This window comes from Cannabis sativa, chromosome 4 (assembly GCF_029168945.1).
Source record: "Cannabis sativa cultivar Pink pepper isolate KNU-18-1 chromosome 4, ASM2916894v1, whole genome shotgun sequence".
Lineage (NCBI taxonomy): Eukaryota > Viridiplantae > Streptophyta > Magnoliopsida > Rosales > Cannabaceae > Cannabis > Cannabis sativa.
In genome coordinates, this window is record NC_083604.1 from 17,005,492 (window position 1) to 17,077,580 (window position 72,089).

Consider the following 72,089-nt stretch of genomic DNA (forward strand, 5'->3'; position numbering starts at 1 on the left):
AAGATTATATGGATGGGGGTTTGGTCTGTCATCAAGTCGAGGAAGTACAGCAGCAAAAGATTTTCTTGCTAGTCTTGTCATAAGAGGCCAAGCATTGCCCTTAAAAAAATCGGTTCGATACCGATCATACCCCGATGAAGGCAAAGGAGCACCCATCATTTCAGGCCCGTATTCCAGAGAGGGTTCCTGACCATTATAGAGTTGATCCAAGAATTTAGGACAATGTTCAAATGGATGCCCAATTATTCCACATTCAAAACAGAATTCGGGAAGACGTTCATATCTGAATTCAACCCAAAATTCATCCGAGAGTCCCTAATTCTTGCCATTTTGCCTCGTAAAAGCGGTTTAGAAATATCCAACAATGCTTAAAAACGAAGATATGGTCCCCAACCTTCATTAAGAGAGTCTTCATCAACATCCAAATAAGAGCCAACAATGTTCCCAGCCCACATAGCAATGGCTTTGGATTTACTTAAAAAAGGTAGTCTATGTAATTGAATCCAAAATGGGGACTGGTGCAGCGAGTCTTCAGTGACTTCTTGCAGAGCACAGGGTTCGCGAAGAACAATATGATGATTTTGAAAGTGCCATGGTTCCATAATAAGAGCCATTCTCTTATCTCCTTCACAACCAAAGAAAACCGAGAAGAGACCAGAGTGGTGATCAGTAATAATAGTAACGGGGTACCTTCCTTTCCAGTGGTTACTCATTTCCAGTGGTTACTCATTTTAACTTTGGTTAACCTATTATTCTCATAAAAAAATGTAAGAAAAAAAATTAAAAAACCAGTGGACTCTTCATTCGCACTCCGAATCCCAATCGAGCGATTGATAGGTGGATGCCCATGAAGCCTCTCAAAAAAACAATGGCCTCTTCCAATCGAGCGATACTCTCTTCTTTTAAAGGAATCAAAATCGGAGTGCAACAATAATGGCCTCTTCCAGAACGTCTCAAAATCCCAATCGATCCACTCTTCCAATCGAGCGATCCTCTCTTCTTTGGAAGAAATCACCCAATCAGCCAGAACACGATGTGGGAATCCATTAAAAATTTGTTAATATACATTTTCCTTTTCTCATAAAACATATATTGTGATTTTCAAATAATCACAAATCCTAAAAAACATGGATCTTCCCCTTCCCTTCTCTATTTTACTACCAAGCTCTAAGTGGTACTCTCTATCCATTCATCTAATTGAAGACGCGTTCCGTTGCTGGTTTTACTAAGTCGGTGTCGATCAATTGTTACTTAGTGCACGAAGGCTCTGACAAGTATGTGCAGGGATGCCGGGAAACAGAGGTGGTTAACCGGAAAGAGTGGCTTTAGAGGTGGACGACTTTTGTGAGGTCAATCTTGCCCGGTGGAAACTGGGGGAGGTTGGATGATGAAGATGTCAAAATTAGGATTTTGGCTGAGGCCAATGACTGCGACTCGAGCACTTATACGAATGTGAGAGCTGGTTTCTAAAGACCAGTGGGTTATATTAGCGGCTTTTTCTACCCTAATTGTGGCGGTGGTGAGTTTCAAGCACAGTTTTATTTTTGTGTATTTTTCTTCATTGCTTTCATTTTAATTTTTGTGTGTGAATATCTTTGGGTCAGCTTTCAGAGATTTCAATAACGCATTACTTGACGGCATCAATATTCACCAAACAGAGCAGCCAAATTCTGTGTTTGGTAGATTGTGATCCTTACAGTTTTGACATTCTGTGTACATATCAATTTTGCTCTATGGTTAGGCATCTTGACACTGAATTATCTCATATCATTCTCTACTTTAAATGCTTGTTTAATCTATAATCACTCTTCTTCTATTTAAGAAAATGGCGTACGATTCAAACAATTTAAGGGTCGGAGAGATAAAATGGATTGGAGTTTTTTCTTCAGATTCTAACAAGTACTGTATTCCAAACTATATTTTAATTTATGTTTAAATTTTGAACTATTTGTTGTTTTGATAATTATGGGGGTGAAGATGTGTCCACAAATAGGAGATGGTGCTACATCGTGTTGTGGGTGATTGGGGATTCAGAGACAAGATGGAGATTGTTGATTATATGTGGGAATCCATTAAGAATTTATAAATGTACATTTTTTTTCTCTAAGGAGTCAATTGAGGGTGTTGATTTTTTTATTATTATTATTGTCCTTATATCTCTTTTATTTGTCGTTTACGTTTAGAGTTTTCATTGATTGATACAAAGAGAAATTATTTACCTTTTTCATATACTTTTATTGTAGAGACTCCTAAATTCAGTTTCTCTTAGATTAATTGGATAATGTTTATTTTTATAGGATATTGATCAAATTAAGCCTTAAAAATGACCTTAACTATTAAGCAGCTTTCGTTCATATTGGCCTTTTTTGGTGTGTTGTCATTTTTGGGGTAACAATTTATGGTTCTTCTTTTACTTACCAAGTTCTTCCAATTAATATTTCTTTTTTAATTTAGAAACATCTTAAGCTCCAAAAGACTATTTGTATTAAGCAATGTAAAACAGAAAGTTTAATGGAATGTTAATTTATTGTCTTTCTTATAAAAATTTGTACCTTTATTCTCTTGACAGCTTGCAGGCACTCCAGTCCCATGGATAGGTGTTGTTATGCGTACATATCCCTATATCCAACAGTGGCTTTGGGGTATCTATCCCTTCTTGAATGGCGCAGTTGTGATGGATGTTAGTTGTGGATTTGGCATACTAAGGTGAGATGGTTGGCATGTCTCTGCCTTGGATTTTATCATTAGATGTGTTTGTGTGTATATATGGGTTCTACCTATAGGAAAATTTTCACCTTTCCTCCAGTGCTTTAGTGCTTATTTTATGCATAGTGCAATAGTTTGGTCTTTACTTTGGGCATGAGAACCCAATTTTTATTATGTCTTTCGATATTCTAGATGACTTAAGAGCCATAATGAGAGAGTAATTAAGGATGGAAGGTTCTTTATAAGGGGATTGTTTGTGTAATTTTTTTGGTATGTTGTTTGACGTATGTGTGTATCTTTCCTATTGCTCATTTTGTTTTCTGGTAACAACACAGATGCATACATATAACTATTAAACAATATATTACAAAACTACAAGATTCTAAGGTGGGGTCAAGAATATTTTAGACATGACCTTCTGTTTGAGTATGCCAATTAAAGATCTATGTGTTGTTTCAGTAGGTTTTTCATGGTGCTACAATTTACAACATATGAAGAACTATGGAAAATTATAATTCACTAGAAAGAGCGTAGAGAAGTCTGCAAGTTCTGATGCAGTTTTGGTAAGTTGCCACTTACTTAAAAAGTCTTGTATAATTGGTAGATATATTTGATTATTATAACAACATTTTTGCATGGTGGTGAGAAGCTTTTATACAGATTTTAATATGTATAATTTATCTTTGGGTTCTTTTTCTAGGTGCTTTATGATTTTGTTGTTTACAGTATATTGTATTCATGATGATTTTTATATCTAGCTATTTATGCAGTTGTACCAACTAAAAATGAGTATTTCTAGCCTTTAAGACAATAGTTTTTATTTATTTTTTTGACATAATATATAAAATAGTTTCTATTTCATGACATTTAAACTTTAAAATCTTTCAATTACATTAAGGTAGCATTTTATATTTATAGGACCCATTTATGTTTGTATGACTCTTGTTTGTAATTGATTATTGTTTTTTATGTCATTTTGATCTTTTTCTAGGTATGTGCTCTCAGTTACACGTATGTTGTTGAATTTTAAATTTTTTTTATTTCCTTGTAATGCGTTGATGTATTTGAAATGTGCTTAATGATTATTTATTGTATAACTAGGGAACTAAGCCGCGCTTCGCGCGGTGGTGTCCAACTTTTGTAAATTATATAAATATATATTATACTTATTGAGTGATATAATCTAAAATATAACATTTAGATGTGTGTATTATAAACAAAGTAATAATATTGAAATTAAAACATGACCATGAATAGCACTTTTATTATTTTATTTTATTTATATATATTTTTCATTTTATTTCTATATTAATTTTTTATCCGTATTTATATATATTGCATTAGATTGTGAGAGTCACTAATCCGCGCTTCGCGCGGTTTTTTCACAATAATTATAATCTTTGTACTGAATGAGCGATGTAATATAAAATATAGTATTGTATTGTAAGATTAATAAGAGATGAATTTTTTAAATAATGTATTGCAATAGCAAAGTTCAAATTTATTGAATAAGTGAACATATTATAGTATGAAACATATTTTACAATTATTGGAACATATCTATATTTTGACTCTTTTCTCCTTTTATTTTTAACACTTATTTATTTATAAAATTACAGAACAAATTAATAATTGGAAATTCAAATAAAATTTGATAAACACGTTCGAATTAATTATTTGCATCATTACCAACTTCATCATCAACAATTGGATTTTTTTTTCTCTTTGTACTTTGAACCGACACAATAGTGTTGTAGATAATCTTCCAAATCATGACAATCCTGTCATAAAATGATGTCTTTTAATTTTTTTTTTTAAAGAAAAAGAAAGAGAAAAAATTGAAAGATTATATGCACACTAATCCCCTTATTTTAATCATGTAATATTGATAGTAAAATAATAAAGTTACCCTATATTAAAAATGACTTTATTAGTTCCTTTCATTATTATTATATATTTTTTAAATACCTCTCGCTGTATTTTTCCTTAAAATATAGTTATTAATTAATTAATTAGCTTATTTACATTACATATAATATAAATTTATAGGCTTATTTTTATCAAAAATTAGACTTTGCATACATATATAAATTACCTTTCTCTTCGTCTATTCATGGAGTTGTTACAATCAAAGGCAAAAAAACTTACAAAATCAAGCTCATTATTTATAATATAAAATATTTATTGAATAATTTATATAATAATATACACATGTAATTTTATTGAGTGCTTCAACTGTTATATATAAATCCTACTTATATTCTTTTTGGACATATATAAATATTTTCTAATTATAATACAAAATTAATATCGCGTTTTGAGTAATTTTTAAATATCATTTTGTATTGCCTTTTCATATATTTTTTATATGTATATGAAAGTGATAATAAATTTTATATTTATTTATTCAATATTATCATTATTTATATTATATATTTTAAAAATAAACTATTACTCCATACATATATAATTACTAACTCTCTTTCTTAAAAAAAAAGTACAAAAAATTTAATTCTTTATTTTATTTAAAAACAAATAAAGCATATATATTTTCATGCACCTCGACTTATATGTAATACAAAAATATTGTGTCAAAATAACGTAAAATTTGATAAACACATTTGAATTAATTATTTGCATCATTACCAACTTCATCATCAACAATTGGATTTTTTTTTGGGAAAAAAACAAAAAAATACAAAAAAGGAAAAAAAATTACAAAAATACTTTGGGCCGGCCCATTAAACATTTATACAGTCCACATACAAATATTTACAAAAATACCACATGCACTAAGCCTTCAGCTGTACAGAGCGAACCATGAAGATGAAAATACGCGCTCGTTTCAAAACCGCAAAACAACCAAAATGAAACCAAAACGAGAAAAATACAACTATTAATTCTGGCAAAATCAATTAGAAAAGAATACCTGCAATGATCTAAACTGAAAATGACGAAAAAAAAATCAGAAAAACTGTGAAGAAACTGAAATTACACATTTGTTTTCTATTTTATTCGATCAAAATAACTCCCCTAATATCGAAATCTATATTCATGAAATGTAGATCTGTAACAAACAGATCTGGAGCTCCCACTAAATCCAAAACAATGTATGATGTGAAAAATTTTAAAAAAAAACCTCATGAATAATACATCTACGTTATATACAGTTGCATTTTGATTTATTTTTTGTTTTGGTTGCCTTATAGTTGCATTATCGTTTTATGATAGTTTATATATTATGCAAGAATTTAATTTGATGGGGACTAAGAAATAGTAGTTATACATAGTAAGTTTTGTGCAAATAGTTGCATATTAATTTTATAGTGAAATAACATATGCAAGTAGCAAAACTATAACAAAACTACAAAACAACTGTATGCAAGTGCAAATAGTTGTCTTATAGTTGCATTATCGTTTTATGATAGTTTATATATTATGCAAGAATTTAATTTGATGGGGACTAAGAAATAGTAGTTATACATAGTAAGTTTTGTGCAAATAGTTGCATATTAATTTTATAGTGAAATAACATATGCCAGTAACAAAACTATAAAAAAACTACAAAACAACTGTATGCAAGTGCAAATAGTTGCCTTATAGTTGCATTATCGTTTTATGATAGTTTATATATTATGCAAGAATTTAATTTGATGGGGACTAAAAAATAGTAGTTATACATAGTAAGTTTTGTGCAAATAGTTGCATATTAATTTTATAGTGAAATAACATATGCAAGTAGCAAAACTATAATATAACTACAAAACAACTGTATACAAACTAAAATACAGTAAAAACTCTTTGAACATCAACATCCATGATAAATCTCATTGTTACCCATTGATGATATAAAAATGGACAGGAAACAACTAGATAAAAAACATATTAAAAAAATACATATATAAGGTGTAAAATTTCAAATATGGGAGAAAACCAAAAAGAAACCGAAAACAAACCTCGGTTCGAACATCGAAACGGCTTAACATTAGCTTTTTTCCTTAAACGTTGACAATGAAATCTCTGCATTATTTGTTGAGTAAACATACATAAGAAGCACAATGATTTCTATACTCTTTCTGGCTTTATTCTCTACACAGTCGCTCCATATGTTATCAAGGTCCGTTTCTTCGTAAGAATATATAAGAAACTAGCTTTACAATTAAAAATTAAAAAAAAAAAAGAAAAGAAGAATTGTTATGTAAAAAAATTTAAAATTAAAAACTGAAATAAAATTAAAAATTAAAAATTAAAAACTGAAATAAAATTAAAAATAAAAAGAAAAGAAGAAAAAAAGAGAGTGAAATGATGGATTGATTGATAGAAGTCAATCCTAGACCTAAGCAACAATATATAAGAAACTAGCTTTACAATTAAAAATTAAAAATAAAAAAAAAAAAGAAGAATTGTTATAGAAAAAAAAATTAAAAATTAAAAACTGAAAATAAAATTAAAAATAAAAAACTAAAAACTGAAATAAAATTAAAAATAAAAAAGAAAAGAAAAAAAAAAAGAGTGAAATGATGGATTGATTGATAGAAAATGAAAAAAGAGATGGAAGAGAGTAGGATTTGATTGATGATGGATGTAATGATGACTAAGTGGTAAATGTGTAATAAAAATAAGTTTGTAAGTAGAAATGTAGTAATAGGCGTGTGATGGTAATTATGTAATAAAGTGTGTAAAAAGGATTTTTCATGTAAAAATTTCTTTTTTTTTCTCTTTGTACTTTGAACCGACACAATAGTGTTGTAACTAATCTTCCAAATCATGACAATCCTGTCATAAAATGATGTCTTTTAATTTTTTTTTTTTTAAAAAAAAAATAAAGAGAAAAAATTGAAAGATTATATGCACACTAATCCCCTTATTTTAATCATGTAATATTAATAGTAAAATAATAAAGTTACCCTATATTAAAAATGACTTTATTAATTCCTTTCATTATTATTATATATTTTTTAAATACCTCTCGCTGTATTTTTCCTTAAAATATAGTTATTAATTAATTAATTAGCTTATTTACATTACATATAATGTAAATTTATAGGCTTATTTTTATCAAAAATTAGACTTTGCATACATATATAAATTACCTTTCTCTTCGTCTATTCATGGAGTTGTTACAAGCAAAGGCAAAAAAACTTACAAAATCAAGCTCATTATTTATAATATAAAATATTTATTGAATAATTTATATAATAATATACACATGTAATTTTATTGAGTGCTTCAACTGTTATATATAAATCCTACTTATATTCTTTTTGGACATTTATAAATATTTTCTAATTATAATACAAAATTAATATCGCGTTTTGAGTAATTTTTAAATATCATTTTGTATTGCCTTTTCATATATTTTTTATATGTATATGAAAGTGATAATAAATTTTATATTTATTTATTCAATATTATCATTATTTATATTATATATTTTAAAAATAAACTATTACTCCATACAAATATAATTACTAACTCTCTTTCTTAAAAAAAAAGTACAAAAAAACTTAATTCTTTATTTTATTTAAAAACAAATAAAGCATATATATTTTCATGCACCTCGACTTATATGTAATACAAAAATATTGTGTCAAATTTATATAAAATATAAAAAGCTATATAAAGCTATAAAGTTTTATGACTGAATTTAACCTCACATTAAGTGAAAAAAAAATAAAAAAAAACTATTAAATTTACCAAGAAGGCTCACTTAAGAAGAGAATCATCATGTTACTAAAGTTCTTCCACTTTTTCAAATGGTTACACCAAAAAAATTAGAGAAAGAAAAAAATAAAAAAATAAAAAACTAAAATTATGAAAAAACAGTTTATATTTAACAAAACCATAAAAAAAAAAAAAAATTAAAAAAAGGGGGATATACCTTAGCTCTTGACTCTTAGGCTTTCAAATTGGAGGTGTAATTTGAATTATGGATTAAAGGTCCATGCATCTTCTTATATAAGCTAGGTTTTTGATCTTTGATATACATCTCATTAATATCCTCTTCCTCATCTCTTTTAAATTATTTTTCAGTTTTATGTCTCATTACATTAATTAGGGAGGTGGAAGGTTGTGAATAATAGTGTTTATAAATTACTCTTTAATAATAAAATAGATAATTGGCAAATTTGTATTGAAAGACAATAAAATTGAAACTAAAAAAATGAATGTAGACACATTATCACGTTTAGACTTTCTCTTTAGTTATATAATTAAATGTACATTAAACTTTTAGATTAAAACTGAAAATATTAATGTATGTACATATTATCAAATAGAAAAAGTAATTAAACAAATTAAATAAATAACAAAAATTAATAAAACAAAGAATAGCCAAGAAAATATATATAGACCGCCACCTCAATTGTTTGCTTTCCTTTATATATTGTTATGAGAATGAATTAGATATAAAAAATTTCTAAATTATAAATTAATAATAATAATAGAATAGGAGTTACGAGAATGAATATGCACATAATAATAATGGAATATGAGTTATAAGATTGAATAGACACTCATAAATAAAATTAGATAAATCTTAGAAAAACCATAAAATAGAAAAATGACAATACTAAAAATGATAGAATGCCATATCATTATCACATACTCCAACAATAAAATTATATAAAATATATATATAATATATGTAAATAGATTGAAGAGGTTTTGTTTATTTATTTTAAAGAACGAAAAAAATATAGATATACAATTTTATTGCTCTTAAGAGTAATTATAAATTTATAAAATTGCTATGAAATATTATTAATATTTTTTTGAGGATGCCACCTAAACTATATGGTGATTTCCTTTTTTTTTTTAAGGTATAATCACTATTTTGTTATGAATATATGATATTTTTTGTGTTTAATAAATAAAAATTAAATATATTTATTTTTTATAAGGAATGCCAATAGTTTTAAAATGTTATAAATTAATGTGCATATAAATAAATAATTTTTAACTATTACATATTTAATGCATTCATATGCTTTAATTTGATTTTTATTGAAAAAATGTGTTAAGCTCTTAAAAAATAGAGAAAATAGAATAAAAAATATAAAGGATGCCACCTAAACTATTTGGTGCTTTCCTTTATATATATATATATATATATATATATATATATATTTATTGATATTGATGATTTGAAGTCTTTTCTTCTTCTACTTCTATTGTAGCTAAGCCAGAATGGGATGGGATCATTTGGGATTTTGATAATTTGAACTTAATTGATATTCATATATCAGCCCTAATATATTCTGTATGAATTATTAGTGCAAGGACATATGTACAACTCGACGATGATACCGAGTTACAAGATGTTGTGATGTTCGAAGATGTGCAGAATATATATTGTCATGTATTGCAGTTTAATTAAAATCGTATTCGGATGAGATAAATTTAAACAGTTAAATATATATAATATATTTTTGCAAATAAAAGTGTAATGAATCTTGTCTTAATCATCATAAAAAATATATTAAAAATTATTCTTTCAAAAACATAAGTTGTTTGTTCAAAAACTTACAGAGAAATTATCGGCTAAAACATGGATAATCTAGCTGTACGTAGATTCAAAACGTTCAAAGTACAATCAATTCACCATTCAAACAGCTGAGCCGATAGAAGATTAGGATGAAGTTTCACTATGCTATGTTTAATTTTTCTAATCGTATTCTATATTCAGATTTTATTTAATAATTTTTTTCCTTTATTTTAAGATGTCACTTTTTCTTTAATTTTCGCTACATAATGTTTTTAGAAACAAATAATGAATGTTAAATGCATACATTGTTCCTTTTAATTTTTTAGAAACAAATAATAAATGTTAAAGTCATACATTGTTATGACTTATCATAAATTATTCCTTCACATTAAGGATAACTACATTATGATTATGTAAATATTACGATTAACATACTTTTATATTATTAATATCAATGTACATATCATAATTTTATATACATAACTATATTTTACTAACTAAATACAATGACACAAAAATTATTTTAATAAAATAAATCATTCATTAAATAAAATACTTTTAGTTACACAAAGATTACTAACCAAATATTTTTAGTTATTGAAATATAAAAAAAAAAAAAAAATCAAAAAATCCAATTTTACGTGGCTCGACACGTAACTTTCATCTAGTATATGTAATATATGGATAGGCAGGTTGTGAAAAGTAAAAAGTAAAAAAAATAAAAAAAATAAAAACAGTACACATATGTAGTATAGAAAAAAAAAACAGTAAAAATGTAATATTTCCCTTACAACAGTAAAATTGAAATAACATAAGAAAAAGAGGAAATTACACTTACTATGGAATTTTAAAAGTTCTTATGATAAATATGGCACATTTAAGTTTGACCAATTTATATGGTATTTTTTTGTTTTTAGGTCTTTTTATGGTATTTGATATGCCACATATATGTAATTAGGTTTTCAAATCCCATATTTAATGTTTTTATTTGTTTAGGAAGTTTTATTTGTTATTGATGCCGGAAAAGTTACTGGAGTTTGCTGCCGGTGCTGGAAAAGTCGACGGAAAAGTGGTCGGCGGCGGAAAGTCGCCGGAGTTGCTGCCCACGTCGAAAAATTCGTCGGAATTGGCATTGTCGCCGGAAAAGTCACCAAGAAATCGGTTTCTTCTTCAAGAAACCGGTTTCTTAGAAACCGGTTTCTTTGTGATTTTTCCGTTGACAATGCCAATTCTGATGACTTTTCTGACGCTAGCAGCTACTCTAGCGACTTTTTCGGCACCGACAGCAAACTTCGGAAAAGTCATCAGAATTGGCCTAGTCGCCGGAAAAATTACCAGGAAACTGGTTTCTGGTTTCTTGATGAAGAAACCAGTTTTTTGGTGATTTTTCTAGTGATTTCTCTGACGACAATGGAAATTTTGACGAGTTTTCTGGCGTTGGTAGCAACTCTGACGACTAATACACCGACAGCTACTCCGGTGACTTTTTCAGTACCGATAGTAAACTCTGGGAAATTCGTCAGAATTGGCATTGTCGCCGGAAAAATTACCGGAAAAATCACCAAGAAATTAGTTTTTTTCCTTCATCAAGAAACCAATTTCTTGATGAAGAAACTTGTTTCTTGGTAATTTTTTTGTATTTTTTTTCTCTATTTGGTTGATTGATGAAACTAGTTTCAATTATTTTCAGTGTATATCATTTTTATTTTGTTTTCATAATCTTTATTATTGTTGTGTAACAAAATTAGTTCCTTGATGAAGAAACTACTTTTTTGGTGAAGAAACCGGTTTCTTGATGAAAAAACCAATTTCTTGGTAATTTTTCTAGTGATTTTGCTGGCGACAATACCAATTCAGACGACTTTTTTGACGTTGGCAATAACTCCGGCGATTTTTCCGACACCGGCAACTACTTCGGCGATTTTTTCGTCACCGACATCAAACTCCAGAATAGTCGTCGGACTTGGCATTGTCACCAGTAAAATTACAGGAAAAATCACAAAGAAACTGGTTTCCAAGAAACCGGTTTCTTCATCAAGAAACCAGTTTCTTGGTGATTTTTCCAGGGACAATGCTAATTCTGACGACTTTTTCGGCGCCGGCAGAAACTCCGGCGACTTTTCCAGCACTGGTGGCTACTCCGACGACTTTTCTGATGCCGGCAGTAAACTCCGGTGACTTTTCCAACACGAGTGACAACTTCGGCGATCACTATAGTTTTATTTAAAAAAAATAAATATGAAGGTAATTTTAATATTTTTTTATGGTAATTTAATTGAGTTTTTATTTTTTATGAATTTTAAATTCAATTTTTTTTTTTAAAAAAAAAAAACCATATTTTTAGTTTGATTGGTTAGATAATGCCATATTTAGTGACATTTACTTTTTATGCCATATTTATCATAACCTTAAAAATTTTTCCCATATTTTTTAAAATAGCCCTAAGAAAAAACAGTATGTAGTGTAAATTTCCCGATAAACAACGCCGATTGTGAATGTCCATTTGCCTTATTTAAATAATTGTATTAGGCTAATTGTGCTAGTTTAATCTAATTAAAATTGAATTAGCAACATAATTAATTTTAAAATAAATGAAATTAATTTTTCATTAGATTATTTTGAAATTAATTTAGAAAAACACACTTAGTTCAAAAAAAAAAAAAAATTCTAGATAGTGATTTCTGGTAAGTAATTTATATTTTCTAATATTTCATTAAGTAAAAAAATAATATTTAAGTTGAAAATTAATTTGTTAATTAATTTTAGACTAATTTAAATTAGGATATTTTTCTTAGAACTTAAATTAGAATTAATAATTAAGTTAATTTTACTCAAGATACTTAATTATTTATTTCTACCAAGATATTTAATTAAATAGAAAATATATTTAAGTTGATTTTTTTTTATTTTAAACCAACTTAAAATATTTTCTTAGATATTAAATTAGAATTAATAATTAAGTTGATTTTGTTTAAAGTACTTAATTAATAATTAATTAAGTTGATATTAAAATATTTTCTTAGATATTAATTAATTGTTTGTTTCTATTTTAATAAATTTAATTAAATAGAAAATCATATTTAAGTCAGAAATTTGTTAATTTCAGACCAACTTAAATTAGAATAATTTTCAGAATATATTTTGTTTTACTTTTAATATTCTTATTAGTGTAATACAATATCGTGTCTTACTTATTTTTTTTTTAATAAACATTATAAAATCTCGCTAACTAATTATAAGATGATACTTTGTTATGGTACTAAGTACCGTGATATCCTCCTAGAAGTGCTCGTCATTTACTAGTTTTTAATTTTTTAAAGAGAAATGCTAAAGGGCACCAGTGGTGCTTAACACCCTTTTATGTGTCAATATTGATATTGATCCAATTAAGTATTGGGTCTCATATAATTTAATATAATAGTTTTTAGGAAGTATCGTTAGCTAATCGTAATGTGACATGTCGAGAAGATATTAGGTACTATTGGTGCCTAATAACAATGCTCTTTTTTAAAAGGACATTTATTAGCTATTTTAATATAGGTAAGATATGCATTAAGATATGCATTACCTTTCCTGTGTTGGAAGTTGTGGAACTTTAATTGGCCTCTTACACATATATTGATGAGTTAGTTGGTGAAACCTAATTATTATATAATAAAAAATAATAAAATATGGTTAATCAATAAAAAGACCTTTAATAATATTTTTGTTTTTTAATTTTTTAATTATAAATGAAAGTAAAATTTATATTTTTTAAAAATAAAAATATATCTTCTAATTATTTTTATTTGTTAATTTTAAAAATTAAAAATAAAAAATGTGCTTTATAATTTTTATTTGTATTTTTATTTTTTGATTTTATTTAAGTCTGATCTAGATCCGGGTATGAGGTAGGGACTGTGGTCCGGATCTGGGACCGGAGTTCATGTCTTAAAGTCCAGGTTAGAATTGGAATCTAAAATATTAATTAAACAAAAAAAACTGTAAACAATTTTGGAAAGTAATTTTTTTTTTTAATTTTTTAAAAGTTTAATTCTCAATTGAAAAATTAAAAAGTAGAAACAATTTTATATAATTTTTTTAAAAAAATATTTTTACTTTTAATAAAAACTAATTAAAAAAATATTACCAAGCGTACCTAAATAATAATAATATAAATAAGGTTATCCTAGATAATAATACATGATACCGGTATATAATTATAGAACTAATTTAATAGAAGTGTGAAAATAATATCGCACCTAAGTTTATATTTGAACGAATATAATATTTCAATGACAAACTCTCTCTCTGACCAAGGCCTTCGTCCTCTCCGTCTCTCAACAAGCATGCTGGCTGTCCAGATTTCGTCTTCTTCCTCCTCAAATTTTCAGAGTAGTGATGAATCTCAAAAATCTTTTTCCCACCCGTCTCCGTGTCGTGGTGGTTCAACATTAATGGCGATTGACAGCCATCCATCAGCCTTCTCTCAGCTGGGATCGGAATCGTCAACCATGCTGACGATTTGGGAGAAAGCGTGCCCAGCCATTAATGTATCCCTTACAGGTTTGATCCCCTCTCTGAACAAATCTCATTATGATCCCTATTTTCACTTAATTATAACTGCCTATTCCAGTTCTCTTAGGGGTTATAGTCTTAATTGCTCTTTCTACCAACCTGGTCAGTGGATGGATTTGGATAATCCTTTGATACGGTATTTAATAATTTGTCTCTTATTCTCCCTGTTTCACTCGAGTACATCTCTAGATTTAGGGGATCTATCTGGTAGATTCTTAATTGCTCTGTGTTTTGTTTCCTATTTAAGATCAGTTCTAGGTTTAAGGAAGCTAACCCCTTTTGTGCATTATCCTTCCCCGCTGTACTCGTTTGTCCCTTTATTTCTAAAAATGGAAGACTTAGCTAAATCTTTCTCTGCAGCCCTTCATCTCACTGATACTGAAAACACAATCCACTCTCTCGCCGAGCATGTCGACCCAAATGAGGGACTTCCACCAGCCCCACCCCAGTTTCATCTCATGGCCACCCTCTTCACCACAAAGAACTTTAACCACAATGCCCTCAAAAACTACCTGGAAAAACACTGGAAAGGACGTTTCCCAGTGAGTGTCAAAGAAAGGTCACCCAACTCAAACTTGTACCTTGCAGCGTTTCACTGCGAGGGTGATAGGCGCAGAACCATTCTCAATCAACCTTGGACTTTCGATAAATGTCCCATCCTGCTGGAGATTCCTGACACAGACTCTACCTTATCCCCAGATACTATGAGGAAAATACCCTTCTGGGTACAAGTTCACAACATACCCTTTTCACGAAGGTCCATCTCCCTTGCCAAGTTGCTGGGCCAAATCACTGGCACCCTCCTTGAAATCCACCAGCCCTCCCTACTTGAAACTTGGGGCTCCTATATGCGGGTTCGTATCATGTTTGATGTGACTAAGCCTTTACCTCGGGGTATCCCAATTGTTTTCCCGGGTTTAGCCTCCCCAACCTGGCTCGAGTTGAAATACGAGGACATTCCTGATCACTGCTACTATTGTGGCCGTTTAGGACACTCTTACCCCTCCTGCACTGAATACATGCGAGCCTCGGATGAGTCTACCCAACCACCACCTCTCCCCTATGAAAATGTCTTGAGAGGCACATCTCGCCCTAACCATGGCCCCTTCGGAATACTCCCCAACCCTCTTATCATCAACTCGCCAACCATAGTATCCCTCCCAAATGCCCCAACAACCTACCAAACTACCAACCTCATACCAATCAACCATCCACGGGGTCAAGTCCTGAACCAGGACTTCTCTTTCCACAACAACCACACTAATTATGCTGATGCCGCAGGTCTATTTCTAAGCTCTAGCCAAAACCTGGGAACTCCCCCACTTGGAGATCAAGGAGCTGGGCCATCCAACTTAGGATCCAACCTTTCCTTTGTTCCCCCTGGACAACTCCACTCCATTGCCCCCCAAGGGCCAAACTTTGCTGCCTTGTTATCAGTGGCTACTGGTGGTAATTTATCATGCTCTGTCTCACCTCAGCAGTCCTCTAATCCAGGGTCCCGAGGTTCATCCTCCCCATCCTCTAGCCAACTTCCAGCCCCATTAATGATCTCAACTTCCACTGCCCAACTGGACCCGACTCCTGTTGGCCACATGGCGGACATTCCCTCAACTCTGGCGTTTGCTATTGGCAGCAATGATGTGCCACCCCGTCGGCCACCCCAGAAGAAGAACCAATCCACTCCCTCGAGTGGATTCAAAAGGCAGCTGACTACGGTGGGGAATGAGCAGAGGGAAATGCTGAAAAGACATAGACCTCACTCGGGACAGGATGTTGTCGAGGTTGTTTCAAGTGATGAGGCAGGCCCTGTGAACTCACAGGCCTGCCAGGAGGAATGAGTTTCATCAGCTGGAATGCTCGGGGGCTGGGGAGTGACCGAGCATTCCGAAATCTCTCCCTTCTTGTTAGATTGTATAAGCCATCTTTACTTTTTGTTATTGAAACTAAATTGTGTAAGAACTCTGTTGATAGTTTTAAGGCTAAGCTAGGTTTTGATTTTGGTTTTGAAGTCCCCCGTGTTGGTTTAAGCGGGGGACTTTTCCTTTTGTGGACTTCGGATTTGGATGTAACTATTATTAACTACTCTCTTAATCATATTCACTGTTTTATCTCGTCTGATAGTTTTTCAAATTTCAATTTTACTGCTTTTTATGGGGCTCCTAATCCTGCTAATAGATCCCTAACCTGGGAGTTATTATCCAGGATTGGACTCTCTTGTATTTCTGTCCCTTGGTGTGTGTTAGGCGATTTCAATGACTTCTTAACTTGGGAGGACAAATCTAGCAGAAACTTAGGCCATGGCCCCTCCCCTCTTTTTCGTTCTTTTATAAACAAATACGATTTTCAAGTTTTGCAGCCTACTGGACCGGCCCTAACCTGGACCAACAACAGCCAAGGCAATCGTAGAACCTTAGAGCGCCTAGATTGGGCTATTGGCAACAGTTTCTGGCAGTGCCAGTTCCCACACAGTACTTTAAATCACCTTGACTTTTTCGGCTCTGATCATAGAGCCATTCAACTTTCCCTCAATCCAAATTCCCACTCTCGTTGTCCTAGGAGAAAAGACAAGCGTTTCCTTTTCGAAAATGTGTGGCTTTCAGAGCCACATTGGAATGATGTCATCTTGGAAGCTTGGTCTTCCAATCCTCCTAGCAATGACCCTTCCTCTGTTCTTCTCAAAAAGCAATCTAATTGTTCCACCTTTCTTTCGTCTTGGAAACATAAGGCTTTCTTTGGGTTTCAGAATAGGATTAAGCAGGCTCATCAGGCCCTTGAGCAGGCTAGGAAGACTGAGGACATGTCTTCGGAATCCTATTATCGCCAAAAGACTCTTCAAGCTAATCTTGATTCTCTCTTGCTAAAAGAGGAAACTTACTGGAAGCAGCGATCGCGAATTCAATGGCTTCAATCAGGGGATAAGAATACTCGCTTTTTCCATAAGTTTGCTTCAAACAGGAAGAGAAGTAATCATATTGCTTCTCTTACTGCTGAGGATGGAACTGTTTGCCAGGATCCACAGTCCATACTATCTCTCATCCAAGCGTTTTACTCCAACTTATTCACGTCTCAATCCCCCCATGAGTTGGATATAGAGGCGGCGCTCTCTGACCCTCTTCCTCTGCCTGAGCCATCCCATTACCATTTGCTTGAGGACGCCTTCTCCCCCTCTGAAGTTGAGAAAGCTCTCTTCCAAATGGGTCCTGACAAAGCTCCTGGTATAGATGGGTTTAACAACAAGTTCTACCAAAAGAATTGGAGTGTTGTGGGTAAAGATGTCACTGAAGCAATTCTCAATGTCTTAAACAATGATGCTGATATCTCTCCCTTCAATTCCACCCTGATTACCTTGATCCCCAAGGTTAAAAAGCCTATCTCCCTGAAAGACTATCGCCCTATTAGCCTTTGCACAACTATCTACAAAATCATTTCGAAAGTCTTGGCTAATAGGCTTAAGATTATTCTCGGTCCTTTGATTTCCCCAAACCAAAGTGCTTTCCTCAAAGGCCGCCTGATCTCGGATAACATTCTTATGGCGCAGGAAATACTGCACTCCATTAATAATAAAAAGCAAGGAAAGGAAAGTTGGATGGCGGTTAAGCTCGACATGGCCAAGGCTTTTGACCGAGTGGAATGGAAATTTCTCCATAAAATGATGCAGAAATTTCAGTTTCCTAGCAGATTCATCAAGTTGGTCATGGCATGTATTACCACTGCCACTTTCAAATTCAACATCAATGGCCAGGCCCTGGGGCTTGTCACCCCATCGCGAGGAATCAGGCAAGGGGATCCACTTTCCCCATATCTCTTTCTCATCTGTGCTGAGGGCCTCTCAACCATTCTAAAAAGAGTGGAGCGACGGGATGAAGCATTTGGCATAAGGATAACCCGCTCAGCCCCTAAGATTTCCCACCTCTTGTTTGCGGACGATAGCATTCTGTTTTGCAAATCAAACATCCAAGCTTGTAATGCTATAAAAGAAGCCCTTGACCAATACCAATGCATCTCTGGCCAACAAGTAAATTTCCAGAAGTCCTCATTGTTTTTCTCCCCAAATACAAGCCTCACTTACCAAACTCTTATCCAAGACTATATGCAAATCCCCATGACAAACCACCTTGACAAATATCTCGGACTGCCCCAATGTTTTGGTCGATCCAAAAGCTCGTCTTTCAACTCCCTTAAGGATCGCATATGGTCTTACCTGTCAAAATGGAATGGTAAATTCTTATCAAAAGGGGGGAAGGAAATTCTCCTTAAAGCGGTGATTCAGGCTATCCCCAGCTATGCTATGTCTGTGTTTAAACTGCCTGACTCTTTCTGCAACTTTGTTGAGAAAGAAATGGCCAACTTCTGGTGGGGCATAGCGGACGGTAAACATAAACTTCATTGGAAGAGTTGGAAGTCACTATGTAACTCTAAAAGTATGGGGGGCTTAGGCTTTCGATCTCTCAAGCCTTTCAATCAAGCGATGCTTGCCAAGCAGGCTTGGAGAATTCACACCAATCAGTCGCAACTGCTTACTCAGCTCTTTAAGGCCAAGTACTTTCCTAGAACCTCTTTTTTAGACTCCTCTCTGGGCCATTATCCCTCGTATGTTTGGCGAAGCATTCATTGGGGAAAATCCCTTCTCAAATTGGGTCTTTGCAAAAGAATTGGAAATGGGGCTAACACCAGCATCTTTGATCCGTGGATTCCCAACCATCGAATTTTTCCCTCTCATGTCCCACCCCCCCTGACCCGTGTATCCACTCTCCTTCTCCCCAACGGGGATTGGAATATACCCCTTCTTCGAGCCTACTTCCAGCAGGACACCGTTAATGATATTCTGTCCCTCCCTCCCCCTGATCCTTCCAAACCTGACACCTACTTCTGGCAGCACTCCACTTCCGGTCATTACTCGGTTAAAACACGGTACCATGTTGCCAAACAAGCAATTAACAGGGCTCAACCTTCTTCCTCAAATACAGAAACCCTCACCCGTTGGTGGAAATCCCTCTGGAGTCTCCCCATACCTCCTAAAATTAGACATTTCGTTTACAGGCTGACTCAACACTCCCTTCCTACTACAAACAATCTTTTCCATAGGCATTGTATTAGCTCCCCCATTTGTCCTAGGTGTTCTCTCTGTTTTGAGTCAGTGCAGCATGCTTTGTTCGAGTGTCAGGAAATGAAAAAGGCTTGGTCAGGTACAATTTTCATCTCTATCATTAAAACAACCAAACACATGAATATTTTAGACATTTTGTTATTAATGCAGTTTAATTTTTCCAAAGATGAGTTTAACCTATTTCTTTGTATGCTTTGGAAGTGCTGGAATGCAAGAAATGCATCTGTTTTCAGGAACCAAGTTTCAAGACCGGAGACCATTGAACAAGAAGCTCAGGATTATTTGGCATTTTATCAAGCAGCTCAGGACAAACGGTGGAACCACTCCCAATCTACCTCAGACGGAGACCTTCTGGTTTGGGAGCCTCCGCCAGTGGGATCTCTCAAGCTCAATACGGATGCTGCCGTCTCCTCTCATCAAAATAGAACAGGAGGGGGAGCATTAGTCCGTGATCATACAGGGAAAATTATCGCAGCAACAGCGTTTAACCGAATTGGACAATTGCATCCACAAGCAGCGGAAGGCTGGGCTTTGTTGGAAGCCCTTAAATGGTGTCATGATAAAGGAATCAACATCAACCACGTAGAGGTGGACTGCAAAAACCTTCTCACGGAATTGCAAACATCACAGGAAAATCTTACAGGCTTTGGCAACATAATCAATGCTATTCGACGGCTGTTATCTTCGTTCCCCACTGTAACCCTTCACCACACTAGGAGGCAAGGGAATACAGCAGCTCATAACCTGGCACGAATGTCTACAGGGCTTGATAACACATGGAGTTGGAATAGCCAAGACCCCTACCCTTTTCCTCTTTAACCTTTGGGTCTTACTTTCAAAAAAAAAAAAAAAAAAAAAAATTAATAGAAGTGTGATCCTCTCAACGTACATTTTGTTTTATTTATTTATTTATTTATTTTTTTGAGAGAGATAAAAGATCTTTAACAAAGGAGAGGCAGTGAAGGACCAGTACTATAGAAGTAATTTAATAGAAGTGTGATCCTCTCAACGTACATTTATATAAGGAGTAACCTCCAAAGTTTATTTTCAGACAATCTCTCTCTCCTTAATTTTCCTCTTCAAAATACCTACATGTTATATAGATTGTACTATTATATATATAAGTAGTTAAACGTAATAATAATGTGGAAAATCAAATTTGGAAGTGGTGGTGAAGATCCTTATTTGTACAGTACTAACAATTTTCTGGGAAGACAAATATTTGAGTTTGACGAAAAGGCAGGGACTCATGAAGAGAAAGCTCAAGTTGAAGAGGCTCGCCACAATTTCTACAAAAATCGTGACAACGTCTCTCCCTGTAGTGATCTCATCTCCCGATTTCAGGTATAAATGTATACTTTTTACAATTTTTACATCATTCAGAAAAATCTATTTTTAAGTTTTAATAATATCCAAAAGAATAGTTTTTTGAACCAAAAAAAAAAAAAAGAATAGTTTTTTTTCTCTTTCATCTTCTATGTGTTTTTCCTTACATTTACATGAGAAAAGAATTATATGATAATAAAAAATATGTACTTTGGTATTTTGAAAGCAGATAATTTTCAAACAGAGATTATTACTCATTCTTTTATATTACATTTATTAAATACATTTTAAAAAAAGTAATCCGTTTTTTATTTTGAGAAATTTCAATGTTATTATAAATGATAATCGTTTACAACAACAGAGAAAATAGAATTTGAGACAGACAATTTCATCCAACTCAAGAGCATATTTAGCTAAACCGTGCACTTCTTAGTTAGTAATTCTCCTAACATGAGAAACAGTGACTCCTAAAAAAAAAGATAAAGACAACTAACATCCAAAATTAAATCATTACAGCTAGATAAATTCCTAGATGGAGAGTTAAAAGCTGTAGAGACTCTTAAAGCCTCTGTGTCAATATGAGTAAGTGGCATGTAATTGTAACGCCCAATTGAGACTATGAAAAAGCGCTTTAGCTTCCATTTCGTCTGAACGAAAACATCCATGTACTGACTTGGACAAAGCAGCTATCACATGGCCTTGATGATCTCTTACAATTGCACCTACTCCCAAGATCTTTAACTCAGAATTAACTGCAGCATCTATGTTCATTTTAAGCCTAAATGTGTCTGGCGTTGTCCATGAAATTTCATTGAACTTTTGTCTTGTTGGTGTTGGTACTAAGTCTGTTGGGGATTATTTTATTAGGATCTACATTTACTATCATGTATGTTGTTTAACATCCTAAATATGAATCTATATATATCTATAAAGGAGAAGTATGAGACGGTGACATGATATTCTAAAATGACTCAAAAATTATTTTTCTCTTCTCTCCTTAATTCTCTTCATTTTAATATTTTATTAAAGCATAAATCTACAAATTGATATCACTACAAAAAATCTTACTTTTAGTCACAATAAAATTTGTAGTTAAAAGTAAAATGATTGTGACTAATTACAAATCACTATTCCTATGTTTGTGACTAAAAAGTCCATAGCTAAAAATATTAGTCACAAAAATCACAAATTGTTGTGACTAAATGTCTTTTTAGTCACAATACTTGTGGTGACTAAAACTAAATTAGTGACAACTTGTGTCTAAATACTATGTTTTAGTCACAAGTAGTTTTTTGTTGTGACTAAAAATTACATTTAGTCACAAAAAATTTATGTTGTGACTAAAAAGTTGTCACTAAAAGTAGTTGTTTTTTGAAGTGTATTTTACTATTATTTTAATAATTTTTCTATAAAAAAGCATAAATTTATAAATTGATATTTTACTATTATTTTAATTTTCTATAAAAATATAAAATATTTTAAAACAAAGTTAGAAAATAAAAATAAATTCTAAAAAAAAATATTAAAACTTAAATCAAATATAATTAACCGTGTTCGTTCATATACATATATCAATCAATATATAGATATAAATCTACATCTATATATATATAAAGTAGAGACATAAAGCGGTGACATGTTACGATTGGTTGCCTTTTAGCATTTCTCATAACTAAAATATCACATTTTTTTATATTTTTTTATTAAGATATTTAAAAAATAATAATCAATTTTTTAAAACATATTAATTAATAATAACGGAACAAACTAATGAATTTTATCTAATGTTTTAAAAATATTAAAAAGATATTTAAAATTCGAGATAAAATCTAAGATTAAGGTATAGATTCGGGAAATACAATAGTGACTACTACAAGTGAACTACTATAATGATAATGGGTGAGATACGTGATGAAAATAAGTGAGATACAATGAGACAACAAGTGAGATACAATAGTAACAATATATTCTTTTGAATGATTGAGATATGAAATAATGTATTATGGAAAACACCGTAATTTTTTTCTATACCACCTTATTTTTTTTTTTTAATAAAAATAATATCTTTTAACAAAGCAATTTAAAGTACTACATTTAATAAATTTTAAATTTTTTAATAAATAATTTTAAATAATAATTAATAAAATTGTGCATTTAGTTTTTAATAAATAAATTATTAATAATAATATGAAATAAAATAATATATTTATAATTTTACTATACATCAGAACTATATTTTTAAGTAATTATCTATTTATATATCTATATATTTATATAAAAAAAAGTATGAGGCGGTGACATGATACTTTAAAATCTCTCTAAATAACATTATTTATTCTCTTCTAAATTCTCTCATTTTTATAATTCTTTATTAGCTTTATAAATATGATTGATTAATTAAGAAAATATTTATATAAAATTTTTTAAAAAAACCAAATCATTCCTATTCTTTAATATATATATATATATATATATAAAATCATTTGTATTCTTTAGCATTCTTAATGGGTATTACCCATGAATGGGTAAAATTAGAAAATTTTGAGTTTTTATGCTTGATTTTTCTATCTATTTAAAAAAAATCTCATTTTTATATCATATGGACTGAGATTGTTCCATCAGTAAAAAAAAATTAAAAAAAAAGTTTTTTAGCATGAAAAATAAGAAAAGAAAAAGTTAAGTTTGAGTTAAATATTTTTGTATGAACATATTTTTGATATAGTGTAAAAAGAGATATTTTTTGATATTTTTTTTTAATTAAGTATTTAAATTAAGCATAGAAATTCAAATTTGTGATTTCATTTTTTGTTATTAGATCAAAATTCGATGGTTTGTTATTTTTAAAATTAATATTTATAGTTAAATTTGCTTAGTAACCATTCATAGGTAATATCCATTAAAAAGTGTTCCATATATATATATATATATATATATATATAATTACGTATACTAATGTAGTAACTTATTTCTAAACTAATAATAATTATATATAAATTTTAAAATAATAATAATTATTTATATGAAACAAATCCTCAAATATCTAACTACCTATTCATTCAAGAAAAAATATCTAACTATCTTTTTATTCAAAATATATATATCTAACTATATATTGCTTCTGCATTCTAAATTTTTCAGCCACTACTCATCCTCCTATTTTTGGCTTTGATATGCAAATAGAGAAAAGATTAAAGTGTCCGACAATTTTCATTTAGTATTAAGGTAGTAAATTGCAGGGCCGGCCCTGGGCATAGGCGGGCTAGGCCTGTGCCTAGGGCCCACCTAGTCCAGGGGCCCAAAAAAAAAAATTTATCCTTTTAAAATTACACAATTTTTTTGCTGATTTTGAAAAATACCATTTTTTTTCTAAATAAGGGCCCAAAAAATAATTTTTACCCTATAGCCCACTACATTTCAGGGCCGGGCCTGGTAAATTGTAATGTTGACTACAAGTGAGATATAGTGATGAGAACGGTTTTGAAATTATATAGTAAATTTTTTATAAATTTTTCAATTCTTATAACAAATCGAGGGGTCAAGCCTAACATCATATTATACAGGTCGTGTTTAGCTTCCATTATAATAACAAGATTTAGTAAATACGAGTTGGATCGGTCCGTTTATACACACCTAATTTTTCATACAAAATTAAATGAAAAATCAGATTAAAATTTGATACAATTTGTTACTTAGCTGTCATTAAATGAAAATTATAATTTATTTTATATATATAATTTAAAATTTCTTAAACATCCGCTGCGAAGCGCGGGTTATTTACTAGTTTCTAAAATAATAGAATTTAAACACATATAAAGTTCAAGAAATCTTACATTGGTTGCAGCAGAATTAAATGACTCACTCCACTCAGATCTCTAACCCTTGTATCTTTTCTGTAGCAGAGTATAACCAAGATTTGAGCCCAAATCTCCTTTAGTTTATTGGATTCTTCACAATCTTACACACTATGATTGAGTACCAACTTGCTATGCGTGGACATGTACTCTATCACTATAAGGGTTCAAAAATTGAAGAGAAAGAGAGAGAGAAGGATTCAAAATTTAGAAATAGAAAGAGAAGGCTCAAATTTGACTAAAGGCTAGTGTAACTTAGACTGTTAGCTCTGAGTCCATCACTATCTATTTATAGGAATCCTTCTAGGTTTATGTTTGAATTATTTGGCATTAGAAAATTGATAAATAAATGGTAAAAATATGCTTTAGTGGTCAGCCATAGGATGTGGGCCTACCAATTGCAATTTCGCTATTTGTTAACTATTTATCATATTCTTTCATAAGTGTCATATTTTTCAATTCAACTACTTGAATGCAAAAACTATTTATTTAATAATTAAAATTAATTATCAAATAAAATTACCATTTAATATATTTATCAATTCGACTTATTAAAGTCTCTTAATTAACAAATAAACCCTAGAATCTCTTTTCTTCACAATTAAGCCATAACTTAGTGAAAATTCATAAATAAGACATAGTCTAATTTTAGAATTATAATTAATTGATTAAAATCATTTAGCTGAGTCTTACAAGCAGTATTGTCTCAACTAGTATGAGGACCATGGGCCTATATAACCGAGCTTTCAATAAGCAGATCTAGGATTTACCAAGTAAATTTCCTAACTTATTAATGGCTCCTTGCACCACTATTATTTGGAGTTGCACTCTCAATTATATAGAGCGCTCTATATGTTTCACGATATAGATATGCTCTGAAAATTTAACCATCGTTCTAATCCTAGTAATCAAAGATCCTCTATAGATAATTTACACCTAGTAGTGATAAATTTACCGTTTCACCCCTCAATGTATTTTATCCTTAAAACACTTAGCTTCGTATAAATGATATTTCAGTAAATTCTAATTTAATCACTGAAATAAGAGCTCTTCTATTTATCTCTATTAAGCCAAGCTCGACGGAAATCATCATTTCACTTCTATGTCTAGATAGAAGCTATAAATTCCATATCTATGACTAGCACTCCCACTCAATTATACTATCTTGTTCCCAAGCTGTACGTGTTACCCGAACCAAATGGTAGGCTTTGACTAACAACTTTAAGAACACAAATAACACTCTTGAGATCGAAGCTAACCATGTCAAGATTAAGATCTTTTAATCTAAGATCAACCAGTGATATTGACTTAAGAAAGATACAACGGGTTGATTATAATATCTTTACCAAGATCAATATTGGTTCCAGTCTAATGTATACTCCATACATCTGATACTAGCATACTAATTGCCAATATTCTGGAAAGAACATAACACTTATCCAAGGTGTAAGTAAGCTTTATCGCTGACTATCACATCAGTGTAAATCCAGTGCATTAATGAATCATGAGACATTATCTTTTGAAGTATATAATCACAATTACGTTTCACTGTGTTGACATCACTGTAATTGTGAATAATTATATATCTGGATTTAACAGAAATTGTATACATAAACCATAAACATGAAAACTACATGTAAACATAAATGACTTCTAAACTTCTATTGATAACAAATCAGATTATATTGAAATAGGTTTTATTTAGGGCATAAAATCCCAACAAATTCCCACTTGCACTAACATAAAACAAACAATGCATTTCAATCAATCCATTTTCTTGATATCCAGATCAAGTGTAGTGTACTTGACTAAATCCAAATTACAGGAACTGTAAGTTTGTGGTAAGCAACTGCTTTCTCCACCATTACTTCCTATGTGTTCATTAAACATTATGCAACATCATTTTCTATATGCATTATTCATCTAGGGATATTGAATTTTTTACTGCTTATTAAGTGCATCTGAAGATATAGAAGAGATGTCTCTAATTCTATCCAAAAAAAAATGGAATAGAGATAACACAATTAAGAACTTTCTTCAGTTTGAATAACTTTCCAGTGCTTTCAAAAGCAACTAAGTTATTTAGCTCCGCTGATGGAGCTTAAATTATTATAGATGGGTTTTTACATCTTTCTAGAATAATTCCTCCACCCACAGAGTAATCACCATCTCTAATATTTTGAGTTAGTGTAGATATAAGGATTCTAATATACACCTCTATCATATGACATATAGGTCACTTTCATAAATATTTCTTAATTATCTCCTAATATTCCTTGTTTGATTACATCTTAGATGGCTCCCACTCAACACTAGGAGTCTGGTTAAATTCGTACATAGGAGTACATTTAACCTCTTACTATTGGTTTTCAGGGACCTTTTTTTGTGACTTATTATCTTAGTCTGAAACAACAAGTTTCTTCTAGAATAAGGCATCGACATAGCAATCTAGTGTTAACATTAATGTAAAATACTTGCTTAAGATTAAGTAATCATTAAAGATACCATAAAATATTTTATGAGGATTAGGGATTTTGCTTAAGTCATCCTATTGCTACGGAGGGAAACCTATTGATCAAATAGCATGTAGTAACAACAACCTCAACCCAAAAGTTCTTTGTCACACCAAAGTAGATCGACATACATCTGACTCTTTCTAAAATAGTTCTTTTTAGTCTCTCAGCAAGGCCATATTGTTGAGGATTTCCTGGCACTATTTTGTGTCTTACAATTCCATTTCTTGCAAAAAGAACTAAATAAATCAAAATAGTACTCGAGACTATTATCAATCCTGAGTCTCTTAACTTTCTTTCTTATTTGAGTTTTTACCAGTGTTTTCTATTCTTTAAACTTATTGAAAGCCTCATTTTTATGTTTCAGAATAAATAACTTAACATACCTTGAGTAATCATTATGGATGGTGAAGATGTACTTTTCTCCACCTCGAGATACAATCCTGAAAGCTCCCTAATGATCTAAGTGCAGATAATCAAAGGTGCCTTTGTTGTGTGTTTACCAGTGCCAAACTTGACTTTTGTGGATTTCCCTAGTATTCATTATTCATTGAAACCTAGATCTTGTACAACATCTTCTCCTACTACCACTTTTTTCTTCAATATTTCCAGACCCTTTAAGATAACATGTCCCAGTCTTCTATGTCATAGAGAGATTGAGTTCGTTATCTCCTTTGAAGCAACTGAAATTGGGTTTCTTGAGGTAACACCCTCCATCACATAGACCCCATTAACCATTGATCCCTTCATCATCGCCACTGACCCATTTAACACCTTAAGAGTTCCCTCTTCAACCATAATGGAGCAATATTCCTTGTCTAACATTGCCACGAAAATTAGATTAGTTTTAACTTTTGGAACTTGTCTAACCTGATGAATCGTCATGACTGTTCCTCCTGCTAATTGCAATTCAATTGATCCAATGCCTATTAATGAACATGATCTATTTTCCCCAAGTCTCACAGTTCCTCTACAGATTTTCTTGTAATCAAGAAAGTGTTCTTTATCTGGACAAATATGAAATGAACATCCATAATAAATTACCAAATCAATCTTCATAGAACCATTTGTCGCCACCATTATATCAACACTCTCATATCCATCATCAAAAGCCACATCTGCTTTGCCATACTTCTTATAGTCTCCTTTCTTGAGTTCTGGACAGTCTTTTTTCAGATGTGAGGACTTATGACATATGTAACACCTCTTCTTGTACTTTCATTGAGATTTTCCTTTGTTCAAGCTTTCATGATTTTCTCCCTTTGATAAATTCTTCCCCGAGCTACCAGTAAGTCATTTGTAGAGTTTTCCTCCATTTGTTCTAACTTTTTCTTCAATTCTTTGGACATTAAGGCACTTTGTACTTCCTCTAATATCAAAGAGTCCCTTCTAAACATCATCGTATCAACAAAGTGTTCATAGCTATAAAGAATTCAAAACAATTGTGGTCGGGTCCTCATTCTCAATCATGATTCCTATGTTTTCAAGATCAAGAATTATATTGCTGAAATCATCCATTTGATCATCAACAAATTTCCCCAATTGCATTTTAAAAACATAAAACTTTTGTTTCAAGAACAGCCAATTCGCGAGAGACTTTGTCATGTATAGACTTTCAAGCTTTTTCCATAGGCCAGTAGCAGTTGTCTCCTTTAACGCTTATCTCAAAACTTTTTCACCAAGACTGAGAATGATGGAACTGTGTGCTTTCTCAAGAATTTCATTCTTCTCTTTCTCCGCCTTTCCCTTGATGTTATCTTCACCAAGCAAAGCTTCATGAATTCCTTGCTAAACTAACAAAGCTCTCATCTTCAACAACCATAATCCAAAATTATTCTTGCCGATAAAATTCTCCAAATCGAACATTACATTCCCCATTGTTTCCCTAGATGTTCTTCAAGCATAACCACGTTGAGCTTGCCTTTGATTCGAAGGTCTAAGCTCAAGATCCCGTCCAGCTCTGGTACCAATTTGTAAGGAATATTTGATTCCAATGCAATCAACTAACTTGATCTAACAACAATACAAATCACACTTGAACTAAGAGTTGAAAAAATCATGTGCAGTCTTGCTCTTTTATTAACTCACCTAACTTGTTTTAGGTAAGTCTTAACAAAATTAACAACCACATGTAACAACATATTTACAATATATGGTACAAATGTGAGTTAGAACACTACATTGTAAAAAGGGATAGGTTTGTCTACAACTGAGGCTGATTATACATCTACTATTGAGGCTATGAAGCTTTGTGGATAAAGGGATTGATTGAAGAAGCTAGTGGTAGATTTTCTATCATCAAAACTAGAGGCCAAATCATCATCTAAATAGGCTTCAAGAGTAAACAATGTTGACGGTTTGAAATGAAGACCAATGTGTGGAGTGCCTTTTATGTATTTGAGAATCCTTTTGCAGGCATTCCACTGATTAGTAGTTGGGGCTTTAAGGTATTGGCTGAGCTTGTTTACTGAATAAGCAAGGTTTGGTCTCGTTAAAGTTGAATACTAAAGGGCTCCTAAGGCGCTTCTGTACAATTCTAGTTTCTCAAATAGTGGACTGTCATTGAGAGCTAATTTATTGGCCATAATAATGGGAGTGGAACACTCCTTTGCATCTACAAAATGTGTTCTGTCCAATAAGTGAGCAACATACTTAGATTGTGTCAAATATAAACCAGAGGAAGTTTTGTAAGCTTCAAATCCTAAAAAATAACTAACTGATCCAACAGATTTGAGAGAAAACTTGTTGTTTAGAGCTTCAATTAGTCTTGATATGGCTGTTGTATCACAACCTGTTATCAAAAGATCATCTACATAGACTAGGACCAATAAGAGATACCCTTGCTGATGTTGAAAAAATAGAAAAGTATCTAAAACAGAAGCTTTGAATCTCCAACTAATAACAGTAGACTTGAGAGTGTCAAACCAGGCTCGAGGATCTTGTTTGAGGCCATAGAGTGATTTGTTTAATTGACACACATAATCTGGTTTTTAGGGTCTTCAAATCCTTGAGGTTGTTGCATAAATACCTTTTCTTGTAATTCACCATTTATAAAGGCATTATTGACATCGATTTGTTGGATATCCCAATCATAAGTAACTACTAGAGTAAACACCAGCCTGATTGTAGTAGCCTTTATGACAGGACTGAAAGTTGTTGTGAAATCCAAGCTTGGTGCTTGTTCAAAACCCCTCACTACTAACCTTGCTTTAAACTTGTTAAGGGAGACATCTTTGTTGTAGTTTGTCCTATACACCAATTTATTTGACAGTATATTCATATCTGGTGCGGGGGGAACTAGTATCCATGTCTTTTTCCTCTTTAATGAACCATTTAAGTATCCATTGCTTTCTTCCAATGAGGCAAACTTAAGGCCTGTTTTACTGTTTTTGGTTCTTCATATAGTTTCTATTTGGAAGCTGTAACAAGATATACCTTAGGTTTAAAGATACTAGATTTAGACCTGGTGTGCATAGGGTGTCATTGAGGAAAAGGTGGAGGAGGAACAAGTATGTCAATAGCAGGCAATATGGTGTCACTAGATGAAGAGGAAGAATTGGAAGTTGAGTTAGCATAGGAGACTAATAGAGACTATTCTCAACTCGAACAGAATCAGTGTTGGAAGAAGATGAGACATTTGGAATGGTTGATGTAGAATCTGTTGTGGTATTTTATAGTGAACCAAATTGAATATTTGGTAAAGAAGCATGATCTGTTATGGAAGGAATGACATATGTAGGAGCAAGGTAGTTTGTGTAAGATAAAACAATAGGGTTAGAAGGAAATAAGGTGGAATATGGAAATTCATGCTCATTGAAATTGACACTTCGAGCAATATAGATTCTTGTTGAGGAGTGAAGACACCCGTAGCCTTTAAGAAATGGACTATATCCAAGGAAGACACACTTAGATGTCTTAAACTGAAACTAGTGTTGATTATAGGGCCTGAGAAAAAGAAAACATGCACATCCAAATGTTTTCAAAAAATTATAGTCTTGTATGGAATTATAGTCTGGTATGGAATTATAGAGGCTCTCAAATGGTGATTTGTATGCATTGACTAAGGTGGGAAGCCTATTAATGAGATATACAATTGAGACAAAGGAATCCCACAAAAAATTCAATGGCATCTTGGCTTGAGCCAACATGGTTAACCCCATTTCAGTGACATGCCTATGTTTCCTTTCAACTCTCCCTTGTTGTTTTTGAGTGGGTGGACAAGGGTGTCTAAAGAGAACCTAATTTTTGTAACACAGGTTCTAGTTTTCTGTATTCTCCCCCAGTCTGTTTGGAGGACCTTAATTTTAGTGTCAAATTGGTTTTCCACGAAGGTTTTATCGGTGAGAAAGGTGGGAAAAGCTTTTGTTTTGGTCTTTAAGGGATAGATCCAACTATACATGGTAAACTCATCTACAAACAAGATATAATATCTTGTTTGTAGATATAATATCTTGTTTGTACATGGTAAACTCATCTACAAACAAGGTGGGAAAAGCTTTTGTTTTGGTCTTTAAGGGATAGATCCAACTATACATGGTAAACTCATCTACAAACAAGATATAATATCTATATCCTTCAGGTGTAGGATATGGGGAAGGACCCCAAAGATCTGAATGGATAAGTTTGAATGGTTGAGTAGTTTTGAGGGATGAACTACTCAAATGCATAGATAATTTTTACCATATTGACAAGCATCACAAAAGGATAAAGCAGATTTGGAAAACTTTTTATTCATTGTTTTGTAGAGCTTTGCCTAGAATTAGAGATGAAGGATGTCCTAACCGATTGTGCCATATTGCAACAATTCGATTGGATTCTTTACAATTGTTTACAATAGAAGTACTATGTGTACATATATTTTTATTACAGTATTTAGTGGTACTGAGATGCACTAATGGTGTATGCAAAACAGAAGTGGCTAAGGCAGAAGCAACATGTTGATGATGCTGAGTGGAGGAGGGAAAAGAAAGCTGGTAGAGTCCTTGATTAAGGCTTCCCTCTAGAAGGACCTGCCTCGAAATCTTATCAATAACAAAGCAGACATTTTAGTCAAACAAGATCACAAAATTATTGTCAAGAATAAATTGAGATGTTGATGAAATTCTTTTGGACATGCAACACTTTGTTCAAGAACAAAGATTTAGATGATAGAATGCAAGAATTGCCAATAGCTAGAATAGGAAGAGAAGCACCATTACCTACAGTAAGTTTGCCTTTGCCTTTGTAGTCCACTTTGTCAGTGAAGTACTGTGCATTAGACACCACATGGTGAGAAGCTCCATTATCGAGGAACAACTATGGATAAGCAACTGTTGAGGCAGTAGCAAGCAGGGCTATAGATTCATCTGAAGGAGATTCAGTTGAAGTTGAGTTGTTTTCACCTTGATAACTCAGATTGAACCTGTGATAGCACTTAATTGCTTTGTGTCCAACTCGACCACACACCTGAAAGATAAAACAATTAGCACATCGATTATTATAGTTTCTACCTCCTTGTCCTGTAGTGGAACCATGACCACGACTATTAGTACCATTGTTTTGTGCAGAAGAGGTGTTTTTCTTGTTTGCAACTGCATAATTTGCAGTTGGATTATGAAGATCCAATGCAGCAATCGATGTTTGTTGATCAATTCTCATTTCCTGAGTTTGACGCAAGATGCAAGAACTAAACATCTTGTAATGTGATTGATTCTTTGGAGGTAAGAGTGACTATCGCAAGGTCATATTTGTTGCCAAGACCTCCAAGAATGTACAAAATAAGCTTATCGTCTGTGATTTGTTGGCCAGCAGCCATTAACGCATCTCCAAGATAGCGCATCTTGAGAATATATTCCTCAATTGTGGTTGATCCTTTCTTTGTCGATTGAAGTAATCCACGAAGCTACAGAATTCGTGGTCGAGAAGTGTTTGTGAAAAATTGAATGAGGACATTCCAGAGTTCAACAGACGAAGCACATTTGGCAACATGTCCTAGCATTCCTTCGGAGATGGAATTGAATAACCAGCTCATGAGAAATGGATCAGGACGTAACTGGTCGGCCAATTCTGGATTTTGAATGAATCGTGATTCATCTGCAGGATCAGCAATGGTAGCTAGAGGTCTTGTGCGTGCACCAGTGAGAAAACCTTCCAATTGATGAGCATGAACTGTGGATAGCACCTGAGAACGCCAATACAGATAGTTGCTCCGATTGAGACGAAGATTCAGTGGAACTCTGTGATTCAGAATCACTTGAGCAGGAGCAGGAGAGGCAGATTGAATGTAGTAGAGGAAGAGGACGCATCACGTCTGAAACCAGTAAATGAGGAAGATGCCATGGATGAAAACTTCAAGAACAGTTTCCAGAAAGAAAGAAAAAAAAGGAACCTAGAAACTAATACCAAGTTGTGAACTTTGCAGTATAAATACTATATGTTTTGAGTTTTATACACTTAAATACTACATGTTTTTTTCGACGAAATAAATACCTTATGTTCCATTTTTATTACTTCTGTTACTACTTTTCGGTTAAATGTACCAGAATTTGATTTATATCCCACATGTTGATTTATATATGGATATTGTTGAGTAGATGCTAAGGGAGAATAAGTTCAAACAAACAATTTCTCAAGTAAAAGTGGAGGATGATGAAGAAATCACATATGAGAAAGCAGATGCAGCTATGAGAAGGTCTATTAATTTTTGGTCTGCGTTGCAATCGCCCCATGGTCATTGGCCAGCTCAAAATGCTGGTGTCATGTTCTACATTCCTCCATTGGTAAGTTAATTATATACCCAATGTTATAATCATAATCCTTTTTAGCTTAATAATTAATCAATTAATTACAAATGATAACTGCATGTAGGTATTTTGTATGTATATATGTGGACATTTGGACAAAGTATTCAATAAACATCACAAGAGAGAAATGTTATGGTACATGTATTGTCATCAAAACGAAGATGGAGGATGGGGATTACATATTCAAGGCCCAAGCATGATGATGTGTACGCTTCTTAACTACCTTGCCATGCGTATTCTAGTAGAATCTGCTGATGGTGGTCTTGATAATGCATGCTCTAAAGCTCAAAAATGGATTCATGATCATGGTGGTGCTGTTGGCTCTGGCTCTTGGGGAAAGACATGGATGGCAGTACGCTATTATTCTATCTATACATGTTTATCTATTAAATAATCATGATGTAATGTTAGACTATACACAAATTCTAGCTTGTGAATTAATATCTTTTTAACTGCAGATACTTGGTGTATATGAATGGGATGGATGTAACCCAATGCCTCCCGAATTTTGGTTTTACCCATCTATTGTTCCTCTTCATCCATGTAAGTATTCGACTAACCTACTTTATTTTTTTTCTAAGTTATATGTTTGGTACTTCGATAAATTAAAATTTAATGTTGCTTACATTGCAATTTATAATATAGTTGCAAAGCAAGTCTTACAATTATTTATTATTTTTTAATATTTTTTTAGACAAAAAAAGTGCTTTAGGATGGTAAAATTAAGATTCAAATAGCTAATTGCACATCCACTTCTAAGGCTATTTATGAGTGCCAATAATTTTTTTGAGTCATCATTTTTATATGGTAAGTTATTTTTAATTAAAAAAAAAAAACATTAAGAAATCAAATGTAACTACATTATATATTTTCATGTAAAAAAAAATGAAAGTTACAACTTACCGAACATATAAAGAATATTTATATATGTAGTAATTAAAAGCAATCACTAGGTGTGAAAGAATTATAGTTTATTGAATTAGTTTGTTTTTTACAATTACGATGGTCATTAATGTCTATACTTAGATTAAACCTTGTACCGAACCTATTTAAGGGCTTTCTTTGTAGTGATAAAAATAACTTTATTAAGGGTATATTTTTCTACGTGGTATTAGCACATTATAAACTCAATGATTGGGAAAAAAATTCAATTTTCAAGCTTAGAGTTTAGTATTCTTGAGGTTCAATCTTAGGAAACCACTTCAAAGTGGTTTTGTATTCTCACCTATGGCATAAGGAGATTTCTCATCATCCAATCAGTAAAACCCCATCGTTTGTCTTCATTGTTTTCTAGAGAACTATTCACTTGGTACTATTCATTGTTTTTTTTTTTTTTTCAAATCGCCACCTTAGTTTTTTTTGAGTTTTGAAATTCTAAACTTGTACTTCATCAATCCATTGAACCCTCAACAAGTCAATCCCTTATTTTTCTTTTTCATTTTGACCATAGAAAATCTAACTTGGTCACTTCTGCAACCACTGAAATTTCAAAGTTCTCTACTAAGGTTCTTTCATATCACTTTGAGAAACTTAATCTTTAGTGTTTAGCTTCTAGAAACAATTTAAAAGGCAACTTATGATTGCTTCCCAACTTGAGGCATTCCATTTAACCATGGATGACATTAATTGCACAACTTCACAGGCTGGTTAGTTTGAATTTTACACCAGATTTGAAAACTTTGGGATCACTCTAGACTCTTCTGATGCTTTTATTGCTCAAATAACTTCCTAGGTTATTGAATCTGACTCATCTAACATTTCAACACCTTACTACTTAAAACATTTATTAAGAATTATCGATTCCTTTCTCTCAACCATGGTTGATAAAGGCTCATTTTATCTACTTCTTTCCTTACTTTGAGAACTGTCCTCCATGTACCTAATCTATCTTTTATTTTCTTCTCAATTAGCAAGCACAAAGATAAAGTGATATATATATATATATGTTTACATGAATTTAATCAATAAATCACAAACATCCAAAAATAAGGAGTAATTAGTCATACAAATTCACACCCAAAAGTAGAGCATCTATTTTCTTTGGTTATCCCCAAGAAATGAAAGCCTATATGCTTATGGACATTGAGACAAAACAAATTTGTGTCTCTAGGGATGTTGTTTTCTATGAACATATCTTTCCTTTATTTTCCTCAACATCCTCCTTTGAGATCAACGACTTGTTCTCTCACACTGTCCTTACTATTGTTAGACTTGTGCAGCAAATTAACATGTCAATGGATACCAATTCCATGCTCACATCATTAAATGCATTAAAACAAGTAAAATCTGGTTCCCGTATCCACCAGTCAAGTTCCCCATCTGCTGAACTTGACCAAGTTTAATACACACCAGTCGCTACTGGTCCATTGCCTATCCCTAAACAAGTCATTACACCTGTAACTCATCCATCTTCACCAAAATCCCAGGTTCAGCAACAATTCCTAAACAATACTAATCAACATCTCAACCACACACCACCAACAAACTAGCACACCGCAAGATTATGTGTGCCATACAACATCTACTTCTCATCCTATTGAATCCTTCCTATCATACATTAAACTCCATCCTCAATTTTTGAGCTGCTGTTCCAGCAGTCTACACTCATACTGAACCTAAAAACTTTGCTGAAGCATCTTTATTTCAACATTGGCTGCAAGTCATGGACAATGAGACCCAAGCTTTAGAAAAAAAAAAAAAAACTTGGGTGATCACTAAATTCTCCCTGGCCTCAAAGCTATTGGCTGCAAATGAGTGTACAAAGTCAACTACAATCAAAATGGGGATGTTGATAGGTTCAAAGCTTGCCTTGTAGCCAAACGTTTCAACCAAAGACAAGGCATAGATTTCTCTTAGACCTATGCACTAGTGGCCAAGTTCAATATGCTCAAAATTTTCTTAGCACTGGCAGCAATTTACAATTGTCATGTTCACCTATTGGACATTAATAATGCCTTCCTCCATGGGGATCTCGATGAATAAGTGTACATGAAAATACCGCCTGGATACAAGGATCCTCCCAACTCTATTTGAAAATTAAACAAGAGTATCTGTGCCTTGAAACAGGCCTCCAGGCTATGGTACTCAAAACTCAATACCACTCTCATTCAAGATGGCTTCCACCAATCCCTGTTTGATAATTTTTTGTTACGAACACACTTTGACTTTTTCACCATCCTTGTTTATGTTGATGATATCATTGTTGCCAGCAACAATGTATCTAACATCACACAATTCAACAATTCCTCTGACAAGAAATTCAAACTCAAAGACCTTTGGAAACTTCGCTTTTTCCTTGGCCTTAAAATCAGTCGTACCGAGGAGGGCATATCAATCTGATTGCATAGGTGCCAAACTAGCTTCAACACCTATGGAAACAAACTTAAAACTCAGTAAAGACAAAGGTGCAATTCTCACTAACCTGACTGCCTATCGTAGCCTCATTGGTAAATTGATATATCTAACCATCACAAGGCCCGATATCACATATCCAGTCAATCATCTCAATCAATTCTTATCTTGTCCACGAGTTCCCCATCTACAAGCCACTCATAGAGTCCTGCAATACCTTAAAAAGACTCCGGGAAAAGGTATTTTTTTTCCCTTCAAACACTGTCTCCAAAATCACTGCCTATGCTGAAACCAGCTTGTCATCAGCCAATGTTCAACTTTTCTTTTTTGTTGATGCAGATTGGGGCAGTTGCAAAGATACAAGGCCATCAATTTCAGGTTACTGCATCTTCCTTGGTAATTCTCTCATCTTGTGAAAAAAAAAACAAGTTATCTCTTAATCCTCTGCTGAAGCTAAATACCGAGCCATGACAAACGTAACATCTGGGCTTACTTGGATTCTTATACTTCTCAAAGATTTTGGTATCTCCATCCCCACACCTTGGAAGAAGTACTGTGACAACACTACCACTATTCACATAAGTGAAAATCCCGTTTACTAAAAACGCACGAAACATGTGGAAATCGATTGTCACTTCATACGAGAAAAGGTCCAACAAGGCTCTCTCCAACTGATGCACGTGTCCTCACAATAAAATCTAGTTGACATTTTCTCCAAGGCTCTTCTCCCTACTCATTTCTCCAACATTGTATCTAAGATGGGTGTCATCAATATTTATACTCCATCTTGAGAGGGCTATTAGATTTAGTTAGATTAGTTATACTCAGTGATCAGTTAATTAGTTGTTAGGCTTTACTGTAAGAACTTTCATTGAACAAAACAAAGAACAACAAGGATACAAAGCAAAAGAAACATAGCAGCCATAACAGGGGGCTGACTCCCTAAACAACACTAGAAAGGCTAATCTGGCACAATCAGCTCAATCAATTGAATAAGAAATCGAGACACAGTTCCTTCAATATATTTTATCTCTGTTTCTCTCATAGTCCTTAACACTACACTTTTGCATGAACAGCGAAAATGTTTTGTTATTGTCGGTTAACCTTCATGCCTATGTCGTACTTCTATGGAAGAAAGTTTGTCACTGAAATTACACCTCTCATTAAGCAACTAAGGGAAGAAATTCACATCATTCCATACAAAGATATCAAATGGAGCAAAATGCGTCACGTATGTGCTAAGGTAAGATTATTTTTTTTTTATTAGTGCACTTTGATTTTTTTTATATATATTTATATATACTAGGTGATTGTTACGTGCCAAGCCACGTAGTGTTAGTTTTATTTAATATTTTAGTTTTTTATTTTAATTAATAATTAAAATAGTATAATTATTTGAATGATTTGTTTTATAAAAATAAAATATGTGTCAGTATATTTAGTAAGTAAAACATAGTTGTGTTATAATAATGTAAGTTATTAATAGTAAAATGTACATTAATCTTCTAACTGAAAAAAGTTCTATTATTTCATTTCATATCTAATAATAGCTACACAACTATATATTTATAGATTTTCACATTCTTTGCAAATTACTAATAAGCACCAATAATATTTTCATATTCTAATATTTTTCAACCTTCTCCTCTTGGTGGTAAAATTAAAAATAAAACTAAAAATAAGCACAAATATATAAGGTAAATACTAATTACAGCTCATTTCATCTTCTTTTTATTTTTTTAAGCTATTTCATCTTTTCTAGACATTTTATCTATATTTTTCTTTTTTAAAAAATAAATAAAAAAATTATTAATATTCTTTTTTAAGATAGGTTTGTTAGAGAGATATGTGGCTAAGATGATTTTTTTAATTTAAAAAGAGATTATTAATATTTAAAAGATTGTTTGAATTTTTGGGTTTAATTATTGGGTTTATTTGTTAACGGGAGATCAAACCTAATCGTTAAATTTAACAGAATATTCTTTTATTTTTAAGTATATTCTGTTAAACCCAAAAATGCCGTTAGATAGGCACTTTTAATATATAAAGATATCATTAATTATTGGTGTTCTAATTATATTGTTATCTTTCTACAAATAACCAATAAAAATTTTTCCAGTTTAGGAATAAAATAAACATCAATTTAATTTTCATTTATGGTTGAATACAGGAGGACAACTACTATCCTCACGGCAAAGTACAACGTCTCTTATGGGATTGTGTGTACTATCTTGCCGAGCCTATTATTAATACATGGCCATTCAACAAAATAAGAGAAAAAGCAGTTCAGAAAGCGATGGAGCACATTCATTACGAGGATGAAAATAGTCGATATATTACAATTGGATGTGTTGAGAAGGTAATTAAATTGTATAAATTATATACTTCTAATAATAGACAAAATAAAAATTATATAACAGCATAACTCATTAATAAAATATTATTTTATGGTAGCCATTAATGATGCTAGCTTGTTGGGCCGAAGACCCTGATGGAGAATATTTCAAAAAACATATTCCAAGAGTTGATGATTATTTATGGGTAGCGGAAGATGGTCTCACTATGCAAGTTAGTACATGCAATATTACTAAGCTTTAATAATACAATCTAATTAATCTTAATGAACCATTCTGAATGATTCTAATTAGTAAACAATATATGCAGAGTTTTGGTAGTCAAACATGGGATTGTAGTCTCACAGTTCAAGCACTAGTTGCTGGAAATATTAATAAGGAAATTGCAGCTGTACTAAAGAAAGCACACGAGTTTTTAAAGATGTCTCAAGTTAGAGAGAATCCTCCTAATCATTTAGACCATTTTCGACATATTTCTAAAGGAGCATGGACTTTCTCTGACCGTGATCATGGTTGGCAAGTTTCTGATTGTACTGCTGAAGGTTTAAAGGTAATTTACTTATGCCACTTATCAAACTATAGTGGAATAAGGCTCAAAAATATGTTATTTTGCAATTTTTTATATAAGAAGTGGTAATTTTAAATTTTCGAGAGAGTTTCTGTGTTTAAGAAATATAATATTTTTTGTAAATTTTGAGCCCTCTTTGTGTGAAGCCCTGAGAACCAACCTAACCTTACCATTGCCAGTACTATTATTACATCAATTTATAAAATTTTTCATTATTTAAATTATTATTAACAAAAACTTGTTGCAAAGTTTAGTGTTGTCTTTTGTTAGGAATGATGCCATCGGAACTTGTGGGTGAGCCAATGGAAGCAGAGAACATGTATGATGCTGTTAATGTCATAATGTCATTACAGGTGCGATAATGTATTATAGAATGTGTTGTGTTATTAAACTAACATAATATTAACTATTAATTACGTCTTTATTTCAACAAAATTAATAGAGTCCAAATGGCGGTGTTTCAGCTTGGGAGCCAACAGGAGCTCCAAAATGGTTGGAGGTAATTAAATTATTTCAAAAAAAAATAATAATAACTTTCATAATTTTATATAAATTCACCAATCTTCATCTTACAGGTAATAATAGATTTAGTTAGTAACAATTGATTATTTATTTCTTTTCTTTTTTCAGTTCCTCAACCCTGTGGAGTTTCTTGAAGACCTTGTTATTGAATATGAGTAAGTGAAATTATCGAACTTGAATTATCAATATGTATACATATAAAAATAGAAAAAAGAATTAATTAAAAACGAAAAATAATTATGGCTGTTAAGCCTGTTATGTGTATGTATATAATCCCAGTCCCTGTGCGCAGGCAGGCAAGACATGTGGTTAGGGTCTCATCTCTTAAAAAAGTTTTTAACATTCAAAAAATGTTATTTTTTTTACTAATGACTTTCAATTTTTTTAAAGTTATTGATATTAATATGCAGGTACATAGAGTGCACCTCTTCATCAGTCCAGGCATTAAATTTGTTTAGGAAATCACATCCTGGGCATAGAGAGAAAGAGGTTGATAAATTCATCACCAATGCTGCTAATTACCTTGAAGACACACAAATGGCTGATGGGTCTTGGTATGGAAATTGGGGAATTTGTTTTGTGTATGGCACATGGTTTGCCATTAGAGGATTGGAGGGTGCAGGAAGACACTACAACAACTGTGAAGCGGTTCGCAGAGGCGTTGAATTTTTACTAGAAACACAAAGAGAAGATGGTGGATGGGCAGAGAGCTACACTTCTTGCACTAACAAACTATACACACCTTTTGAAGGAGACCACTCTAACTTGGTTCAAACTGCTTTAGGACTAATGGGATTAATTCATGGGAGACAAGTTCGTACAAAAATGCTCTTATTTATATATATATTTATATATGTATACATGACGCTAATTTCTTTTTTCAATGTGTATATAATTTTTATATAGGGTGAAAGAGACCCTACTCCTATCAATCGTGCAGCAAAATTGTTAATCAATTCTCAATTAGAAGATGGTGATTTCCCCCAACAGGTACTATGATTCATGATTAAAAGGGTTGTCCTTATACAATAAATTATACAGTACTTTTATGATGTTTAATCATTCTTGGTTGGGTTTAACATATATATGGCAGGAACTTATGGGTGTTTTTATGAGGAACTGCATGTCGCATTATGCAGCGTATAGAAATATCTTTCCTAATTGGGCCTTGGCTGAGTATCGTAATTTGGTTCCATTTCCATCAACAAATTAATTGAAGACTAGCTGAGATATTGTTTGGTGTAAGCTAAATGAAGACAAGATTGTATTAAAATTAAAAATTATTTTGCAATTTTAAAATTAAATTGTTGAGAATGCTTATTAATGTGTTCATGATTCGACTCAAGTGCATTGTATTTTATTAAAATAAAAAGAATACACCATATAACTAAATTGTTCAAAGAAAAAAATATAAGAATATTTTTATTTAAGGAAATATATTTCTATTTAAAGAAATAAATTTCTATTTAAGGAAATAAATAAATAATTGATTTTCTGATAAATGAATATTTTATATTTATTGAATCTGGACAAAATCAATTATGTAATATTCTATATATGGTCAGATTTCTATATTCATTACCTGATTTGATTTCCTGAATTAATTGTCAAAATATTCTGACAATTAATGTGGCACAGATACTGATGGAGTATCTCACCTATAAATATAGGGTCTCGGTCCCCGAGCTCCTCACTCATTCTGTTCATAACAGCAAAATCCATCTAAAGAGAGTTGAGAGAGCGAGGAAGCCCGATTACCCACATCAACCAGTTTCCCTTGCAGATCAAAGCTTATGTGGGTTTGAAGCTCAAGAATCAATGGCTGGAGGTATTTCGATCCTTAAGTTATATAGTGTATATATTTGTTTAATTCCGCATTTTATATACACATACATATATTTCAGTTTATACATATAAATTGTCTAACAGTTGGTATCAGTGCGGATTATATATCTCTGCCTTGATTTAGTTTGAATTTAATATATATATGTATACGTATATACGGTGTTCATATATATATATATATTATATATTCATTTTCGGGTTCGTATATACATTCATATTATATATATATTCATATTATATATATATTCATATTATATATATATATATTTTTATACGTATATATACATTCAGTTTATATACATATATATTCATATACATTCTGTTTATATATACATTCAATTTATATATATATTCATATACAGTTTATACAAATATATATAGATATTTTCTTCATTTCATTAGGTATATATATTGTATATATATATGTTCATATATTCATTATATCATATTGTTTATATACCTAAATGCTATATATAAATATATACATATATACATTTCATGATTATATATATACATACGGTACATTATTTTATTTTCTGTATATATATATATATGTTTATATATACATTATACATTCTGAATCAATACATTCATATATTAATATAAATTGTTCTAAAGCATGAAAACTCATTTTGAAAAACAAAGAAATCTCAAAAAAAAAAAAAATTCGGACCCGAAATTTTTGGTGATTTTAAAGTCTTTGTTTTACGTGTTTTCGATGCATGAAATCTATATGACTGGCTTAATTTTTTCATTTAGATCATTTTTGAATTGATTTCATGAATTTTAGTCGTCGGTGTTGTTTTTCAGGGCAGTTATTTTCAAAAAAAAAAAAAGGAAAATTAAGAAAAATTTAGGAAAATTCCAAATTTTTTATTATTTTGATTTATTTTTGGAATTTTACTTTATTTCCTTATTTTTGTTTATTTAGTCAATTAAATTACATTTATTTAAACTTTCCATTCTTATTTAACATATATCTTCATATATTATATGTTATTTAGTTATAAATTATTATGGAAAGTTTTTAATTTGGTAAATTAATTACATGCTTTATTTTTTACATGTAATTACAATAATTGTGATATTTTAAGAATGTGAATATTTAATTATTCTACAATTAAGTGCGCAATTATTATATTTATTTACCAATTAAGTAATTTATTGATTAAATTAATTGATAATCTGCCATTAAGTATATTCTTTAATTTTGCATTTAATTTATTTCATATAATTAACTGTACTAATTTGTATATTTACCTTATTTATACAAACTAATTATTAGTACAAATATTTAAGATATTATATGGTTATAAATGCATAATTAATTACATATCATGGAATTAAGCATTTAATTTATTATCATACAATAATTGTTTTAATTTCTATTTATTTGGAAAATTTATTTTTAATACAATTAATTTTGATTTGTATGATTTAAATGCTATACATAAATTCCTTTTATAGTGCTAGATATATTTAGAAATATTCAAACATTAAGATAGGTTGAATATTTTATATAGCACATTAAGTTTCATAAAACTTCATAAAATTATTCATAAAATATTCATAAAACTTCCTAAAATGAATAAAATATGAATAAAATGTAAGTAATTTTGTGGTTTGACATAAGAAAACATGAACTTGGGACAAATGCTCATATCTAGAACGGTTTTTAATGATCTTCGGACGACCACACTAGGAGCACTAATCTCAGTGATTGTCTACTATGTTAATAACGAAATTACTTTTAGGTAGAGCCCAATACCTAATGTCAAAGTGAAAATATAATTTTATATAATTAGGGAGTAGCCACAGCATCCTTATTTGTATAAAATTATATATTAATTAAAATTCACCTTAATGGACATAACTTGTAATTAATTATATAGGTATAATAATTTTACCCCACAGGGATTTTATTATATTTGTATAATTAATTAGGATAATATGTTAAATTAAGTTCTCTTAATTTACCCCACAGGGAGTTATGGGGATTTAATTTAATAGTGTTATCACAAATTTAATAAAGATAGATAATAAACTTCATTTTCCTAAACTAATTGTTTAATTAAATCTATCATAAAGTTCATATAATTTTATTAAATTTAAAATTTAACCCACAGGCAATTTTGGATTTAGTAAAATTTTAATCTTCTGTTTATACTTTGGTGTCTAGTGAACCACATAATTTTAAATAATTAGGGAGTAGCCACAGCATCCTTAATTATATAAAATTATATATATTAAGTGGATTAAGATCACATAATGGACATGAATTATGTGAACATAATAATCTTACCCTACAGGGATTTTATTATATTCACATGATTAATATGTTAAATTAAATTCTCTTAATTTATCCCACAGGAAATTATGTAGATTTAATTTAATAATTTTATCATAAAGTATAAAATTTTGAAACATTTATAAATAATTAAGTGTTTCATACCTTTCATTGAGATAGAAATATTAAACTTTAAGTTTTTCATAAATTGTGTAAATCTATCATAATCTACATCTAAATCTAATCTTATTAAATTAAAAATTTAGCCCACAGGCAATTTTTGTTTAATAAGATTTCATATTTAAGCATGTTTATTCATTGGTAAAAACATGATTCATTTAAACCTCAAAACTATATATGTAATTTTGTTACATCACTATTCATAAATTTCTTCCATACTAGTAGAAAATTTCTTCCATAACAGTAGAAATTTTCAAAATTTATTCTGATAACTTCATCTAGCATATACAGTTTTTACTGTATAATTAAGAAAAATAAATCATACTTTATTATCACCAATAAATTTTAATTTATTGTGCATGAATTCATTTTAATATAGTTAATGTGATTATTAACACATAGTGGATTATTTTAGATTGTTATTCCACATTCATAATTTCTTGCAAGGTTTACAAATAAACCTAAGAAAGTCAGTAACTGTGAGCAAATCTTATCCACAGACAAGATAAGTTCTCACATTTAGAAGTTTAAGGAACAAGCAATATAGTAGTGGCTTTGTTTTAAAATTGGCAAAGACCTTTATGTTCCAAGATTCTATTGAAACTTGATTTAGACACATTTAGAGGTCTTTACTACAAATGATGTCACTCATAAAGATATGCAAGTTCAATCTGACAATAAGAAATGTGTTATTAATAAGAATTCTTCTACATTATAGCACCAAAGATTATGGAACATATCTCCATAAATAGAATAAATGTTAGTAAATGGTGGGGATATTCATTACACTTGATTTTACTAACTTTATTTAGAACTTGTGTGAATTTCATTAAGAATATGTATTCCAACAAGTCAAAATCGGTGCATACTAGAATTCTATCATATTAGAAATCATACAAGTCAATTAATTTTGAAGACATGGACTCAAATTTTGCATCTCCTTTTTAACGATTACTCACATAAATAATTTTTCTACAAAAGTATAGATTTATATGTTTCAAAGACATTTAAATCTTAAGTAGAGAAATGGTGCATTTTGCATATTAAGATAGTGAGATCAAATATAAAATGGAGAATACTACATTAAAATTCGTGAGTATGGATAAACTCCCAGTCTATTTGTAAAGTTTCTTTAAAAGCATGGGTTCATTGCCCGATACATATGCTTGGTACACCCAAATTATAGTGTGTAACAGATTTAAGAAACTAAGCATTTTTTGGACATGGGGTGGAGCCTACATAGCAAACTCCAATCTTTCCTAAATCTTTGTCTATTGATACTCAACAATGGGGTGTACATATCGAATCGTGTTCTAACCAAAGTTGTTTCTCAAATATATTTTGAGTTGTGATAAGGTTGAAAACCGACTTGATGACATGTACACATTTTATAAATACCCATATATAATTAGAGTACAATTGTCAAAGAAAAGATCTGGGCCCTAAACAATAAATGAGCATATTTCATTTGAAAAGCTATAAGGTTTAAGGGTTACATATTTTATTATCCATCTCACAACACTAGAATTGTGGAATTAAGAATTGACTTGATCAGTGGGAGTGATCAATCTAGGAACCTAGTTTCCGAGAAAGATCATTCATATTTTCTCAAACTTCCACCTCAAGTGTTAGATTAATTATGATTCACAACAACCCTTAAGATTAATGGTTATTGAGAATTCATAACTAATCATTAATAATATACAAGTCATTGGTAAAATTCTAATAAGTTATGTTATTTAGTAATTGCTTACAATTTCTAAAATAACATGTTATTGAACCATTTGCTCTTTTAAGAGTTTGTTGGTCCATCCTTAAGATGACTTATTAGAACAGTAAGATCAATGTTTTCTAGTGATTACATTTTGTACAATAAGAGTTCAACTACAATATTAATTTGAGACATAAATTAAATTATAGAATGATAAAGAATTGAAGTTGTAGTACAACATGCCATGAGTGAAGAAATAAATATCTTAAAGAGCGATTAATAAAGTTTATCTTTAGTAAAGTTGCCTAATGGGGTGGAGAACATTAATTAAGCATAAGTTTTTTCACCAATAATATTCATTAGGCAACATTGAGAAACATAAAGATATAAAAGAATATTCATTGCTAAGAAGTTCATTTTGAACTAAGAATCAATAACAAAGGAGATTTACATTCTCACTTGTTTTTATAAATGATTCTATTATAGACCTTGGCATTTGTTGCTCGTTTCAATTCATTAATCAGTTCCAAACAGTGAACTAGAGGAGAATGTATACAGACTGCCATAAATTTTTCCTCTAATAGTGGTGAACATATGCAAGCTTAAGGTGTCTACCTGTAGATTAAAACAAACATCTCACAAATTGGTATTATATCATCTTTTCCTTTAGGTTTGAAAAGAGAATTATTGAAATAATTATATACCAGAAGGTTAGTGGGAGTAATATTTGTTTTATACGTAGACAATATGTTACTTGCAAATGATGATAAAAGTTTTCTATATAAGTTAAAATAATTCATATCTCAAATTATTATTTTGAGATAAGGAATATAAATAATATATATAATTTTAATTAATTAGAGAGTAGCCACAGCATCTCTGATTAAATAAAATTATGTATTATTCATATGATATAACTTTTATCTTTAAGTGTGATAAATTCAACTCGAACCAGCTGTTGCTAAAATTATTAATTACTACGCAAGTGCACGCAATCAAGTAGTATACTCACGCAAGTGAGGTCGAACCACAGGGAATTGGATTAATTACTACTAAACTATACTTATAATTCTATTTGGCAAATCAAAAGTATTTATGATTGAAAAAGGAAGAAAGAAATTCAAGAAACTTAAAGAAACAAGTAAATATTAATCAAGATGAGAGAATAGGGAGACGAATCCTGTTGTTAAGTTACCAATGTTAATGTCTAATTGCTATCCTTCTCTTGAAGTGAATGACAGATTATAAATTAACCTAGCTCTTTTCAGATCTTCTAGGTTCTAAATCTCATGCTCTCTAATTAATCTCTTAATTAAACTAACATGAAATCAGCATTAAGCAATAATCTAAATGTCACAAAGGCTATGTAAATACTTTCGTTTCACATCAAAACCTAGACTATCCAATTTTAGCATTCTCAATTCTCACTTTTCAGATTTCGAATTGAGATCATAAAACATGTAAAAGGTGATCAATCTTGCACATGGAAATTAAACACAAATATGAATAGTGTTCACAATCATGATGGAGGAATGACAATTATTCATTAACTAGGAAAAACTTAAACAACATTCATCATTCTCCCTAAATAGGAGTTTAGTTCAAAACATCCATAATCAAATCCATAATTAACATTGAAACAGAAAATAGCATAGAAAAATTAAAGAGAAGAGAAAGAACTAGTTGAAGCAATTGATCCGGGTCGCCACAAGCCGCTCTTCTAGCCTCCTCCTTTGTTTCTAGGGTTCCAATTCTGAATACTCTCTAATTTTCACGAACCCTTACTATTTAAACCAATTCTCATCTTTAAAATTCGTGAAATTACGAAACTGCCCAAAAATCCCGTCATAAGGGTCCCCGTCGCGACTGGCAAAGCCCCCGTCGCGACGGGAGTTCAACTCCGAATTTCTTAAAAACTTTCTGCCAGTTCTCGTCGCGACTGGAAAATTTCCCGTCGCGACGGGAACAGGCAGCGACACCAATCTTGGTTTTTCTTCTCGATTCTTTCACCATTTTTCCTCAATTCTTGTGCATACTTTCTTTAAATGCCCGAGGACCTGAAACAAAAGAATCAAGCGTAATATAGCCCTAAAACTAGAAACAAAGAGTGAAAACTAACCGAAATATGACCCGAATCTTAGACTAATTTTAGCCTAACACCAGCATCTGAAAAATGATCTGGAGTGAGAGTAAATTAAGAACATTCATTCGCTTCTATTTTAGAAGCCTAATGTATGCCTAAGAGTCTGAATGAGACTTTGCATTACATTTGTTTCAGGATCGTTAAGCAGTATCAGAATAACTAAAGTTAAGACCACTTTATTCTTCATACAAAGTGATGAGGTGTCTTTAAGATACTAAAAAAAAAAAAATTATATTCATACATATTTTGTTAAGATGAATTGACCATCTGGAAATATAGTTAACCAATTAGATTCTAACGTACTTCACTGGTTGTATTGATTCACTTAAATCAATATTTTATTACGTTCTTAAGATTACCAGTAAGTTATATTGTAGAGAATCTTGATTGTTATTTCCACTATAAAAGTCAGATTCATTTATTGTTTTGAGGATACATCTCGTATGATGTATTATAGAGTTTCATAGTAGGCCTAGAGTTCAGAATTACAGTTTCATTAGGCCATTAAGAAAATTTTGCGATAAATTCAGCTACAATATTTATGGCTAATAACTCTAAGAGTACTGGTCGAAGCTAGCATATCGACATTAAGTATTTAGCCATAAAAAGGCGTGATAAGTGGTCATTAATCACGCAAACTGAATTGGGTGATCGCATAGATCCTTGACTAAAGGCATGCCGCAACACAAATTCAAGGATCATAAAGTAAATATGAGATTCAGTTAACCCATATGCAGTTTTTTTATTTGTACAACCAAAAATTATTTAATGAAACTCTAATTTCGATATTTTCTCATATTTATGTGCACCTTAATTTCATCTGAGAAAATTATCATAAGAGGACCTGAATAAACATAAGGTTTAGGGTTTATTCACTTAAGTACATTGCCACATTAAGTACATTGTTATATAATAAATATATTGTAATACATGGAAGATAATACTCGATTCATAATGAGGACATGTCGCTATGATTCGTATGTTTATTATATAATGAGGAATGTTGGGTTTGAATATTTTAGTTTAAATGCTGACCAAGTGGGAGAATATAAGAATATTTTTATTTAAGGAAATATATTTCTATTTAAAGAAATAAATTTCTATTTAAGGAAATAAATAAATAATTGATTTTCTGATAAATGAATATTTTATATTCATTGAATCTGGACAAAATCAATTATGTAATATTCTATATATGGTCAGATTTCTATATTCATTACCTGATTTGATTTCCTGAATTAATTGTCAAAATATTCTGACAATTAATGTGGCACGTATATCGATGGAGTATCTCACCTATAAATATAGGGTCTCGGTCCCCGAGCTCCTCACTCATTCTGTTCATAACAGCAAAATCCATCTAAAGAGAGTTGAGAGAGCGAGGAAGCCCGATTACCCACATCAACCAGTTTCCCTTGCAGATCAAAGCTTATGTAGGTTTGAAGCTCAAGAATCAATGGCTGGAGGTATTTCGATCCTTAAGTTATATAGTGTATATATTTGTTTAATTCCGCATTTTATATACACATACATATATTTCAGTTTATACTTATAAATTGTCTAACAAAAAATACACATTTTATTTCTATATTTTTCAATATAATTGACTGAAGAAAAATCAAGGATTAATATTTGGTCTCTGTGACCTGAGTGTTATCGATGGTCTTTAACCCTTGTTTTAAGGTTTTTGATGGTGAGTATGTCTAAATATGGTGTTAATTCTTGTATGGGGATTCATGATATTGTGAATCATACAGACAAGGAGTGGGCATGTGCTGAGCCTCTATGGGTCCTCTGTCCTACGAAGTGTAATGACAATTTCCTCAAAAGTGTTTTTTATTCACTTTCGGGAAACTAAGGTGGGTTCGGATGTGAAGCTAAGAAGTTAGTACATTTGCTGTAAAGTCTCGGTCAAACAAACAAAAAAAATCCTATCGTTATTGTGATTTACTAGTCGAGGTGATTGTTTTGACATATATTACCTCTATTTTCGACGAAGTTTCCAATATATCAATTTCTACCGCCAGTGATTGTTATTGTGCACCGCTTAGGACAAAGTGACTTATGAAGTTACTAAACTATTTGGAGTTAAAGAATCGCCAGTCTTAGGAGTGTCTCCTTTGCAGAAAGTTTGATGATCCTAAGGAGGTAGGGACTCAACTTAATTGAATATTGAACTTGATTTTATATGTGATTATGATTTATAAAATGTTAAAAAAAATTGAAAACTTAATGTGCATATTTTTCAAAAGTGTTGTGGGACACTGAGTGTCAAACATATTTTTCTAGAAGTATTTATGCATGTTATGGTTTTTTGCTTTATTCAAATTGCATACTGCTAAATTTTCTAAAATAAAGAGGGAATATATTCTTTTGTTATTCTTGTTTGCCTGATTTTAGTTATATTGATTACTGATTAGAGCCATGTGATCATGATTTATGCATATTATTTTTTTCATGACCTAGTCTCTGTGTCATCATAAGTAAGATTAGGTGTGCACTCACCTATAAGTGAAAGACCTAAAATCTGTACAAAAAGTGAATTAAATCTAAGCCATTATGGTTGCTATCAGGTACAACTACCCAATTTAGGATATCGTTTAATTTAATTGGTGTTGAGAGCTAGGTCTCTAGTGGATGGTGTGATATGCATGTGTAGCTTGTCTCTTGTAATTATTTGTGGTCTCTCTATTTCGTTTATACATGATGATGATGAGATGGTTTTTCTTAAAAGCTAACCATGCAGATATTTTTATTAAACTACTAGTCCTTTGATACCTATTGTTTTCTTATTGGGCTTTATAAGCTCGCCCTAATATTTCCTCTTTCAAGAATTTTGGTACTTGTGAATGAGCGAGAATTGTTGGTGTAGAATGATGTGAATAGCTTAGTCTCATCTTAGTTATTAATTTTCTTTCAAAGTCTGAATATGTATCTACTTATTAATGGGTGTTTCATTTAAATATCCATGAACAGCTACGGATGAGGAATAAGTTGGAGTATATAAGTATTATTTTGGTGTTTTTCAACTTATTAAATCTAATTATTTGGTGACTATAAAATTGTGGAGATATTATTGTTCTACATTTATTCACGAGTGATCCTATTTTATTACAATTATTTTCTATTAATAATAGGAGTTATTTATTTATTTTATATAATTTTGTAATATAAATTAATTAAATGATCATTTGTAAATATTATGTCCCAACACGGGTCAAATGTGACTTTTTTACTACCAAAGTTATGGATATTATTTATCTGTCATAGCTTAGGGTTCGAGTCGAAACAAAATAATAGTATCAAAGCAACATGTTCAAAAACTTAGAGTGTGTCACCAAATAGACTGGATTGTCTTAAAATATTAAAAATGAATCATGTATTTTTGCAATATAAGAGCATAAGTATACAGAACATCCATTCCTCGCTTATTTGTTAGCTTTTGATACAAAGACCAAAGAATAAAAGCATCTAAGGCGAAGTGTAGTAGGAGGAGGAGATGCCTTCAAAGGGAAGAGAAATGAGGAGAAAGTATGGAGTTAATGGCGCTTAGGCTAATGACCCTCTTCCGGAGGCTAAATTCCTCTTGAATGCCATTTTGAAGCTTTATGAGCTATTCTTACTTAATAAATGGATGTAGTACTGGATCAAAATTATATTTTAAGATCTTTCACTAGGCCTAATTCCTACATTTTGAGGTGTATAAGATCCAATGGTTATTGAAAGATAGATAAGGAGGATAATGAAACCTTGACGCTAGGGAAACACCTAAAGAATACCATATTACATTTATTGTGTCCAAGTTAAAATTTGGTGCAGTGGATGTGGGATACCTTGACCAAAATAATGGAGAATGATCAGGTGACCTGAAGAGATTTCAAAAGGATTTTAGAGATTAATATTTATCTTCGTCACATAAGAAGATAATGATTGGAGCATGTGATGGTTGAGATAAAAGGATATGACAAGGAATTATGCATGAGGAATGTGTGATTATTTTGTTCAACCTATGTGGGTGTTATTGATCGCTCTTTTTATTGGATAGTTCATGCATATTTTAGGTATGTAGTACTTGATGGAAGGGTTGACATAATGAATCTACTCAAGGGAAAAACAAAAGTAAAAGTCTATGCTTAACCTATGCTCTTAGTGTTGGTGATATACATGGGGTGCATGACAAGGAGTTGTTGACAACATAGTTCTTATCTCACACTCTTGAGATCATGTATTTGTTGGAATATATTTTACCAGGATCTAGATTTACTAACAAGTTTGTTTTTAATATCCTAATATGAATTTCTAAAACGATGAAAATAAACATATAAAAGGTATGAGAAACCTCACAGTGGTTGCAGTAGAATTAAATGACTCCTCCCGCTTAGATCTCTAACCCTTGTATTCTTTCTGTAGCAGAGTATCACCAAGATCTGAGCCGGATTCTCCTTCTTGTTGATTGGATTCTTCACAGTCTTACATACTATGATTGAGGACCAACTTGTTATGTGTGGGCATGTACTCAATCACTAATGGCTGAATTTTGATTTGTGAAGAAAGTTGTGGTATTTCAAAAATTCAAGAGGAAGAAGAAGGAAGAGGTCTCATAAAACCTAGAGAGAAAACTACGTTTTTAGCTTTAGAGGCATTAGTTGGATAATGAGACCATAGCTATCCTTTTATACTAATTTCCATAGGGTTAGGGCTGATTTATTTAGAATAAAAAATTGATAAAAAATGGAGCAAAATACACACATATGGCCGGCCACTTAATGGGCCTCATACAACTTTAGTTTTTGCTATTTTTCTCAACTATTTTATCTACTTTTCCCAAATGCCACTTTTTGTAATTTCAACCCTATAAATGACAAAACTATTTATTTAATAATTAAAATAATTATCAAATAAAATTTTCATTTATTATATTTATTAATTTGACTCTACAAAGTCTCTTAATTAATAAATTAATCCTAAAATACCATTTCTTCACAATCAAGCTATAACATAGTGAAAAATCATAAACTAGACATAGTCTAATTTTAGAATTAAAATTGATTAATCAAAATCAATTAATTGAGCCTTACAAGCAGTTTGTCTCAACTAGTATGGGAACCATGTGCCTATATAACCAAGCTTCCAATAAGCAGATTTAGAATTTACTAAGTAAATTTATTAACTTATTAATTCCTCGTTGAACCACTATAGAACTTGGAATTGCACTCTCAGTTATATAGAACGCTCTATATGTTCCACGATATAGATATGTTATTTGATTAAGACTCGAATTTGTATATTTTAAGTCCTTATGCACATATAATTAATATAAATTAAATATTCCTTATATTTAATTGTAAAATTTATTTTGGTAGAAATATTTAATTTATTCTAATTTTTATGGTATTTTTTAGGTTTGGAGCAAAGAGTAAAAGATATAGGCAAAAGAGTGGACAAAAAGAATGACGAGACCCAATTCAAAGCCCAAAAGAAGACCCAATCTCATTTTATGTTCAACATATATATGCATGTGTATCTATATTTGGGTTTCAATATTTGAGTTTCATACACGTGTGGAAACATGTGGGTTTCATACATGTTTAAGGCCCATTATATTTAATAGACCATAAACAATTAAGAGTCCAAAGGGTACAACCATATCTCCACTACTTTCTCAAGTTGAAACTGCTACATTCCCCACTCGCCCAACATACTATTGACGCAAGCTCCTGCTGAATTGTGGCACACGTCTCCCATGTTTCCAGTTTCTCAGAAGTAGAAGTCACTATTTGCTAATAGTGACGCATGGCCCACTCTTCTTAATATTTTGTGCCATTTCACCCACTAAGCCCCCGTTTGGTTGGCACAATTTTTGAAAAAGTTAAAAGTTACTTTTTGAAAAAGTTATGAAAAAAATATGTTGGGCAAATAATCAAAAAATAGTTTTTTGAAATTTTTTTGGAGAAGCTACAGCTAAATGCTAAAGCTGTTCCAACCCAACTTTTAAAAAAAATTGTTTTGATTAAAAGACTATAATAATTTTTTTTGTACTAAAATCATATTTACTTATTTATTACGCATTAAAAAAATAAAAAATAAATTAAAATAAACTAATTATAATAAAATAAATAATTATTAAATCTCTTATTTTTTTTTTTAAAAAAAGTAATTTATATTTTATTTTAATATTAACAAACAACATCAACCTAGAATTTTTTTTATATACTTGAGTTTCTATTTTTTTTTACATTTGATAAAACATAATAAACAAATACTATAAATTATTTTTTATCAAATTCATATAAATTTATATTTGAAAAAAATTAAAAAAATATATATAAAAAATAAAATATCATATAAAATAAGTTTTTACATATTTGTGATTATAATAAACTAAATTATAACATTATCATTATCATTATAATAAATCTTAGCAACTCACAGTACTTTAAAATTTATAATTTACCAAACACTCAGCTCAGCTTTTTTCTACAGTTTTACTACAGCTGTTTTTTCTCAGAGCAAAGCTACAGATGTTTTTTCCCACAGCACAGTTGTGCTAAACTGGCCCTAAATGGTACACGAAAATACCAAGTACTAAGAGCATTTGATCACTATAAATAGACTCCAAAAGCAAGTGAAAAAGCATCAGATTTTAGAGAGAGTAAAAATCACTTTGTCATTTTATTTTTCTCTTATTACTATTTTATCTATACTTATTTTAGTGACAAAAATGAGTGTATTAGAATAGTAATATTGGTGAAGTTAGAGTGTAGCTATTGTACTTTTTATTCTTAATATTGATACTGATTCTTTTGTGATTCATCTCCATATCTCATTTATTAAATTGTTCTTCATCTTTAAATTTTTCTTCCAAAGTTAATAGTATCTTTTATATAAGTTCAGTCATGATTTTCCTATGTAAGTTAGGCTATTAATATTTTGGTATTTTTATTATATTTTATGTCGTTTACTGGATTTTGCCAATAGTGGTTGTTGCCCCTGATTTTTCCCAATATACGTGGACCAACCGAATAAGGACACGTGGATCAAGCAATGTACAATCCAAAATATTTGCTAATTCTTTATGCTGTAAGGTAGCTTCCAGGACGTAGCTCCCGGAGAAGGCATATGGAACCCCATATGCTCCCGGAAGGCTCGAAGTAACGTTAAGGCATCTCCGGGACATGTCAGGTTTCTCCTGAGCAATCAAGTCGCATTTAATGCCGCATGGGAGGAAGCGTGTTGGGACTGCTACACGCAATAAAGTCTGACGGCACGACCTCCAACCAGCAGCTACAAAGTAATGATCATTTAAGTCTAGCGACGGCTACATTGTGAAGAGTCACATCAGTCAAAAGACAATAAGGACATTCCACATAAAAACCCTACAGCACCGAGGGATTTGACCATGCATTACCCATGGTATATTCATTGGGAATGCCCAACTTTATGGATACTTACAGATACACTTGTAAGGATAATTCTGGGGATCACCCCACCAAAAACACTATAAATACCCCCTCAAAGCTCATTAAATGGGATCGAGAATCTTGGGCTGCATATGAGCATGTAGAGGAAATACTCACCAAGAACATTCTCTGTATTTATAAGAGTGAAACACTCCCCAAATACATTCTCTGTATTAAATACATCCATAAATAACAAAGACTCGTGGACTAAGGCTCATTAACGCCCCAACCACGTAAAAATCCTTCTCTAATTTTCTTACAGCTCTCTAACTTTATAATATTTTATTAGTTTCCGAAAACTTCGGTCAACATTTTGGTGCTTTCATTGAGAGCTGAAGAAAGCTACTGTAAACGAACACTTGACTTCACAAGCATGGTGGAGACTAGAAGTACTCGTCAGCCTCGCCCTCTAGAAGATGCTCAAGACCCAAACGAGGAAGATGTAGCCTCAAGAGCAGCTGAGGGTTCCGAGGAAGAAGAAGGAATTCCAGATGATGACTACGAGGGAAACCTCGATGAGTATGCCTACGACGAAGGTAGTTACTCGGAGTTGGTGCTTCTCAGACAAAAAGCTATCGATCACGAAGCCGAGATCAAAGCTCAGAAAGCGCAAAACCAGAAAATGCAAGAAGTGATGCTAGCCATGCAAAAAGCCATAGAGGCGGCTGGCATTCACGTACATCCCAAGGCAATGACTGCTGGACTTGGCAAGGAACCAGAGACGTCCTCGCCTAGTTCCCAACAGCAGAAGTCTAGGGAGCCTAGCCCTATAAGGTACCCTGCTGAAGGGAACCAAACAAAAAACCCTACCTCTACCCTAGGGCGAAAGAAAAAGGCGCAGGATCCGCGAAAGGTCCGCTCAGATTTCCCTAAAGGGAAAGGTCCGTAGAGGGGCAAGCCCCGAAAAGGGAGCTTTGGCCCTCAGGATCGAGAGGATCGAAAAAGCGTTTCCGTGCACCAAGAGCCCGGGGGTAGAGGAAGAAGAGGACAGAGGCGTCCTCCCGTTGATCTGAGAAATCACATCAATGGGAACCAAGGTGACCTCCCGGATCACCTTGACCAAAAAAGATATGGACCCGCGGTCTCCACGGGTACGTTAAATGAAGGAATTATGGCGGAAGTTGCCATACTTCGAAAAGACATCGCCCGAGTCTCCCGAAGGCAGAAAGGGGACGACTCCGACTCAGATAGCGAGGACCGGGAGCCATGTGCTAAGCACATCCTAGAGGCGGAACTCCCTAAAAACTTCAAGATGCCCGAAATGACAGCGTATACCGGGAACTCCGATCCTGGCGACCACTTGTCACGGTTCAACCGTGTCATGACGGTCATGAGAGTCAGCAATGACGCCAAATGTGTGTGCTTCCCACTTACTCTAAGTGGGTCCGCGGAGGAATGGTTCAAGAAGCTGGAACCAGGGTCCGTGGGCTGTTGGAACAAGCTACAGACCAATTTCCGGAGACAGTTTGTCGCCGCAAGAAAGGTCAACCTGGAGGTTAGTGCCTTGACTAATATCAAGCAACTGCCCACCGAGACCTTGAAGAACTATATAAAGAGGTTCTGAGAGGAAGCCTCGAAAACCAAGAAAGTTGACGACGGACAACAGCTTGCGCTTCTCCAAGCAGGCATCCGTACGGGGACTCCTTTCTGGAATGAACTACAGCAAGAAGGAGCTGCTAGCCTTCAGGACTTCCAGAAGAGAGTCCAAAAATATATCAACCTCGAAGAAGCCCAAATAGTGGCTTACGGAGGATACTATCCCACCGGGATAGCAGGGTACATGCCCGGAGTATCGCCCTCGAGTACTGCCCCGACCGCAACTCCACAAACAAGTGGCATACAATTCTCTGCTACCCCCGGATATAGTCAGGGCCAGGCCTTGGCGCCAGCATCGTCCCATTTTGGTAAGCCGTCCGGAATGAATGGACAAACTCCTTCGCACTCTGCTCCGGCTGCTAGCCTGGCAGGCCCTTCCCAGGGCTCGAGGAGTAAAAGGTCCTCCAAGGGTAGCACCCGGACGGGAGAGAAGCGCCAGAAAAGGGGGTACACCCCCCAGTACACTCAATACACGGAGCTGTCGGACTCCCAAGAGCGTGTGTACTTTGCTACTAGGCAAAATACACACTACCGGAGACCACAACCGTTGTACAAGGATAGCTCCCGGAGAGATCCGAGCAAAAGATGCGAGTACCACAACGACATTGGTCATAGCACCAATGAATGCAAGAATCTCAAGGATGAGATTGAAAATCTAATCCGGTTGGGCCACCTCTATGACTGGATCAAAAATAGGTTGCCTCACCTTAATCCGGGCCAGGCGACTGTGGGTGTGCCTCAGGGAACACCGGGGAGTACAGCAGGAGCGTTAGCTCCAACTGCTCCCGCGGGCGACGCCCAACACATCCCCAGTCTGCCGCCCAGACCTAATGGGAGGGTAGCCATGATCTCCGGAGGTCCCCATATCGGAGGAACTACCCGCAAGGAGCTCAAACGATACGCAGGGGCCGTGAAACACAATGAGGTTTGGGAGGTTACTCAGCTCCCAGCTCAAAGGCCCCGACTGATGGACCAACCCATCACGTTCACGGAAGAAGACGCCAAGACAGTGCGCTTCCCTCATCATGACCCATTGGTCATAGAGACCCCCATCGCAAATAAAGTGGTGGCCAGAGTCTTAATTGACAATGGAAGTTCCGTGAACCTACTCTTCAAGGAGGCTTTCACCGCAATAGGCTTGACGGACCGAGACCTCTCGCCTAGTGGGTCCCAACTCACAGGGTTTAATGGGACGACACTTATCCCAATGGGAAAAGTAAGGCTCCCAGTCACCTTGTGCCTGGACACCCCCCAGAGCACATTTAAATACTGCACTTTCGTGGTCATGGATTGTCCGACTGCTTACAACGCGATCCTCGGCCGACCGGCCTTGGTAGATTTTGGCCCAGTCACATCGATTCCGCACCTGTGCCTAAAGTTCCCTACCCAGGAAGCTGGGATCGGGATGGTGAGAGGAAACCAGGGGGAAGCAAGACAATGTTACAATGTCGCAACCCACCTGCCCGTACTAATGGTCCGGGAATCCGTTGAGCCAGAAGTGGCTGAAGAAGATGAGTTAGACCCCCGTGTGGGGTCTGAAAGAATTGTGGAACCGATGGAGGATGTCGAGGAATTATCAGTGTGCGACCTCGACTCCACCAAAGTACTCCGACTGGGGAAGAACCTAGATCCGGAGGAAAAAGAGAAAATAATAAAAACACTGAAGGGCGCCATCGACATCTTTGCATGGCGCCAAGAAGACATGACTGGCATACGCCCTCATGTCATCACCCACGTACTCAACATCAATCCGGACATGCCCCCCGTCCAGCAAAAGCGACGCCCGCTCGACTCGGTGAAAGCCGAGGCTCTGGAGACAAAGGTGGATAAACTTTTGACTAACGGCATGATCCGCGACGTATACTATCCGGAGTGGCTAGCCAATCCAGTCCTGGTGCCCAAGCTGAACGGGACTTGGCGAGTTTGTATAGACTTCACTGATCTAAACAAAGCTTGTCCGAAGGACTGCTTCCCGCTGCCCAGGATCAACCAGATGGTAGACGCCACTTCTGGATTCAAACTACTATCCTTCATGGACGCTTATGCTGGGTACAATCAAATAAAGATGCATACGGAAGACCAGGAGTGCACTAGCTTCAGGACCGATAAGGGGGTATACGGTTACCTAGTCATGCCCTTCGGACTGAAAAACGCCGAAGCAACCTACCAGAGAATGGTCAACCGGATGTTCAAAGGCCTCCTGGGACGAAATATGGAGGTTTATGTAGATGACATGCTCGTCAAGTCTAAAGCATGCGACAGCCATGCAACCGGCTTAGAGGAATGTTTCGAAGTAGTCCAGATATACGGCATGAAGCTCAACCTAAAGAAATGCACCTTTAGGGTCAAGTCGGGGAAGTTCCTGGGCTTCATCTTCAGTCAAAGAGGGATTGAGGCAAACCCAGAAAAAATCCAGACTCTCCTGAGCATGCCATCCCCCAGAAAGCATAAAGATGTGCAGAGCCTGACCGGAAAGGTAGCTGCCCTAAGCTGCTTCATCTCACGGTCCACGGACAAGTGCATACCCTTCTTCAACATATTGAAGAAGTGTCAAAAGTTTGAATGGTCGGACGAGTGCGAGGAGGCATTCAAAAAACTAAAAGAGCACATGGCCAAGCCTCCTATCCTGTCAAAACCCGTTCTCGGAGAAGACCTATTTCTATATTTGGCTGTCTCCGAACACGCGGTCAGCGCTGCCCTAGTCCGGGAAGAAGAGAAAACTCAGCATCCTGTGTACTATGTTAGTAAGCGCATGATAGGAGCCGAAGCGAGGTACCCAATCATTGAAAAGCTGGTCTTTTACCTCCTGATGGCATCAAGGAAATTGAGGCCATACTTTTAAGCACATCCGATCAAGATACTGACCAACCACCCGCTCCGTCAGGTCCTCTAAAAACGTGAAGCATCCGGAAGGCTCCTCAAGTGGGCAATGGAGCTAAGTCAATTTGACTTGCACTACATGCCCCGAATTTCTATAAAAGGCCAAGCCTTGGCGGACTTCATTACTGAATGCAACGAAGCCGAGGCAACCGCGAATATGCCGGTACCGCCAATCCCCACATGGAGAGTATTTGTGGACGGAGCCTCCAATGAAAATGGTTCCGGAGCTGGAGTGGCGATGATATCACCAACCGGACTGCGACTCCAGGCGGCCCTACGGTTCAACTTCGCAGCTTCAAATAATGAGGTCAAATATGAAGCCCTAATAGCAGGGCTGAAATTAGCAAAAGCTGTAGGAGCCAAAAGAGTGGAAGTCTATAGTGATTCCCAACTGGTCGTAAACCAGATATCAGGAGAATACCAAACACGCGGCGAGCGAATGGCCGCGTACGTAACAATAGTCCGGGAGCTGCTCCACGAGTTCACGGACTACAAAATAGAAAGAATCCCCCGGGAAAAGAATGCTCAGGCGGACTGTCTGGCTAAGTTAGCTTTAGATAGCGAAATCGAGGAGTTGGGGGTAGTACCAGTGGAACGCTTGGCAGAGCCAAGCATCAAAATAAAAGAGACCACAATAACGGTTGGGCAAGAACCCAGCTGGATGGTCCCCATCATAAAATACATAACAAAAGGTGAATTTCCCCAAGAAAGGGCACTGTCTCGGAAGATTCAGTATCAGGCTCATCGTTATGTAATGATGGATCAAATTCTCTACCGAAGAGGACTCAGCATGCCTTATTTAAGGTGTGTATCGGACCCTGAAGCTAGACAAATCATGCTAGAGGTCCACGAAGGGTTCTGTGGAGATCATACGGGAGGACCCAGTCTCTCAAAGAAAATATTGAGACAGTGATATTTCTGGCCAACAATGAAAAAAGATTGTATAGACTACGTCCAAAAGTGTGATTCGTGTCAAAGGTTCGAGAACATACCGAGAGCTCCTCCAAATGAAATCACCCTGATGACTAGTCCCTGGCCCTTCGCGGTATGGGGAATAGATCTTATTGGGTCCCTGCCAATAGGAAAAGGAGGAGTAAAGTATGCAATAGTAGCAGTAGACTACTTCACCAAATGGACGGAGGATGAGCCCATGAAGACCATAACTGCTAAAAAAGCACTAGACTTTGTTATCAAAAACATAGTGTGTCGATATGGCTTGCCTCACAAAATAGTCTCTGACAATGGAAAGCAATTTGATTGCGAGGAATTTACTGACTTCTGCATCCAACACGGAGTAGTGAAAAGCTTCTCCGCGGTGGCCAGAGCTCAAACAAACGGTCAAGCGGAAGTAGTCAACAAAATCCTAAAGGTCACCCTGAAGAAAAAGCTGCTGGCCTGCAAAAACAACTGGCCTGAAGAGTTGCCAAGAGTTTTATGGGCCTACCGGACGACCCCCAGGACCACGACCGGTCACTCGCCCTTCTCAATGGCGTACGGTTGTGATGCGATGGTCCCGGTAGAAACGTTATTCCCGTCCCACAGGAGAACGACTTACGATCCAATCACGAATCAGGCTTTGCTTCAAGAAGCCTTGGATCAAGTTGAAGAACTCCGGGACGAGTCTCAAATACGGATGGCAGCTTATCAAAAGAAGGTGACCAAGTATTTTAACTCTAAAGTTAAAAACAGAAAGTTTGCTATTGGGGATATGGTCTTAAGAAGAGTCTTCCCAGCCACCCAAGAACCCGGAGTGGGGGTACTTGGGCCAAATTGGGAAGGACCATATGAAATCGAGGACGAAATCGGCTCAGGCACTTACAAGCTAAAAAGAATGGATGGAACCATTGTGCCAAGGGCCTGGAATGCCGATCACCTCAGAAAATATTACCAATAGCCAAGAATGTAACTTAGACTTTGTTTAAAGAGTTTGTACCGTCTAAATGTATACAGCCTCCACATGTTAAATAAAACTGAGTGCCTTAAAAACAAAGTTTCTATGCCACTCAGGGGGGTACTAGGGTATACCGCACGGACAGACAAAAAACAAACTAAGTAAAATATCCTGACCCAAAGGGCAGGTCAAAAAGAGTATGCACAAAAATAAAAAAGCATAAGTATAAACATCCTGATCCAAAGGACAGGTCCAAAAAGAGAAATATGTGCATCAAAAAAGATCACGTATAAATATCCTAGCCCTAAAAAGCAGGTCAAAATATATACAAATGGCCCGGGGACAGGCCTTAGAAATTGTCTTCCCTATAAATAAAAACAGCTATATAGATATTGTCTTAAATAAAAGAAAAATAGCTGTATATATAAAAAAAAAGGAAAAAAAGAAGTGAGTGAAATCCTGGTTGTACTGGGTCAATCTCGGAGCGGCCTAATCGATGCTCGGAGGGAGACGAGGTCCGATGCGTGCCTCCACCATGGCATCAAGCTTTTTCTTCTTCTCCCGGAATGTGGCGATCATCTCCTCAGGTTTGGGGTAGAAGGTAAGCTTGATGTTCTGGTCGTTGGTAGACCAATCCATGAAGATGCCATCGTCAAAACGCTTGGTGCACCGGCTACAGGAAATGGGAGAAAGAAGCTCAGCTCTTTTTGCCTTCTTTGAGGCTTGTTCCTTGAAGTCCCTGAGCTCCTTCAGCTCCGCGGCTAGAGTGGCCCTGGATTCTAAGTTTGCCTAGTGAGTTTCCTCTAAGGACCTCACCTTGACAGCCATCTCATCCAAGGCTTCCCTGGCCTCCCGAAGCTCCCGCCTGGCCTTTGCAGTGGCCTCGCCTTCTGCCCTCAGCTCCTCCTGGTGCCTGGCCTCCAGCCTATCTCTCCGCAGGGCCTCCTCCTGGATCATCGCCTCCGCCTGGGCTTCCCTCCGCTTAGCCTCTTCCTCATTAGCTTTGGCAGCGGCCTCCCGGCGCTCAGCAGCCTCCTGATAAAGCCGCCTCTCAGCGGTAAGATCCTGAAGAATCTTCCTAACTTCGTCCATGTCCCCAAAATCAGACAGGACGAAGCCATGGTTGATTATGTTCTTGGAGAGACGGCCGGCTTCAGCAGCAAGCTAAAAAATAATGCAAGTATAAATAAGAATCACCAAAAAAGAAAACAATAAAGGGAAAAGCAAACTACAAAACACTTACCACAGTGAGGGAGTGGCTGAGATCCTGGACTTGGTAGATGGAGTTCAAGGATGCACAAGCAGCGAACCGCTTGGGTGCACACCGGGTAAGCTGGGATGCAAACTCGCCAGTCATCTCCGCAGCAAAGGGAGCTAAGGTGGGCCCAAGCAAACGACCGAACCAGTCCGACAAGGGGTCCAAATTTAGGTCCCACGGATTCTGGTATTTCGGGTTGTTTATGGTGTTTTGCATCTCAACCCGCAAGACCCTCCTAAGGGCTTCCACCTCAGCATACCCCCAGGAGTATTCGTCCATGGCGTAGTTGTGTTTAGCTATCCGGAGCTCCTGTCTCGCCTCATCTCCAGGAACCGGAGTCAGCACAATATTGGGAGGGGCACTATGTTCTTCCATGGGAGAGACCCCACCATCGAGACCGCGGGCAGGAGTATCAGCTCTCCAAGGCCGCTTGGGCTCCTCCTGGGCAATCATTTTGCCTTTACGTTTGCGAATCAGAGCAATTTCTTGCTCTTCTTCACCTTCTTCAGCTTCCTCAGGAAGAGCCCGGAGCCCTCCTACACCTTCTTCAACTTCCTCAGAAAAGCCCCATTGCTTTTCTTGACCTTCTCCCGGCAGCACCTCCTCGTCATCCACTAAGTCAATAGTGTCTGGAGGAGCACTAAAAGAAATCTTTAGAGGGGGGGGGCATCGGGGAAGAAGTAAAGGGAGGAGGAGCCTCAGGAGTGTGAACCCCGGGAAGTTCGGCCAAAATGGCGTCCATAGAAGCACATGCTACAACAAAAGAAAGCAAGTGTTAGAGCATCCGTGGGAAACCACCAACACAAGATATGACAAGCAAGCTAGTCCTACCCTGACTCTCTAATTCGGCCCTAGCAAAGTTCTGAATTTTGATGCTGGCGGCATCATCTCTGAGATAGCTGTCCGAAGGCCAGAACCAGCTGGATGTAATATAAGCTGAAGGGCCTAAGGGAACGGGCTCCGGAGGACCAGAACCCATCCGAGACCGACCTAGGAAATCTCCTAAGTTGGAAAAATAAAACTCTTTCAAATGGTCTCCCCACCGGGTCGAGGGCATCCTAAACCTATAAAGACGCTCGTCGAACCCTACGGGTCTAAGAGTGGCATACACGGGAAAGGTTAGAGTCCTCCACAGATTGGTGCGGAAGGATGAGTTTTGCCTTCCTGTAGTTCTCCGTAGTGACCAGGCGCCCGATGTCAAGATCAGCCCGGTCATAAGAGGCAAAGGCCTGGGCTCTCCGAAGAAAAACCTGAGTAGGTGCGGTCCGTTCGTAAGGGGGAATCCTGACCCACTCAGTGAGGAGCTCCGGATGGTCCACTGCCCGAAACCCGGAGGAGAAGTAAAAATGATGGCGATACTCCTTAACATGAGTTTGCCTATTATACGGGACCACCCCTTCATTGGCAGGGTGGGCCCGGAACCCGTAAAAACCGTCCTTAAGTTTGTCCCCCTTCTTGGGGACGGAAACAAGTTCGTAAAAATACAATATTTCCGCCGCGCGGGGAGAGCCCCATCCCCGGGTGGAATAAAAAATAAATAAGCCTGAAAGCAGGCGGTATGCTTGGGGAATAAGTTGGTATGGCGCAAGGCCGACAAAAACTAAGAAATTAACAAAATAATCTTGAAGAGGAAGCATGGCCCCGGCCATCAAATGCGTCTGGCTCCAGGCCCCAAAGTTGCCGTAGTTATGATTGGGCGTCTCCGCGTCGTGAGGTGGCTGATGGTAGGTCCCTGATGTGGAAGGCTTGATTCCAGCTACCTCCACGATGCTCTCCAACTGATGGGGACAGGTTAGAGTGGAGTGAAGCTCGGCCGCCTCCCATCCGGTCGCCCGAGACTTGTACCCCTCCTGGGCAACAGGACCCAGGGAGACCTCCTCGAGGGTAGCCAGGCGCTTACCGCTCTTCTTCGATGATTTTGAGCCAGAAGCAGACATTTTTCGATTCTGTAAAAAGAGTTAAGATTCCAGCAGTTAGGCCCCATACCAAACCCTAAACCAAGAAAAAGGGAATGGGGGTCCCCTAACCGCTGGAAAGAGGCCCCCTCCGGACACCTGTCATACAAGAAACCCTAAGAGGATTCCCTGGACAAGAGTCGGGTGCAATAAATTCACAGAAGACGGTATTGCGCACTAAAGAAAAAGAAAAGGCAGAGAATAGAAAGAAAACAGTCTATCTTATGCCTTAAGCGACCATTATACGAAGAACGTATGGTCTTCTGCAAAAAATAACAACAAACGCGTGACAACAGTAATCCTATCACTAGAGCAGTAAACTCAAACAGATTATATGAAGGATCTAAACATTTGCATTTGCAGAAACTTCGAGTACAAATCCAGAAAAAAAAAACAAACAGATAAGTAACAACATGCCATGCATATTAATAATGAAGCAAAGGGTGCAAAGAACTTACAATAAAGTGTTGAGACTGGGGGTCCTGCTGTGAATCGAATGAAGACAAGAAGGACTAACAGTAACAAACGAAGAAGAACTGGAGAAAACTGCAAAGTATTTAAAGGTGTTTTTCTAGGTCTGAGAATTTTTCTCTCTGGGAAATTTGAGCAAAGTTGGCAAGAAATGGGAAGTAACCGAAATGAAGGAAAGGTGGTGGCTTTTATAGGCAAGTCTGCATGAGGAATAGGCGTCATCACCTACCAATCGAACGGTGGGGGAGGCACACGATTCGAATTCTCAGAAACCAACGAACTAGACTGGTTCGCAATAAAGGCGGTGGAAACGTTTGAGTATCCGTCTGACACCATTAATGCGCCGTATCAATCAATGGGCGTGAAACGAATCGACCTCTGCAAAAAGTGAATCGCTGCATTAAAGGCCATCATTAAATACACCCTCACGTGCTCAAAGCTCGTGTCAGGAAATCGAGGAGTCAACCGGAAGCACTTGAGCAAGCCTTGTCTTATTTTTTCAAATAAGCAAGGCTTGGGGGGTAAATGTTGCCCCTGATTTTTCCCAATATACGTGGACCAACCGAATAAGGACACGTGGATCAAGAAATGTACAATCCAAAATATTTGCTAAGTCTTTATGCTGTAAGGTAGCTTCCAGGACGCAGCTCCCGGAGAAGGCATATGGAACCCCATATGCTCCCGGAAGGCTCGAAGTAACGTTAAGGCATCTCCGGGACATGTCAGGTTTCTCCTGAGAAATCAAGTCGCATTTAATGCCGCATGGGAGGAAGCGTGTTGGGACTGCTACACGCAATAAAGTCTGACGGCACGACCTCCAACCAGCAGCTACAAAGTAATGATCATTTAAGTCTAGCGACGGCTACACTGTGAAGAGTCACATTAGTCAAAAGACAATAAGGACATTCCACATAAAAACCCTACAGCACCTAGGGATTTGACCATGCATTACCCATGGTATATTCATTGGGAATGCCCAACTTTATGGATACTTACAGATACACTTGTAAGGATAATTCTGGGGATCACCCCACCAAAAACACTATAAATACCCCCTCAAAGCTCATCAAATGGGATCGAGAATCTTGGACTGCATATGAGCAAGTAGAGGAAATACTCACCAAGAACATTCTCTGTATTTATAAGAGTGAAACACTCCCCAAATACATTCTCTGTATTAAATACATCCATAAATAACAAAGACTCGTGGACTAAGGCTCATTAATGCCCCAACCACGTAAAAATCCTTCTCTAATTTTCTTACAGCTCTCTAACTTTATAATATTTTATTAGTTGCCGAAAACCTCGGTCAACAGTGGTATTTTATTGATTTATGATATATAATATGATATGTTGTCACGTTAGATGTAAAATTCAATCTATGCAAGACTAATTAATTTGCGCTTTTATTATATACATCTTCCAATTGTAATTAATGGTGTAGAATTACAACTGTATTTTGTATTAATATCGGCATTAGAATAGGATTTGCATAACTACATTTCTACCTTACCAAACTCTTTATCTGATCAACTTTCTCATTTCATCATTTTTATTATTTTTAGTTCATTCACATTTATATCATTTTCTATTTATATTAATCTTTAGTGGTAATTTAACTCCCTATGGATACGACATAGCTCGTTTACTACCGCGACTGCAGTGTAACTAATTGGGTGACATCAATTTTTGGCACCAATAATCAATGATCCTCTATAGATGATTTACATTGCATGGGATAAAATTACCGTTACAACCTTTCAATGTATTTTATCCTTAAAATACTTAGCCACCTATAAATGATATTTTAGTGAACTAATATAATCACTAAAATGAGCGCTCTATCATTTATCTCTATTTAGCCAAGCTCGAAGGAAATCATCGTTTCATTTCTATGTCCGGATAGAAGCTATAGATTCCATATCTATGATTAGCGCTCCCACTCAATTGTACTACCGTGTTCCCAAAATGTACGTATCACCCGAACTAAAAGGTAGGCTTAACTAACAAATCAAATAACACAAATAATACTCTTTAGATCGAACCTAACCATCTCATGATTGAGATCATTTGATCTAGGATCAACTAGGTGATATTGAATTGAACAGATATTACAGTAAGATTATCATATCTAATCCAAGTTCAATATCGGTCCCTTCCGATGAATACTCAATACATCCAACCCATGCTTACTTTAACCAATGCCCTGGAAAGGACATAGCACTTATCCAAGGTGCAAGTAAACTACGTTGTAGATTATCATATCAGTTAAACCCTATGTACTGATAGATCTAGGAATACAGTTAATCACACAATCTTGTTTACTTTCCACTGTGTTGACAACACAATAAACAAGAATATCAGTGTGATAAGAGTTTGGATCGATGAATTTATAAATCGAATAAGTAAATAGATGATCACATGAACCAATTAACACATTAAACAAGTAATGAAATTAAATCCTTTTCTTTATTGATATTTGAATAGAAAAGATTACATTGAAATTGAGTTTTATTTAGGGCACAAAGCCCAACAAACTCCCACTTTCACTAACATAAACTATCAGTACATTTCAATTAATCATAAATTCAATTTGTGCTTTTCAAATGTAGTTGCACTCAATACTTTGGTGAATAGATCAGCTAAGTTATCTTCAGTGTCCACTTTCTCCACCAGTACGTCCCCTCTTGCCACATATTCTCTGATGATGTGGTATTTCCTCTCTATGTGTTTGCTTCTCTTGTGGCTTCGAGGCTCTTTACTATTGGCTATAGCACCAGCATTGTCACAAAGTAAAACCAGTGGTTTTTCCATTCCAGGAACAACACCAAGTCCTGAGAAGAACTTTCTTAGCCAAACAAGTTCTTTAGCAGCCTCAGCGACAGCTATGTACTCGGCCTCCATGGTAGAGTCTGACATTGCAGTTTGCTTAGCACTTTCTATCATCAAGACAAGCCTGGAAATCTGAGTCAGTATAGCCTACGGGATTTAAAGCACCGCCCTTGTAGACTAACACATAATGCCTAGTACTTTTTAAATATTTCAGAATATGTTTAACTGTAGTCCAATGTTCCTCTCCTGGGTTTGTTTGATATCTGCTCACAATTCCTACTGCATGGCATATGTCAGGTCTAGTGCATAACATTGCATACATTAGACTCCCAACTGCTGAAGCATAAGGAACCCTTCTCATGTCCTCTATCTCTTGAGGATCAGTGGGACACTGTTCCTTAGATAGACGGATATCAAATCTAGAAGGCATTTGTGCCCCTTTGGAATTGGTCATTGAGCATCTCTCCAAAACCTTATCAATGTAAGATGTTTGACAGAGAGCAAGGGATTTTTTCTTCCGGTTTCTAATGATCTGAATACCAAGAATATAAGCAGCTTAACCCGAATCTTTCATTTTGAATTGAGTGGCAAGCCATTCCTTGATGTCAGTCATTTTCTTGATACTGTTACTAATAATCAAAATATCATCAACATCAAGGACTAGGAATACTACCACTTGGTTATCCTTGAGTTGGTAAACACAAGGTTCATCTTCATTTTGAAGAAAGCCGTAGGTCTTGATGATTTCATCAAACCTTTTGTTCCAGGAGCGAGAAGCTTGCTTAAGTCCATAAATGGACCTGTTAAGTTTGCAAACTTTCTTTTCCTGTCCTGGAAGAACATAGCCTTCTGGTTGCTCCATATAGATGGTTTCTTCAAGAATTCCGTTAAGGAAAGCTGTCTTGAAATCTATTTGCCAAATTTCATAATCGAAAGCGACAGCTATGGAGAGAAGAATTTGGATGGATTTGAGCATGGCGACCGGACTAAAAGTTTCCTTATAGTCCACACCTTCTCTTTGGGTATAACCCTTAGCGACTGGTCTAGCTTTGAAAGTTTCGACTTTGCCTCCAGCACCTCTTTTCTTCTTGTAGACCCACTTACATCCAATTGGACGATAATCATCAGGTGCATCTACATATTCCTAGACTTTGTTCTTTTTCATGGAATCCATTTCTAAATCCATGCCGGCTGACCATTGTTTTTGTTCCAGACTTGCCATTACCTGTTTATAGGTTAATGGATCGTCATCAATACCATCACCGACGACCATATTGACTTCACCATCCAAGCCATAACGAGATAGTTTTGTGGAAACCCTCCCACTAAGACCAGGAGTCGTGATCTTCTGAATAGGAGCATTAGTGGTAGATTTCTCGGTTGTATCAACTTGCAAAAGTTCAACCAAGAAAGTGGGATTATCCTCTACTTGTGTAGAAAAGGATAGAACATTAGAAGGACTTATATTTGAAAGGATTTCCTCCAATACTACTTTGCTTTGTGGCTTGAAATTCTTAATATAGTCATCTTCAAGGAAAGTGGCGTTTGTGGAGACGAACACTTTATCATCCTTACGACTATGTAATATTCCAACCCTAGTCTCCTTAGACTTTCCAACAAACATACAAACCTCAGTTCACTTAAAAAGTTTGCCATCTTTTTTTTCTTAAGACATGAGCAGGGCACCCCCAGACTCTATAATGGCGTAAACTAGGCATACGACCATTCCACATTTCTAAAGGTGTCTTAGGAACTGATTTAGATGGAACAACATTTAAAATGTGAGTTTCCATCTGAATCGCATATCCCCAGAAGGACGTGGGTAGAGTTGAGTAGCTAAGCATGAACCTAACCATTTCCAAAAGCGTGCGATTTCTTGTTTCTGCAACTCCATTTTGCAGTGGAGTGCTAGGGGCGGTCAATTGGGATTCAATGCCAAGTTCAATTAAATGATCTTTGAACTGCATATCTATATATTCTCCTCCCCTATTAGTTCACAAGATCTTTAAGGTTTTACCCAATTGGTTTTGAGCCAATGCTAGAAATTCATGAAACTTTTCAAACGTTTCAGATTTCTTATGCATAAGGTAAATATGAACATATCTAGAGTAATCGTCAATGAAAGTGACAGAGTACTCATAACCACCTCTAGCTTTGACATTCAGCAGTCCACAAAGATCTGAATGTATTATGCCTAGTGGTTCCTTGGCACGCTCTCCCTTTGCAGAGAAAGAACGTTTTGTCATTTTACCTTCTAGGCAAGATTCACAAACTGGTAATTCACCTAAGGTGACATTTTTCAATAGACCACCTTTGGTTAACCTGTGAAGTCTATCATAGCCTATACGACCAAGACGTAAGTGTCATAGATATGTTTCGTCTTCATTATCGATCTTTTGCTTTTTGTAGTTTCTAAGTTTAGCTACTTTAAACAGTTCGTTATTAAGCGCAAATGGT

General features: G+C 34.3%; 1 protein-coding gene and 1 long non-coding RNA gene across 4 annotated transcripts; both read left to right on the forward strand.

Annotated features, from left to right (window-relative positions):
* The first annotated feature begins 1,381 nt into the window (after positions 1-1,381).
* Positions 1,382-3,264, forward strand: LOC133036696 (uncharacterized). Of its 3 annotated transcripts, none has more exons than XR_009687275.1 (3): positions 1,382-1,519; positions 1,605-1,736; positions 1,823-3,258. It is a non-coding gene; the product is annotated as an uncharacterized LOC133036696 (long non-coding RNA). The 3 variants fall into 3 exon arrangements; XR_009687277.1 differs by having other exon boundaries at positions 1,407-1,736; positions 1,823-2,706; positions 3,166-3,264; XR_009687276.1 differs by having other exon boundaries at positions 1,407-1,736; positions 1,823-2,088; positions 2,570-3,258.
* A 17,505-nt stretch (positions 3,265-20,769) lies between these two features.
* LOC115715130 (lupeol synthase) lies at positions 20,770-42,455 on the forward strand. The gene is made up of 14 exons (XM_030643943.2): positions 20,770-21,200; positions 34,119-34,304; positions 34,393-34,680; positions 34,787-34,871; positions 38,756-38,922; positions 39,850-40,038; positions 40,134-40,247; positions 40,344-40,583; positions 40,856-40,954; positions 41,044-41,100; positions 41,232-41,278; positions 41,534-41,936; positions 42,030-42,113; positions 42,217-42,455. The coding sequence occupies exons 1-14, from the start codon at positions 21,000-21,002 to the stop codon at positions 42,334-42,336; spliced, it is 2,280 nt and encodes a 759-aa protein (XP_030499803.2). The 5' UTR covers positions 20,770-20,999; the 3' UTR covers positions 42,337-42,455.
* Positions 42,456-72,089: the final 29,634 nt, after the last annotated feature.

Bases quoted from the DNA above. Each gene is read 5' to 3' on its own strand.
- LOC115715130 (XM_030643943.2), top strand. From the start codon at position 21,000: ATGTGGAAAATCAAATTTGGAAGTGGTGGTGAAGATCCTTATTTGTAC. The intron at 21,201-34,118 runs GTATAAATGTAT...ATTGTTGAGTAG, and splicing joins ATCTCATCTCCCGATTTCAG to ATGCTAAGGGAGAATAAGTT. The intron at 34,681-34,786 runs GTACGCTATTAT...TTTTAACTGCAG, and splicing joins GGGGAAAGACATGGATGGCA to ATACTTGGTGTATATGAATG.